The sequence below is a fragment of the Thrips palmi genome, unplaced genomic scaffold, assembly GCF_012932325.1.
Source record: "Thrips palmi isolate BJ-2018 unplaced genomic scaffold, TpBJ-2018v1 HiC_scaffold_10, whole genome shotgun sequence".
Taxonomy (NCBI): domain Eukaryota; kingdom Metazoa; phylum Arthropoda; class Insecta; order Thysanoptera; family Thripidae; genus Thrips; species Thrips palmi.
This window is the reverse complement of record NW_023144621.1, coordinates 7656203-7727475: the sequence shown is the minus strand read 5'-3', so window position 1 is coordinate 7727475 and position 71273 is coordinate 7656203.

The window sequence follows — 71273 nt, the reverse complement described above, 5'->3', positions numbered from 1 at the left end:
CTGCAAGCGTGGCGCGCGGCGCTTCGGGCCCGTCATAATCGGCCGAGCCAAACGCGTGTTGTGTGGCTAAATTTCAATTTCGCGTCGCTTGTCGCGGCGCGGCGTGGCGCGGCGTGGCGCGGTGCCACCACGGCACGACTTTCTCACACGAGACCGTAAACTCGATTCGGCTTTTCGCTCCCAGCCGATCGGGCGGCCCATCGCCAGGATGAAGACCACTCCGCTCGCAAGCCAGCCAATAGCAGTTACTTGCGGAAAACTAAGCTTGAGTCCGATTTTCGGTGAATCAGACGGGCCGCGGTGCCCTGGGGCGGTTTCTCGGGGGGGGCCCGTTGGCGGGGCGTGGCGGGGCGTTGGGCGGTTCGGGCGGTGGTGTGGCGGTGGTCGGGCGGGGTGTGGCGGTGGCGGGGCGGGGTCGGGCGTGGTCGTGGCGGGGCTGGCGGTGGTCGTGGCGGTGTCTGGGGGGCGCGGCTTTTGGTGTCGGGCGGTGGGGGGTTTCTGGGGGGGTGGTCGTGGCGGTGGTCGTGGCGGTGGAGGCCGTGTCCGGGGCTGCCGCGCCCGCCGCCCGCAGTTGACGCACCCCTCGTCGCGGCCACGTCGTCGCGCCACCCGCCCGGCCTCGGCGCCGAGGCTGTCCACGCCGCCGCACTCCGCGCGCACCGTGTGTGGCGACTTGTCGGCTGAAATGTCAAGGCCGCGGAGCACGCCGGAGACACAGCGGACCGCCGCGGTGCGCCGGCACTGCCAGGACATCCTGAGTCATGCGGAGGGCGACGCGCGGCCGCGAGGGCGAAGCTGGAGCGGAGTCAAAGCGAGTCCAGTCGGACCGATCGGCGGCACTCCAGCCGAGCCTTGTCCTCAAGCAGGGACAGGCGCCAGCGGCCAAAACTCGAAACGCGTTTTGAGCTCAAGATGGACTTGAATCGAACGTATGACCCCACCAATCGATTCTAGTCCATTTAACGACTCTGGAGCTCAAAACCGTCTGCTTCACTCCTGCGAGGTGGTTTCTTTCATTCCAGTGCACCGCGGGTCACACTCGCGTGAGCGGGAACGGCCACTGCTAAAGCGGCAGCGGCGCAGCGTGGTGCGGCAACAGCACGACAGCAACGTTGTGTCAGTTGGTTTCGTTTTAAAGCGAACGCGCGCTAACGGGTAATGAGCATATTTATTTCTCACTCCGCGTTTCGCTTTCGTGTGCATTGAAAGTCCGCTCGGTGCCGCTACAGTGTGGCTACAGGTGTGAGCACGGCCAAGTGTTACGCCGGTCGCGCAATGCCTTATTTCGCCCGATAAAGCATAAGGGAAGGTAGCAGCTCGTTTGTACAGTGCCTTGGTCTGGCCTGGCTCGACCACTGTGAGGACGAAGCAGTCATTAGCCCAGCCCTGCTTGCCCTGGCCTCCGTGGCAAAAGCCGCAAACCAGCCGCCCGTTAACTGGGAGAATACGTTAAGAAAGCCACAAACCCCTTTCCAGAAGGCAGGCCTCTGCCTCTCTCCGCTCTGTCTCTGTCGCACTCTCGCGTGTCGTCCCGCAGGGGGGCGAGAAAGACAGGTTCGAATCTGCGATGCCTTGGTGGCGGAGCACGCTTGGACGGTTCCCTTGAGGCCGGCAGACTGATTACGGGACCTTTTCGTCGCTCTCCCTCTCTCTCTCTCTCTTAAACTCAAGGGGCCTGGAGTGTAGGTTCGAGAGTGACGAAAAACGACACTCGGAATCAGTCCGCTGGGCCGCCAGGGCCGTCAGGCCTCGGCCCAGAGAGCGACAAGAGACGCCAAGGGACAGCAAGGCCCTCGCAAGGCCGTGCCGCGGGCCAGGCCCTCCAGGCCCGCCAGGCCCGCACTCCGACTCGTCACGACTCCGTCACGGCTATTTGGCCCACTTACTGGGCAGGGGCTCATTGGCACCGGCAGGGCCGGCAGGGCCGGCGGGATAGGCCCTTTGAATTATGGGCCAGGTACCCTCCCCCCTCCCAGTGGCCAGCGCGCTGCAGCGGGGCACTAGATCATTACGAGGGCGGCCCGGCCCTGCCCGGCCCGGCGTTGTCCAAAAGATGTGACGCATTGAGCAACAGCGGCGGCGCGCAGCTTGAACGTCCATCAGTTTCTCCACGCGCTGCACAAGGAATCGCCGCGTCTGCGTGCAGCATCGCGCCGTGCCGCGCCGCGCCACGCGACCACGCGCCCTCCATGGCGACGCTTGGGCCGGGCGCCGCCGCCGCGCACCGAGCTGTATGGGCAGGTCGACATTTGGAGCGACCTTTTGCAGAGCAGCGCCGCGCCGCGCAAGGCTGGCCGGACCAAGAGCGCCCCGCGGCCCCCTCCATTTGTTGGTGCGTGTGCCGTAACATTATTGTGTTGCGCGTTGATGAATTATTGGTTCGGACGCCAAAGGCGGCCAAAGGCTGCAAAGGCTGCCAAGCAATGCCATATCGACGACGGCCTGGCCTCCGATGCGCGTCGGGGGGGTCATGCCGCTCCGGGAGGAACAGGAATGGAGCACGGCGCGCCGCGGCGTCATTGAGGCCACCAATGTGTTTTGTGTCTTTGCCGAGTCTTCGCGGAGTCAGTTTGCTGCTGGAGGGGCTCGCGACGCTTTAAAACGTTGCAATGGATCAAAAGAGAAGTCCGATACAAAGTTCGAAAATGAGCTTTGAAAGAATGCCGTTAACTCAATCAGTTTTCATCGATTCCGCGAAGAAACATTTTCTGGGTGTTCTGTGATGGGGGCTTTCAGTTCTAGCCTCGGGCCTCGCGTACATCTGTTTGTCTCGCAGCTAGGAAAAAGGAAGGGACACGATTAGGAACGACGGCCCACGGCCAGACTAGCCCGAGGGGTCGGATTTCCCCTTTGGGCCCGTGCGAGGGAGTTACGTATTCCCGAATATAGGAAAAATGGGAATAAAAGTATAAAGTAATATAGAAAATAGGGGTATTAAGAGGCGAAAATTTTGGAAAATGCAAGTAATAAGGTAATAACAGGGAATATACGGGTAATATAGCCACCGCGTACGAAGTAATATATGAGTTGCCGACCCCTCGGACTAGCCTCACACGAGGCGGCTGCGGCGCTGCAGCGCTTTGACATCACTTTTGGCTTTCATCGGGGCGTGCCGGGGCGGGGCGTGGCAGGCGGGGCGGGGCGGGGTGCTCGCATGGGCATCTCCGCACTCATTAAGGGGTCCCGCGGGGCGCCTCGCCTCGCCGCGGCCGCCTTGCCAAACACCTCACTCAGGGCGCCGCTCCGCCGCTCCACCGCGCTCAAGGCGGGCCAGGCGGGCCAGGCGGGCCAACCCAGCCCTTTTGTTTGTCGCCTATCTCCTCTGATCCCACGTCAGCCGGATGGCTATATAATATCGGCCAGGGCAACACGCCCAAAAGAAAGGGCTGAGAAACTTCGAGTGTAGGGGTGGGGAAGAGAAGGCGTGAACCTGATGCAGAGCCCTGCATGCCGCTTCTTACACGAGGTTGCCTGCTGTGGTTTACCCCCCCCCCCCCCCCTCCCCCCCAAAAACCCCAACGGCGCTTTATTTGGGGAACCGCCCCAATTTGAAATGCCGGGGGGGGGCCCATTTAACTGCGTGCACACCACACACCCCACACACACACACACACACACACACACACACACACACACACACTGCAGAGGAGAGCAGGATGCGCGTAGGACCGCGGTCGGGAGCGCCGCCGTCCTCACCGCCACGCCACTTGTGTCCCGGCAGGTAGGCGCGGGCCGCGGCAGGCCGGCAATAGGATTATTACGACTCTGTCCAGCTCGTGCGCCGAGCCGCCGCCCGGACGTCCCGCGACGCCCCCCGCGGTGGTTTGGGTTTTTTGGGAAAATTTTTAAAATTGGGGGGGGTTTAAAAACTTTTTTTAAAAAAAAAAATTTTTTCCAAAAAAAGGGTTTTTCCAAAAAAAAATTTTTTTTTTTTTTCCCCCCCCCCCCCCTTTTTTTTCCCCGGGGGAAATTTTTTTTTTTTTTGGGGGGGTTTTTTTTTTTTTAAAATTTTTCCCAAACTTTTGGGGGGGGGCCCCCCCCCCCCCGGAAAACCCCCTTTTTAAAACCCCCCCCCCCAAAAAGGGGGGCCAGGGGCCCGGGGGCCCCCCCTTTTTTTTTCCCCCTTTAAAGCCCCCAAAAAATAAAAAAAACCCCAAAAAAAAAAAAGGGGGGGGGGGAAAAAAAGGGGGTTTTGGGGGCCCTTTTTGGGGGTTTGGGTTTTTTTTAACCCCCCCCCCCCCCTTTTTTTTTAAAAATTCCCCAAAAGGGTTTTTTAAAAAACCCCCCAAAAAAACCCTTTTAAAAAAAACCAAACCCTATTTCCCCCAAAAAAAAAACCCCCCCAAAAACCCCCCCCCCCCGGGGGGGAAAAAATTTCCCCCCCCCTTTTTTTCCCCCCCCCTTTTAAAAAAACCCCCCGGGGGGGGTTTTGGGGGTTTTTTTCCCCCCCCCCCCCCCACCCCCCCCCCCCCCCCCCCCCGGTTTTTGGGGGGGGTTTTTTTGGGGGCCCCAAAAGGGTTTTTTTTTTTTTTAAAAAATTTTTCCCCCCCTTTTTTCCCCCCCCCCGGGGGGGCCGGGGGGAAAAAAGGGCCAAAAAAAACCCCCTTTTTTTTTTTTTTGGCCCTTTTTTGGGGGAAAAAGGGGGTTTTTTTTAAAAAACCCCCCCCCCCCCCCCCCCCCCCCCAAAACCTTTGGGGCCCTTTTAAATTTTTGGGTTTCCCCCCGGGGCCCCCCCCCAAATTCCCCCCCCCCAAAAAGGGCGCCGGGGCCCACCCCCCCAAAAAAACCCCCCCTTTTTTTTTAAAAGGGGTTTTGGGGGGGGCCCCCCCGGGGGCCGGAAGGCCGGGGGCCAAAAGGTTGGCGAACGAAAAAGCGTGGCGCTTTTGTTCAGCCGTTCAAACTGTCCCCTGCGTTCGCCTTGAAGCGTAAGTCTGTAGTCTGTAATTCATCCCTAAAGTTTTGGACCAGTTTCTTAAGTGAGGGTGTCGCGCCGAGGCTCCGCCAAGAGCAAAATCAAATCAGACGGACCACTTCTTCCAGCGACCCTCTCCGATTTGCCTGACTTTTTGTCGGCTTAATAATTTTGACTTAAAACTAACTAAAGACTCTCCTTTAGTTAGTTATTAAGCCTACAAAAAAGCAGGCAAATCGGAGGGGGTCGGTGGAAGAAGTAAGTGGTCCGTCTTAGTTGATTTTGTTCCAAGCGTCATGGCCAATGTCCGCTGCTGTTCGGCCCGGCCCGGGTCCTAGGCATCCTGGGCGTGCGTGCGGTTGGTTCCCGGGCCACTGGGCCGTGCAGTGGTTCACGCGGTCCGCGATGTTGCCCTGCACTCAGCTAATGATCTCGTAGTCGCGTGGCGGGGCGTGGCGGGGCGTGGCGTGGCGGGGCGGGGCGGCCGCTGGCCTGGCGGTGTCATCACCTCCGCTGATTGTAATTTATAGCCTATTCAAGTCACGCTGCATCGGATTGGCCCGCGTCTGGGGCTCTGGCGGGTCGGGGCCATCTCGGTGTGAGGCGGGCCGGGCGGGCGTGCTCTGGAACCACACTGGAACTCGCCGGGGGCGCGGCGGTAGCGGTGTGAGCGCAGCGCCAAACGCCGAATCAGCAATTAGGCCACGACGGTTGCGTGCCCCCCCCCCCCCCCCCCCCCCCCTTACCCGACCGCCCTCAAGGGCAGGGCGCGGGCAGGCCCCGCGACCGGACAAGGCCGGATGACACGGAGTAATATTTACACATTGGAAAAGAAATAATGAACGTACATTTGGAGGGAAAGAAATAGCTCTCCCTGAAGAAGCACCGTGTCCGCGTCTGCCCCCGAAGCCGTTTAGCTGTCATAGTTCCCGGCGCGAGCGGCACTGGCGGCCTCGACGGATGGAGACACAGTGCTCTGGCCGCCGTCAAAGAGAGGAGCGACTCAGACAGTGGAGGCTCGCTTTCAAGGCCCTTCAGGGCCATGCAGGACGCACTCTGCCGTGGCCGGGCCGGCCCGGTCACTATTAGCAACCGCTCAAAACAACGTACTGTCTGGAAGGAAAAGGAAGCCCTTTCGTGCTGCTTGCGAATGGCTAGCGCCGTCTCTCTCGCACCCTTACGAGTGCCCCGTGAGCGCGAGAGAGACAGAGCTCCGAGTCAGCCTGCTCGGCTCCGAGTCCACCGTATTTGGAAGAGGCGCTCGCCCCGCTAACTAACCGCCGCACACTTACAGCGTGTGCGTGCGCGCGTGCGGTCTTTGCATGCGGTGCGCGAGGGGGCAGTCCGATGGGTGGTCCCGCTGCAGCGGCAGCCCCGTTGCAATCAGCTGCTGGTGCAAGACCTGCAAGGCGCAGGAGGGGGTGGAGGGGGAAGGGGGACCCGCGATTTTCCCAGCGCGGTCTGGTGTGATGGATGAAGAGATCACGCACTCGCCAAGTGCTTCACAGGTGCCGAGGCGTTGCCGAGCGAAGCAAGCGAAGCGCCCTCTTGATTAGGCCGCCTTGTCTCGGCCCTGCTCCTCGACCTCCACGACCCCCCCCCCCCCCCCCCCCCCCCCCCCCCCCGCCCCGCCCCGCCCCGCCCCCCCCCGCCCCGCCCCGCCCCGCCCCCCCCCCCCCGCCCCGCCCCGCCCCGCCCCGAAGGGCCTCGTAGTGTGCCAAGGGCCGCAGCGACACGGCCTTAATGAAGGGCGTGGGCGGAGGCGGCCGATATTCATGCCGACTGCAAGAAGGCCGGGGAGCACTGCAGGAACACGCAGCGACGCCGCTTGCCAACGGCGGCACTCCGTCAAGCATCATTGTGCCGCGCCGCCCGCGCCGCAGACCGACTCGTTGCTCGGTCCCTGTCGCACTCGGGCCCGTTGCGTATAGGTGTGAGAGAGACAGCGCTTCGAAAAGGACTCTCGGAATCGGTCTCTGCCCGCGCGCGCCGTCGGACCCGGCCACCCCTGCGCCCCGCGCATGCGCCTCCCCGCCCCCGACGGCGCAGGACAATGTACTGGGTAACCAGATCGTGCACTGTAAACCTTAAGTGCACTCAATAGCCCAGTACTCAAAGCAGCCTATTTACTCATAAGTTCGCAAGACTCTTCCGTTCCGATGACAGTACCGGTAAACTTGCGGCATGTGCCTGCATGTTTGAGTGTGTGAGCGATAGACAGGTCCCACCCGTCTGGCCCTGGGACCTCTGACGTACAGTGTAGTTTGCTGAAGCCGACGCTTACACGCGGCGCCATACAGTGCACCCAGCTCGACCCAGCTCCTCTCTTCCAGAGTCTCTTCCCGGGGCCGCCTAACTCACGGGCCGCCCTACAGCGCGGCCAGGAGCCTGATTCCGAGAGTCGCTGCCTCCCTCGCGCCTTTCGAGGACGCCTTGTGAGTGCGAGAGAGACGGCGCGACGAAAACGACTCTCGGGCCGCAGCGCCGCAGCGCGGCACTCAGGCCGTGGCGGCGGCGCTGGCGCGTCGTGTCGGAGGCGAGCCGCTCCCGGGCGCTAATTTGTCAGGCATATATCACGCGGCCGGCGACGACTACCGTCTCGCCGCGCCGCCGTTCCCCGCGGGGCCGCCCCCTCCCCCCCCCCCTTCCCCCGGCCCGGTGAAGCCGCCCCGTACTCGTCTATGCGCGCGCGGTAAAAACAAGAGCATTACTTACACGGTTCATGTCGGGTCATTATGTAATGCGCTTCGAGCTTTACGGTGTACCCGCCGCGCCCTGCACTGCGGTGACTTACGCTGCCCTCGTCATTAGCCCGCCGTAAAGTGTCATCGCCGGGCCTGGGTTCGACACCCGCGGCGGCGGTTATCGCGATTGGTTTTTGGCGACGGGTCGGATTCGTGAAAGGGCGGTGATTTGCAGCCCAGCCCGTTGTTTTTCCACCCTACTGAGTTTCCTGCCAACTACTTCAAGTTCCCGACCGGGTACTGCAAGTTCCCTGCCAAGTACTGCAGGTACTGCAAGTACTGCGTGCACACTGTCAATAAGCGGGGTACGCCCTAATCGCACCGCCTTCTGGAGGAAGCGCACTGCTTCGCGGCGAGCACTGGGCACCATAAGGCGAGCACGCCGACGAGAACGGCGGCCAGGGCTGAGTAGCCGGGCAGCAGAGGAAGCGAGTGGAGTGCCTCTACGACGCCAAAGTAATCATCAGGCACAAGGCTTTCCAGAACTGACGCGCTGGTCCGTTTGGTTCTGTTGGGAATGCGTATAGAGCGCTCCCCGCTGGTCAGACTCGGTCCAACTCGGTCCAGGAGCGTGCGGATGCCTGGCCGTCTCACGGTCCTGGAGTTCTAGTCCTGGACTCCCTGTACCAGCCGGACTCCGCAGTGGGCGTCTTGTAAAGACCCCCCACGACATGCGCTCTGGATTGGCGCCCCGATAAATCGGAGCCCTCGTTGGCGGCGCGGCGTTGCGGTGGCGGCGCAGTGGCGGCCCGGCCCTCGGCCTGAAGTAGGGTGTTTAGCGCGTAATGCCCAAGCGCCAATAAGTGCCCTGCGCTGCGCCGCGCTGCGCCGAGGTGCAGCAGGTGACGTTTACAGCCGCAGTGGCAGCGAGGGGAGGCGTCAACAAAGTGGCCAGTCGATGGGTTCAGTGTGTGTGCCTTGGTCGAAGCCCAGATTTTTCGCCGACCCGGTGGTGGCCGAGCCCCTGTCGGGCCCGAAATGGCATACGATCAGTTGTGGACTAGCCCGTAATGGTAATGGTAATGGATGGGCAGGCGCCGGAGTGTTGCGGGTTGGCCTAGCCTCGCCTCTGCAGGCGCTCGGACTAAAATGCGTATATGCACCTGCATCGGCTACCTGGAGACAATGAGAAAGGTGAACCTCTCGCAAAAAAACCATGGTGGGGGTGGCGGTGCAGCTTGCAGCACGCCCCGCTGCAGGCCGCGCAGCCCTTGATCCAGATGCCTGCAATGGTCTTCCCGTTCCGCTGCACTGCAAGTCCACTGCAAGCAGCACCCCCTGCGGCCCTGTGGCGGCTGCTCTATGTAATCCGCTCAAAGTGTTTTCCCGGCAGCCAGGCCGGGGCGAGGCCAGGGCCAGGCTCGGCCGCTCGGCCAAGCGCGCGCCGTGGATGACCTCTCGTACTTCACGGCGCTCACGGCGTCCTCAGGGTAACAACAGGAGGCGCGCTCGGCTCCAAAGGAAGAGGAGGAAAAAAAGAGGCTGTGCGTGTAATGGCACGTCTCGTCGCTACCGGCTGCGTGGCTGCGTGACCTGTGCGTCCAGTCGCCAGGCTGGGGCTCGGTCTTGCCCAAGGAACACGAAACACTCACGAAGCAGTCGGATGTCAACACAACGTCAAAATGACGCTTTTTCCGACGGAATTTTGACTAAATTAGTCAAATTGACATCATGCTATCGCGGTGAGCGTTCCGTGTTCTTGGGGTGGTGACGATGGACGGAGCAAAGAGAACCGAGGTCAGAAAGCCGCTTCTTTTGGGAAGATCTTCGGTTGCGGCCGCATGCTTTGACGACTAGCTGGATTCGGTTTGTTCTCTGAGACGACCGTCTCCAGACGGGCTACGCGTCACCGCACGCCTGTTGGCTTCGACGTCAAGCACGCTCTCTCGGACCACACCGACCACACCGAATCAATGTGTCCGGCGTGCGCGGCTGAAGGAGGGGTCCCCAGAAAGCCTTTGGGACACACGCCGTCTAATGAAAAGTCAAGGACTCGGCTGACCACGCCGTCAAGTGCATCTCATTTTAACAAGCCATTAGGACGCGCCCCGCCCAGCCCGCCCCGCCCCAGCTCGCCCTGCCCCGCCCCGCCCCGCGAGGTAAGGACGAGCCGCGCAGCAAGAAGCGCGCACTAAAAGCAGAATGGATGCTTGAAGCGCCAAAGCAGCTAAATGCCTTTAAGGCCTTTTTGCAGTTTGAGAGCCCCGCGGACTCACGGCAGAATGTTGTGGCGGGGTTGGGAGGAGCGTGTGGCTGCGAAGAGACTATTTGGCATTTTCTACGATTTTATTGTATTCGTCGTCAACCTCGGTTTTTTTGATAGGTAGTTGCAAGATACGGTCAGAAAAAGCCTTGTCGCCATGTCATGCGCCACGATACGGATTGTTAAGTATTTTCCAATACGCTGTTGCCACCTCTTTCTGCGCCCCTCGTGCTGCACAGTGGCCAGGAATCGGTGTTTTCCGTGCATCATCACGGGGCGGTACACGAGCAAGCGCACGCCTTTGATTCCGTGTCGTCACGGCCCCGTGGCGCGGCGTGGCGCGGCGTGGCGTGGCGCGGCGCGGCGTGCCCGGCAACAAGGCGCGATCCAAAACTTTATCGTTTCCATCCTCGATGTGTGATAAGGCTCGTCGAGACCGGCCGGGGGCATCGGGAGGGGGAGGGGGAGGGGGAGGAGAGAGACCCGAGGGGGGTCCAGCGGCATGGGGGCGAAGCCACGACGCGGCCATGCCTCCCTACCGTGCCGTGCCGTGCCGTGCCGTGCCGTGCCGTGCCGAGCTTTGCCATTGTTCGACCGCGCCGGGGGCAAGGAAACGGCAGGGTGTCATGTCCGTCTGCCGTGCCGTTATGCAACCGAATGCCCCGCCAAGACCTTCAGAAGGCCCGGGTCCTTCCCCGGGCAGGACACTCCCCCAGGACCCTCCCACACAGACCATTTTTTGCGCACCCCCGTCACCAGGTCAAGGCTCCTATCGAGAGTTCAATTACGCAAAAACAAAAAATTACTTTGCAAAAAACCAACAATTTTTTTGGCGCTAGGCTTAAAGTATGGATACGTTCTTTGGTCTTCGTTTACTTCAGTTACTGGCGCATTTTAGAACTGACCAGAAAACCCTCCAAAACAGTATTTCTTTCCATTCCGAACTGCGGCCACCGCCGGCGCAGCTGCACTCTAGTTTGCAGTAGGCCGGTGCACAAATCATCTCTGTGTCCTTATAATTAGCTGCCGCGCGCCGCAACGCCCTGCGCCCCGCGTCCTTGGCCTGCTGTGCTCACGCCGATACACTTGAACGAACACACACACACACACATACTCTTTCACACACTCTTGCACACACACAAGCGCACACGCACACACACACACACACACACACACACACACACACACGCGTGCAGTGTGTATGTGCAAATTGGATCCTTCTATTTGGCGGTGTATGCAATTGACCTTAGTTTTTTTCCCTCGCCTTATCATAGTTCTGGAACTCACAGCGCCATCGAACATTTGTCCGCGACAGCGCTGCGCTGCGTTAAGGACTTTTAAGGAGGAAGAAAAAAAGAACTTTAACACCGGCAAAAACACCAAACAAGGCCACGCTATTTTTCCAATCAACTGGGCAACGCAGGTTAAGAAGATAAACGGTCGCTTGATAATACTGCTGCGGTTATTCTGCAGAGGCCAGAACCAGACCCAAGCGCGCGCGCACGCAGACACACACACACACACACACACACACACACACACACACACACACAATAAAAGCCGCATTCGCCTTTTGCAATGACGAGGGAAATGGCGACGATCATGTCAACTTTGATGTCGGATTGATGTCGTTGACGTCGAGGACGTCTCCGCACCGCTCTGCGCAGCCCACTGCGTCTCAGGGTAATTTGTCTGAGCGGGAGTGCGTAACCCATTTCTTGTTGTGGCGAGAATGAGGGGAAAATTTTTATCTTGGCATGAATCTATTTCCTATTCCCCATTTCCTAGTTCTGCCAAAAGCGAACGCCCGAAACGTCGCTAAACAGTTGTTTTCTCTTGTCCCTTTTAAGTCTTTAATTCTGAAAATTTGCACGTATTATGGCATCGCACTAAACGGTTCCTGTGTTTCCAAACTAAACTCACAAGTGTCACAGCCTTTCTTTCCTCGCGGGTCCTCTCCGAGTTTCTCTACTGGACGACCCGCGGCCCTCGGGAGGTCAAAGAATAACCCAAAACGCGGCCCGTCAGCGAGACAGGTCTCCGGGGAGCTTTTTGAAGCCGCGCTCTCTATTTTCTGGGCCGCGGCCCGCCATAGAAATTCTGCGGGACTTTTAGTATGCCGCGGCCCCGCAGACGAGCATAATTCGCGTCGGACAACACTCGTGATTTACAAGTTGCAGGCGCGCATAGTCTCTCCGTCTGGTTTCTGTGACACACGCACGCACACGCACACACGCGCACGCCACCACACATATACTCACATGCACGCACATGGGCCGCACGCACACACACGCAGTGAGCCGCGCGTGCCGCACGCATATTTACGAGTGCTTGTTCACTCGTCGCCGTCCCGACACGGTGTTTGTATTTCCGCGCGCTCGGCCCATGGCTCGGCCCGGCCGGCCCGCTTTGAGGCTCCGAGAGCAGTGTGCCCGCCTGCCCGAGTCCGGCGAGCGGTAGTGGGCGCCTCCCGAAGAGGCTGCCCGCCACGCGGAACATAAATTTCAGGGCAAAAAGAGGGCGGCAACGAGCGCGTGGTTGAAAAATTGGAGCCCCACCCAAGCGGCCGCGCAGCCGAGCGAGTGGCAGAGCCGCGGCGACGGACACCGCGGACACCCTCGCACTGCCCGCCCGGTCGCTGCCTCCGGCGTTTAGGTCTCTCGCCCCGGGACCAATTTCTCATAGTTCCCCATTTCCCTGCAGCCGAGCGATCCCCGAGAGCCATTTTGTCGCCCTGTCACTCCGTCGCCGCCCTTATGGGACGCCCCGTGAGTGCGACAGAGGCAGCTAGCCTGCAGGGCCCATTGCCACCATTAGAGCGGCAGTGAGGGAGCGAGACGGATTAACGCGCCAACGAGCCACCCACAAGGCATTCAATGAGCCCACTTCCATTTCACTCCATTCCGCCCCCGGCGCTGCGCGGCACTTCTGTCCTGCCCCCACCGCCCCCTCCACTCCGCCACCGCTCCATTTCTTCTCGCTTTCGACCGCTCCGGTTCATCCGATCCGAAATAAATCGTCACGTCTGAAATTTCTCGGTCGGTCCCGCGCGAGTCGGTAACTAACCTGAGCTGTCGGGCCCCGAGGCTGGGCGCGGGGCGGGGCGGGCGTTCCTGATGAGCGAGGGCGCGCGGTGGTTCGGGCGCGGCACCACAACACGCCAGGGAATGACCTGGACGCGCAGATGAGAGTCTCTCGTTTTCTGGGTCACGCTGTGGATCGGCGGGTAGGCCGCCCTGCGTCGCAGCCGTGCGCTTCAGGGAGACTCGCTGCCTACCTGGCAGGCGGCTGCACCGAGCAGGCACCCTCGGAACGCCACGCCGCCAGCGACGGAGACTCGTTGTGCCGTCTGCCGAAAAATAAAAAGTTGTTTGGACGATGTCCCCGGCCTTGCCCGGGATTGGCGAGGCAGTGCAGGGAAAGGGAAAGCGGTTCGAAGCACGATTTGGTTTTGGAACACGGGCAGCGTGCTACGGGGAGGCGGACAAATAACTCCGTCGTCCTGATCATCCTCGGCTTCCTGGGCTTTGGATTTCCGCATCCCTGGACGCTCCAGTAAGTACACCCAGAAAAAATCATCAGTTTTAGGAATGGCGAAGAATGGAAGAAACGACTGAAGAGTTTCCTGAGTAATGCACTCCAGCAGGGTCAGTGCGCCGTGGCCCTTTCAGGCAAGCCCATTTTCAGGCCTCCTTGGTGACTTCGGTTGTTCGTGGAGTTTGCTCCAAAAGTTACGTCACACAAACCACCCTTTAATACTTGCTACCACTCCGCCTCTAGATCTCGGTCCGTTTCCTCCGAGTGTAGCCCACACTGGCGGACCCAGCATCGCACCGCGCCGCTGTGCAGAGCGGCCCCGTCCAGTGGAACGCGGCGAAACGGGGTAAAAGGGGGGCGGCGCTGCCGACCCACCGAGCGCGCCATATTTAAATTGCAAAAGTCGCGCCGGCTCAAAATAAGGAGAAGTGAGTAAGGTTGCAAGCCTGAGGGCGTGACTGCATGCGGCTTGCCCGCAGGCCGCGGCTATGTTGCGCTCCAGTGCTGGAGGCGTTGGAGGAAATCTGTGTGTGTGAGCGCGTCGGTGACTGTGTGGCCTGATGTACGACCTGACAGCGCTTCACCCCCAGCTGTGGGACCGCGTGGACTCGGACCGAGACTCGGACGGCGTCACTGCGTCGGCCTGCGAGACTCGCCAAATTGAATCGTTAGTCCATACACGACACGACGCGCTGTCAATCCGACACGCGTGAAGCGCATCTCATTGGCGGGCAACACGGCTCCGGCACGCCACGCCGCGTCACGGCGCACACCGCCAGAAAGAAGCCTCCTCCAGCTGCAGACGCTCTTCCTCCAGCTAGGCGCATGGAGAAGTGACGGCGGCGCATCCTCTCTGCCTCCTCCACGGCGAGAATCCTCTCGGCGTGACGGGGCGTGGCGCGGCCATCCGTTTGCTGCTTGTCGATTTTCCGCTCGTTCCAAAACGGAGCGCGCGGCACGGCGCGGCACGGCGCGGTGGGGCGCAAGGCTGTCGCAACAACACACGGTGCGCGGACTGCGCGGCTCACGATACCCAGGGCGGCCGACATCACCGCCACGCCAGCAGCAAATGGAGAGGAAAGGTCTGCGCCGTGCCGTGCCGTGCCGTGCCACGCCGCGCACGGAACAATATTCGCGTGTCGAATATCACAGCGGATCGAGCGCGCTCGGTCCTGGAAGGGCCGCGGTTCGGCGCGCTGCTGCAAGCGAGGCTGCACCGCAAGCGAGGCTGCGAGAGACGGACCGAGATGGGAATCCTGCACGGACCGACACGTAAAACGTGGAGACGGACGGGGCGGCCGGCCATCGGTCTCACCCCGACACACTGCCAGGCCTGCGCTACGCCCCCTGGGTGGCGGGGAACCCGCTGCGAGCGAAACCTGCCAAGGCTTGTGCAAACAGAGGATGCAAGGCTACCAAGAATATTTCTTTTGTATTACAAATAAAATTTCTTTCGAAGCTTGCGAAGCCGCCAGTTTCTTCGTGGCGACGAAGAATTTATCTGCGAGTGTGGCTGGAGAAGTGAAATTGGAGATCGAACGGACGTCCGCCTTGACAGGACATGGCCGCGCTGTCGAACGGCAGTTTGATCCCCAGATGGCCGATGTAATGAATGGCAGATCCTCAGAACACGCGGCCGCCGCGCCTTGCGGGCAGAGTGACCCGCCGGGACCCAGCGCTGGGCCCAATGGCTGGGCTCGGCCTGGCTCGGCGTGCCGGTCGCCGCTGACTCACGGCTGCGTCCCGGAGCGCTGCCTGTCTGTTCGGGCCACTCTTCGCACGCGCCCTGCGCCAAAAGTGTGTTCGATTGGTCGCCCCGCCGACTGCAGAGAGAACCCGTCACGGTCGTGTCTCGGGCACGTCTGTGGGGTCGCGGGTGCGACAAGGAAGCGTCACCGAAGCGCGAGGGCTCTGTCGGCCGGGCAGCGCAGCGCAGCGGTACATGGGACTGGAGCAAATCCCCATCGGAGCGGCTTGGCGGCCCGGCCGAGCCGAGCAGGCCCGTGAGGACTACGTGGCTCTGGCCGGGTGCCGGCAAGTGGACGCTCAGAACACGGTCCTACGACGAGCAGCCGCACGGAGCGGCCCGCCAAACCGCTGTGTACCCTCCAGGAAAGCCCAGCGCAATCTCGACTTGCAGGCTGGAAAATGGTCCGAGCGGTGCCTCACTGGCAGCGCACGGCGCGGTCCTCGGCAGGTGGCACGCCATCACGTCGCCGTCACGCACTGTGATGCAAAGGGGAATCATAACACGAAATCGATTTACTGTAAAGGGAGCCATTCGGAGTGGCGGCCCGCCCAGCGCAGCCCTGCAGCCAGTGGGGCCATTTGTTTTCCCGCCAGTGAGTGGGAGGAGGATGCCGGACCAGACCGAACCGGCCGTCAGGAGAAATGCCTCAAGCCCCGGCCCGCTTGTCCGGCCCCGCAATTTATGTTTGGGTAGCTGCAATCCGGGGTGGGCCGGCCTGTACGACTAGCTCAGCCATTCCAGTGCTGCGTGTTCTCGAAAGGGGGTGCTGTTTTTCAGCGCGAACTTCAAAGTAAGTTCGATGCTTTGCATTCATGGACGCATTGTTGAAGAAGGAAATAATGGTTCTGGGTTTTAGGTCCATGTTGATTCGTTAGCCCAAACTATTAAAACGACGGGATTTTAAATTTTTTAAACATTTTTTTAAATCCTTGTTTTTGCGCGGGGTTGTCCGCCACGCAACATCTGTCATAATAGCCTCGGCATTTAGTGTCGCGCGGCGCCGCACTGAGGAGGCTTCATTGGAATATTTATTCACTCTGCTGCTTTGCATCGATCGGCTTTCATCATAATTGTTCACCGACGTAGGCGTAAGTTTAATTTCTCCATTACCATCGGCGCATGGCGCCAGCGGTGCGCCAGCGGTGCGCCAGCGCTTGACCCTGGACCGCCGCGCCGTCCGCGGCCATCGTCCACCAAGGGTTCTGAACGAGTTCCTGAAAGGGGTCCTGGACGAGGTCCTGGACGGGGTCCTGGACGAGCTCGTAGACAGGGTCTTAGATGAGATCCTGGACAAGGTCCTGGACGAGATCCTGGCGACGAGATCCTGGACGAGATCCTGGACGAGGTCCTGAATGAGGTCCTGAACGAGGTCCGGAAGGCCCCGACCTCGTACCGCGCGGCGCCACGCGCTTTTCGAAGTGTCACTGGCCGGTGCTGCCGCCTAGCGGCCGGCGGCGGCGGCCCGGCGGAGCTCTGTGGCGCGGCGGGGCGCGGCGGCGTCTATGCGCACGACCGCCGCCCATTCATAACCGCGTCCTCGGCGGGTCCGCGGCGCCGCGAGGCGGTCCGCGAGGCCTCACAATCCAGAGCACAATTCCAGCCTTTGACTTTGCCGTGTCATCGAATGTGATGCAAGGCCGGCCATGCGCGGGATGGCAGGCCAGCCAGGGAGGGACCGGCGGGCCGCCCCGAGGCCAACTAGGGCGACATGCGCGTCATTGCAAAACACTGCTTTTTTGTGCCTCGCCGTGTGTGTGTTTACCGAACCGCCTTTTTTATGGTCGGTTGTTGGGGTTTTCATTCGGGAGAGGCGCAGAAGAGATTTGGCTTGAGTAGTATAGAACCCTCATGGTCAGGAGCCGCCATCTTGAGTCCCCCAAGTTGTGGAAGGTCCCCTCTCGATGGTGTCCTTCCAAAAGTTTAAAGCTAACTTCCGACGGATAAAAGAACCAGCCCAACGCCAATTCCGTTCTGTTAGGGGCTCTGTGCGGGGACGGGTAACGCCCAAAACAGAGAAGGCCCTGTGGTCCTGCTCCGGCCGACTTTCTACGGAATGCTGCGCGCCGTATGGCTTGCTCAGAATGCTTCCAGGATGCCCGACGCGTACCGACCAACGCGAACGTGGGAACAGTCTGGGGCCATGCCTCGGGCCATGCCGCCACACACACGGCACTAAAGATGTCCCCAAAGTGCGTCGCCGCGACCCCGCGCCCTAGCCCGTGCCGCCAGTGGCAGGAAGGGCAAGGGCATGGCCTCACAGGAGCTCACGTTGGAGGCCGTCGGTCTGTCTCTCTTCCACCCTCACTGGGCGGCCCGACTGCAGGAGGGAGACAGACGCCCTCGGAATGAGAGTGTCCTGGCGGGACGCCGATGCAGACGAGGGACGGAGGAATGCGAGCAGCTGTCGTGTTGCCGCGATCAGACGGGGTCTTCTTCTCGTCTTCATCAGTATTCCGGACTCCATTCTCCAGCGTGGGCCGTGATTGGCCAGGGACCACGTGTCTAACGGCACGTCACTCGGCACGCCAGGGGCACGTCACTGAGCTCGTCACTGCAACGTCACTCGGTGTGTCACTAGCACGTCACTGGGCTCGTCACTGGACAGTCACTCGACACGTCACTAGCACGTCACTTTGCTCGTCGCAGGAACGTCCCTTGGCACGTCACTCGGCTCGTCACGCCGTGGAAGTTGTGACTTGTTTCATGGAGCTTCTCGTCGTGTTTCGTGACAAGAGTGTCAGGTGAGGCGGGACTGTCACGCGGCGCGTTGCACGCACGGCCGCCACCTCTCGATCCGTAATGAAGACATGAGAAGGGTTCTCCGAATCGGAAAACTGGCCCGTTTCTCGGTGCCGCCGGTCTCCCTTTTATTCCCCCAATTATTGCTATGGAGAAAAAAACACAAAAGCGTTCTCGTTTGGGTGTGAAGTGGGTCGGTGATCGCGTGCCGATGAAGACGCCCGTCGACCTGCAACCAGATAAATCCTCTGTCGTTTTAGGCGAATGGTCATCGAGACCGTCCAAACGACCGTGGACTTTTCTAAAGAGCTCGCCGCGCCAAGTTGTCATCTTAAAAGTTCACTTGTGCAATGAAAATATATTCCACCGCGAAGAAACTAAAGAACCCACCCCCGCTAAGGGCTTAACGCACACAACGCGCAGGCCGCAAGACAATGCTGCCAACGACACTGCGAAACAATAAACTGTTGGCCTCGCACTACCGCGCCGAACCTTATTTATCAGATTGGCATGCCTGCGAGTGGGTGCACCGTGAGTGGGTCGCGAGCGCGCCTGGCGGGGTTGGTACCGCTGACTAATCCCATCCTTTCCGCCAAAGGCGCGCGTTTTTGACGAGTGGCGTGTGCAGGATGCCTCCTGCCTCAATTCACTGCTGTCTTGACACCGCTACGAAAGCTTACTTGCTTTTCTGCTCCGTTTGCTCGTCCGCGTTGCAGTGCGCTGGACCCGCTGCACCGCGTGATCCGACCTGAACAATTGAATGGCGGGGGCCGCGGAGCACCACACTGGTTGGCGGCAGGGCGGCAGGGCGCCGTGTTGATGGCCGCGCCGATACCCGCAGCGCCGCCATGGCTGGGGAGCGCCGCGCACCGCCTGTCTGCAGCGGGGGTGGCTGGGCCGCGTGACTGCGTGACCCGTGACACGCCCTGGCTTGTGACGAGCTGCACCCCTGGGGTGCCGAGCGCTGCCACCGAGGTTTGATCCCGCACGCGTATGCAAATTGAAATGGGTGCAACGAACGCAAGACGTCTTCAGTGGCGCGTTTCGGTTTCGGGCCCCGGTGTGCCGCGGGCGGCGGCGGCGCGTGCCAAACGGGGCGGGGTGGGGCGGCGTCGTGTCGGAGTGATAAATGGGGCAGTCGGATTGAAAGTGCGTATTAATCGACCACGTGTGTTCGCTTTGTTCCAGGCCGGCAAAGTGTTGCAACCCGCCACGACCCGCCACCACGCCGGCGACCCCGTCCGCATCGCTCGCGGGCCTCAAGAAGTTAAATGGCTCGCCCAGGCTGGGCCCTCTGGCTGGGCGACAGTCGACTGGGCGTGTGCCTGCTTGGATAGAAAACCCTCTCTGCATTTGGCACTGCGTCACACTGCGTCAAAGGGACATCATACTATCCCAATAACAGATGGCACCCTAACCTACCTCCCACGCACGGGAACCTTCTTTTTTCCCCTAGAGATTTCTCTCCGCCGAGGCTAGGCAGAGTGGGTAGGGGTGTGACTTAAAGGGGTTGGTTGCTGGCTGTCCTTCGTTTTAGTATCGCGTCCGCTGGCTGTCACGGCTCAGCGAGCTCTGCCTCTGGTCCAGCCTCCGGCGCCGCACGAAGCTCGCATGTTTACTGCCAGGCGGTCCTCCAGACGCCGCGCGAACGTGCCGAGGGTTCTTAGAGCATCTTCCCGCTCCCGTGTGGACCTCGTAGATGAGTCACCCGAAAAGAGAATCACCGGGGCAGGACGTGATGGCCGTGGCCACGGCGGCGTGGCGGTCCGTGAGGACGCCGACACTGGATGGGAATGCTGAGCCGGACTCTGTCCAGTGTTCTGCGTCCAGCAGCGCGGCTCCACGCTGTTCGCGTTTTGACTGACTCGGAATACATGCATTTGCGAGACGCGCGGTGACTCGACAAGGCGCAGGCCTCGTCGAGCGCCGCTCGGCTCGGCTGCATGGCTCTGGCGCACCGACAGCGACTTTAGCGGCCAAAGAGGGCTTCTCGAGAGAGAAACTGCCCCCGCCTGCCCGCGCGCCCAGAGTCCTCCACTGCATGTGCTTTTAGAACGCCAGCGTCCCGGCCCGGCCCGTCCCAGCAGGCCGCGAGTAAGATGGACTGTCTGTCAGTAAGCCCCCCCCCTCCCCCCTCCCGCCTGCCGCTACTCGCATCCGCTACCCGCACGCGCGTGGTTCCGCGCGGTTCCGTTTCAAGAGCCGCCTCTTTAGCCACACAGATTATTCACATTCAGATCGGGATTCGGTCGCGTTCCCGGACGCACATCCTCACTGCTCTCTGAAGAGCACTGCCGTCAGTACGACTTCACTCTGCGGGGCGACGTAACGGTCTTGATCCTTCCGCTGCCGCGACGAACTAGGGGAAGTGGATTGCCTACAATGTATATGTACTTTCATTGTCCATAGCTATGGCCGGTTTTGTGCATACGGAAGCTTTGTACAAATTTTTACATAAATTAGGTACAATATTTCTTTATTGTGCGTAAGTATTTTTCCCTCACTTTCCGCACTTTGAAATTTTGTGTTGGTTCACGAGATGTGTTGCGCCCGGTTACGCCACGGTGACTGAGGCAACGTTGTAGTAACACTGACTTTGAACGGCGCATCGAGGCTCGAGAGGATCGCCGTCTCGATGCACCCCTTCCTCTGGCTGCGCCGAGGCGAGGGCTGCACTTTGCGCCCTCAGGGCCTGAGGGCCTGGCCCGTGGGCGGGGAGAAGCTTGCAGCACACTCGTCACACTCGGCACATCATTAACATAATTAGTGTGGTGCAAAAGCACCGGCTGCGGGGCACTGCCAGGCACTGCACTGCATTGGGGTTTAATAGCGTGGACACTCGGAGTGGCGGGGTGCGGCGTGGCGAGGCGTGGCGGCGTGGTGGGGCGCGCGCCGCCGGTCGCTACGCCACACCACTAACACCTTTTGCGGCTTCCAATAAGCGCGCGCGCGCGCACACACACACACACAGCATCACACACCGACAGGCGACTTTTGCACACCAGCGCGCTACCCACACACGCAGTTTCTGAAGGCCGGCGTGTGTGTGAGTGCGCTCGCGTGTGCCTTGCTTGGATGTTGCACAAAATGCGGTGCCCTGCGAGGCGCCAGAAACTCTTTCAAGAAGTGCCTCGTGCAGGGCAGCAGCTCCGGCTAGAACTTGAGGGAGCCGCGAACGAGAACGCCACCCTTCCTCTCAGTCGCACCCGCGGCACACTGCTCGGAGGGACGGAGGCAGGCGCCGTGCCGCGCCGCGCGTGGCTGTTGTTTCGGAACGTCGGAACGCGAACAAGAGACGTCACCGCGGGACGCGCTGCCATGCCTGCTCAAAGCCCGGCCGCCTGTCCGCGCGCTGCCAAAGAATCCCCTAATTAACTAATCAGAGTGTCTTGTTTGGCTGGCGGGCGCGGGCAGGCCGCGGCGAGCGTGCCGAGGCTGGCGGTTCCGCCTGGGCCAATCGCGTGCGCGCAGACCCACAGTGTCGAAAAGGACACCAGTACTACCTTAACGCAAAAAAAAAAGAAAAGACGTTCCTGCTCCAGATGATGATCACCCATGCAGTGCTCACACACGCCTCTCGCGGCGTGCGCTAGCGCTGGGGCACGGTGTGATGATAGGATAGGCCTGCAGAGTTTCTTGTCTGTCGATTAACATCTCGGGGCGGTCCTGGCCGGTCGGACCCATATACACCGTCCATTGCGTATCGTCTGCGTGGTGGCGATCAGAAGCGGCAGCGCAGCCGAGCCGAGCCGAGCCGAGCTGGACCGAGCCGGGCCGAGCCGAGCCACGGCGGCAGCATTGAGTCTGCGGGCTATCACGCGGCCGATCACGAGAGGGGTGGTTTGCACAGTCATTTTCCAGGCTGGCTTTTAATTACCAAGCGGAAAGCCATCGCATCGCCGGACAATACGCTTCCTCATCGCGAGGCGCGCGCCAAGCCACGGCAAGCCACGGCACGGCAACAAACACGTAGCGCTGCGGACGCCGCGGCCAGTTAGGCCTTTGTTAGGGAGTGCGTGCAGAGCAGTAGGGCCGACCCGGAGAGGGCCCACCGCTATACGCTCTTTGCTGCTCCCTTCGCACCGCACTTGGCCTACAGACCGACAAGGAGCACACCGGACCAGCACCATCGACTCTTTGCAAGAAACATTTGTTTCGAAAATTTGAAGGCATGATTAATTGAACGAAGTCGCGCCAATGAGTTTGGCACCCGCACTGCCTTAGTAACAGGCGTGCCAGCCCCTTTTGTCCACCACGATTTCCAAATTCAAGTCTGTCTTGCGGCACAACTTACTTCATTCTTTTTGTGCGAAGGGGGGGGATTTTTTAAAACTTTTTTCCTTTATTTCTTTCTTTTGCGGGAGGCATCTTGATCCACGTGAGTGAATCCGTGTGAGCCTCCAGTATTTGCCACCTCGCCGTTTTGTTACGGTTTCTTTTTTTCCTAATTTTTCCGTTGTTCTTTTTTTTGTTTCAAACGGCGCAGTCCGACGTGCGCCGGGCTTTGCGGCGCGTTGCGACGCGTTGCGACGAGGCGGGCGTGAGTGTCTTATCATGACGCACGAGACGGACACGCCGGCCAATGTTTGGTCGCGGCGGCCGTCCCGGCAGCCCTGTCCCGGCGGCGTGTGTCTGCAGCGATCTCGCGCCGCCTGACCCGGACCGACCCTGTCCGGCGGCGTGCAGCGACACCGCCGCCGGGATTCGAACCCGCCGCCACGGCGCGGTCGTTGGTTCTTGCGCCACCGCGACCGTCACGCGTCGTCGGCTTCATGGAGGACAATCAGGGCGATATCACGCCGCCCCGGCAGTGCCTGTGCACCCGATGGCTGACATTTCGTTTCGTTTTAAACGTTGTGACGTCACGAGTGTGGCCCCCGAGATGCGCCCCTTGCGCCACGCGGTGTCCCAGCAGACGTGCTTTTGGCTGGAACGGCCGTTTTAAAGTGCCCCAGCACAGCGCGACCGCCGAAACGACGGAAAAGAGCAAAGAAGGTGGTCTTGCGCGGCCGCGCCGGGTGCGGGTTCGGTTAATCGGGGTTCAGGTTTCGGGTCATTTTTCAAAACACCCGCAAAATAATCAATTTTTTAAATTTTTATTCAAACTTTAACATAGTTGTCAGTCAGCCATATAAACGTCAGGGATGATCTTATGCGGCGAGACCGGTAAACCGGCTGAAGAGTTTTCCGCGTGACGAGCGCCAACGGTTTGGCCCGCCGACTGGAGTGAGTGGCGCAGTGCAAGCGTTACCCTGCCGACAGCATTTTTACACAGCGGCGCAGCGGAGCTCCATACGTGACACTAGAGGAGAAAGAGAGAGAGAGAGAAGAAAAAAACGGTCTCACGACAGTTTGGCACGGGGGGCGTCCCACAGCGCCGCGCCACGCCACGGGGGCCCAATGCACCACCACCGCTGCAGAGGGGCCCAGCAGCGGCGCGCAGATGGCGGCAGCCTCGTGCCGTGTGTGTGTGTGTGTGTGTGTGTGTGTGTGTGTGTGTGTGCAGGTGAATCGACTGGCTGCAGCCTAGATGCAGCCTGTCGACCTGCGAAGTCATATTCATTAATCAAGCGTTTACGGCATTGCCTGCTCTCTTCCGCCACGACCCCGCTGCCGTGCCGTGCCGTGCCGTGCCGTGCCGTGCCGAGCCGTGCCGGGCGCCGCACTCACAAGAGCACGCCGTGCCGCCAACAATACAGAGCCCTCACCTGCCTGCTGCCGTGAGGGCCGCGCCTCATCAAAGTAGCAGCAGCAGTCACCGCGGAAAGAATAACATGCCCTCACACCGACAAGTAAATCGAGCAGTTTTCGCAGAGTTGTGTTATTTTGGAGCACGGAAAGTCTTCGATAGGCTGGGACTGAGTCCAACCACACACACACACACACTCCTTTTTTTTCCGGTGCTCGAGGCTGTCGCTGCACTGTTGTCGGCCTGACATAAAGGGACCGCCTGCCCTTGCGATGTGCGGCCACACTGCACTCACGCTGCGAAGGTAATTAAATCCTTATTAAAGGCTTCCTGGATGTCCTGGATGCAGCTCCTGCCAGTCGGGGTCGCCACGGAAAGGCAGCTGGGGGCGCGTACGCGCGCGAGTGTGCAGCCGCGGGGGCAGCGGCGGGGGCAAGGCCGCGCCCTGAAAACGGAACGCCCTGTAAAACGCTCCATTCCACCTCGTGAAAAATCGTGGTGTGTTACAGGATTGTCCACACTAAATGTTTATGTACAATTTTGAACGTGGTGATGCTTAATTTTGAACGTGTGTACCGTCGTGCATAAAATTATGCGTGAATTTGCATAAATTTATGCATTCTTACGCATGATATTGTGCAAATTTCACGTATGCACTAAGTCGTGCAAGTTTCACGTACGAAATTTTACCAAAAAATTTGGTGTGTAAAATTTTTAAAGACAACGTCAAAAATTTCGAATTTGGTCCAGTGCGTTAAGTTTGGCCTTCGTTTTGCCAGTTTGCTGTGCTGCTGTCACGATTTCAAAAGCGTCGAGTAAGCCGTGCGGTGATTTCAAACGACGGGAACTTTTGATCGAAAATCGCCTTACAGTAAATCAGTGTTACGCCCAGACGCGCTTTGCGAGCGGACGTGGCATCCAGTGCGCCCGCGGAGGAGAGGGTAGGCAACCCAACCGACACCAGCGCTCTCGCCCTGCCGCGCGTTAAGGTCTCCGCTCCGCTCGGTCGTCGTTCGAGTCTTGTGCAACCACTACTCGTTACGCTGTTTGATGTCCCGCAGACTACTTCTGATGTCCCACAAAGTAATTTTGATGTCCTTCAGAGTCTGCCAGACGAGAACTTTCCCTATAGGTCTCCGGGAAAATCCACCACGTATCAAAAACAATCCCGTCAAATAGGGAACCAGGAGGTCCCTCAACGACGCTCTTCCTTCCCCGCGTCAAGAGGCTCTATTTTCGCCCCTCCCCTGCCCACGCCTCCCAGGCGGCGCGGCCAAGTCGGCGCGGCCAAAGCTCGGCTCTGCCTGGCGCTGCCGCGATGCAAAAGTCGCCCAGTTCTTCTGGCACTTGTTGATGGCGTCCGTGAAAGTGTCGGCGCCACAATGACAGGGCAGCACGCGTGTCCGATACGAGGGCCTCGACGACGACGCCGCCGACGGCCACAGAGCCCTGTCTCTCTCGCGCCCCTCCGGGATGTCCCTCGAGTGCGAGCGAGACGGACCGACGAGCGCCCAGTTCGGAGTGAGCCTGCAGCAGCGCGAAGAGCGAGTGGCGGCGGCGGCGGTCCTTGTAAAAAGTGCCACCCTGCGAAGCCCTGCGACGCCCTGGCGTGCGGCCGCGTGCCGCGTGCGGCGCGCAGAGAGGCGAACCGAATCACGAGCTCAATAAAAGCGTGCACTTACTTTTCACGGCGCGAACGCCCCGTACGGCCTGCACCTCCCCGCCGTCCGCCGGCCATGCGCCAGCGGACTCATTCCGAGAGTGCTTTTCGTCGCTCTGTCTCTCTCGCACCTGTAGGGGACGCCTATGAGTGCGAGAGAGACAGAGCGACGAAAAGGCCTGCAGCACCGGCCGCGGCACGTCACCGCCAGCCTGCGCCTTGGCCGATCCCGAAACGGGCAGCGCCGTTGCCGCCCGGTGAATCCGAGGGTCCCGGACCAGCTCACTGTCCGAGTGTCGCTTTTTCGCCGTGCCTCTCTGTCGCTCTCATAAGGCATCCCGTATCAACGCGAGAGAGACAGCGACGAAAACGATTCTCGGACGGAATCGGTCTACAGCCCGAAGGCCGGCGGCTGGCGAGACGCTCTGGCTGTGTCGTCGGTGACGTTATCAGCAGGGTGTGGCCACGCCCTGCAGACAAACTGTCCTCACCGCTGTCTCTCTCGCACCCATGCACGACGCCCCACGAGAGAGGGAGAGAGAGAGCCAATGCGCGCGGAATGAGCCGGTTGATATGCCGCCAGAAAGTCGCAGCTCTTCTCTTTCCTTTTTCTTCGCCCTCGCGTCGCGTCGGCCTGACGGTCCGCTCCCGTTCGCTGACGAGTACATATGACTGTCGATAGGCCGGCCATTTGCCGGGGATCGCTTCCTAGGCGTTTATTGATTACCGCGGGGCGTGCTTCGCGCTGCCCGCCGGCCGCTCGCTCAGTCTCTCTTCGCTCGCACGGGCCGTTCTGTAGGGGTGCGAGAAGGACAGAGTGACGAAAACACCGTTTGCAACCTGCCTTTGGACGCGGCGGGGAGCGCGTCGAGCTGAAGGCGTCCCTCGGAATCGATCAGGCGAAACCGCTGACTGGGGACGCTGCGGAAATATTATCACTGGACTGTTTGGAACGAGAAGAAGAACAGAAAGAAGAAACTAGGAGATGCGGAACGAAGTTACCCCACTGCGCACTGCGATGGTTTAATTTTGAGTATGGAGTGAGGCGTCTGCAAAGACACGGGCCCAGACTCCTGCCCAGACTCCAGAGCCCACACTCCAGCCCAGACTCCAGAAAAGACTTCAGCCAAGACTCCAGCCAAGACTCCGGCCACGACTCCGGCCAAGACTCGCGCCAAGACTCCAGCCAAGACTCCGGCCAAGACTCCAGCCGAGACGCCGTCCGGACCCCCGAGGCTCTCGAAATGGCTCCGCGGAGTGTCCAAAAGCGAGTCAACGGAAGCGCGGCGGCGCCTGCCAACGGGCGGCCGAATAACTTAGCATGGTAATCCGTGGGCCGACTGGCGTCGACTGGCCCGGGCATCGTCCTCGCGGCCGCGCTGTGACTCGGACCATCAATTTAATTACTCCAGTGTGTCCCCACTCGGGATGATCGGCGCGATGATACCGATTTATCGGCGATTGTCTTTGGCATTAACTGCGGACAGGACAAGGCAGGGAAAAAAGGAGAGAGGCCGCCTGGAGCCCCGCGACGAAAAGCTCTGGACGCCGCAGTTATCATTGCCAGTAACAACTGGACCGACCGACCGACTGTAGCTAGCTGGCTCGGCCACGCGGCGGGGCGGGGCGGGGCGGGGCGGGGCGGGGCGGGGCGGGGCGGGGCGGGGCGGTTGCCACGGATGGGATGCTTGCCGGTGCGGTCCGCGGCGGTCAGCCTGGCGTTGTCCGACAGCACAAGCCCACCAAATATGGCCCATTAAATTGGCAGAACTACCACTTCTGCCGCGGCGGCGCGGCGGCTCTGCCGGAGCCCCACTAGGCCTGGCCGGGCGTGCCTGCGCGCTGCTTCAGAACACTCCTCTCGCCGCTCTGTCTCTCTCGCGCCCGCGGGGCGACCGGCGCGGATGTGAGGGAGACAGAGCGGCCGTGCGGGCCGCGGCCTCGCGTTACACTCGCGGCCCATCCGCCAGTGTGGACGCGGTGAGCGCGAAAAGCAAGCCAAGCCGCGACCGTCCGGCCTTGCTAATGGCAGTGGGCAGTGCAGTGGCCGAAGCAGTGGCTAGCGCTGATTCGACCCCCGGCGCCGGTAGCGCTTTCTTTTTTACGGTTTTGCGGTGGCCATCGCGCCGTGGCGGGCACGGCCACACACTAGTGGGAGGCGGCGCGGTAGGGAAACCCGCGGTGGGGCTTCGCCTCGGCTTCGCTCTGATCAAGTCAGCGAGGAGGACGAAAACGGGTGACGTGGACGAGACACCCCGACGCCGGCAGGACGCCGGCAGGACGCCGGCAGGACGCTAGGCGGGACGCACGCCGGCAGGCTGACGGGACCCTGACGGACGGGACGGGTCAAGCTGGATTGGCCTGCCCTGCCAGGCGGTGCCCCGCCCCGCCCCGCCCCGCCCCGCCCCGCCCCGCCCCGCCCAAGATGGATCGCGCCGCGCCGCCTGCCAAGTCGACGGAACGAGCTCGCCCGCCTTCACCAACCAACACTACAGCGACGCGAGAAACGCCGTCCAAAATCGGATTAGCGTCAACGCCGCTGAGGGGCGGGGTGGTGCGGGTCGGGTGGGGGGGGTGGGGGGGTCGGGGCGGGGCGGGGCGGGGTGGGGGGGGGGGGCGAGGCGGGGTGTGCTGGGGCGAGGTGAGGCACTCAGGCTAATAAGATGTTCGGCCCGTTCGGCTTCACCTCGCGGACCGCGAACCGAACCTGACACGAAAAACGGCTGCGATACCCATCTCGCGTCTTCGACGAAGGGAAAAAATGGAACGTGGAATGCGAGACGGGCCCATCCCATCCCATCCCAGGGGCCGGGGCGCCACAGCAGCCGAATATGCAGGTGGCGTGCGGAACGGAACGCACGAGTACCAGACGCTCCACCGATTTACCCTCCAACAAGGGGGTGTAGCAGTTGGTTCGCACTGTGTCCGTGGTCCTCACAAGTCGCACACTTCGAGCTAGGAAGAAGGGGGCCTTCTCTCCTTGCTGAAATAGATACTCTAACCTTTGCAATTATCAGACACTTGGAGCCCTTGCAGCCCCGCACTCTGCTACACACACCTGCCCGAGGACTTCTAGCCGTCTCTGTCCCCCTCCCTCTTCCCCGCATTCTTGCACTCACTCCCGCGCACGCCGCCCCGTCGGGCAGGGCAGCCTGTAGGCTGGCTGCCTGCTGCCTGGCTGTCGGCCGGGCCCCATCCATCGTGGGGGACGGGTTCGAGAACTACTAATAACACCGGCGGCGCGACCATTCAGTAGTAGTTTTAGAGTCGTCAGCGGCGGGGCGGGGCGGGGAGACGCGGCCATTGGCGTAGCAACGCGGCGCCGGGACACTGGAATGCGTTTGAAGGCTGACCAGGCCGACTGCAGTACATCGGTACCAGCATTCTCGCTTATTGAATTCCCTTTCCAGTGGCGGTAGTGCCCAGAGGTCTGATTCCGAGCTGTGCTTTACGTCGCTCTGTCTCTCTCGCTTCCCCACGCTAGGAGACATTCTAAGCGAGAGAGAGAGAAAGAAAGCCACGGTGACGAAAGCACTGTTCGGGAGCAGCCCGCAAAGCACCTTCGCGTCAATGCGGGGACGCCTAGAAGTAGTACTTCCTCGACAAATGCACGTTCTAACAGTCGAACGAGAAGCCGCCGGGGTGATACTTTATTCGCGAGCAGCCCCCGAGGGGTGCGGTGCACGTGCGGGGTATCGCCGCCACCACCGGCCCTGCTGAGGGGCTGCTGTAATGAGATGTCGCTACTCCACGCTCCAGGCCGCGTGTGCCGCGTGCGCCGCGTGCGCGTGATGGAGAGGGTGTCGTGTGGATGTCACGCCGTTGATGGCCGAGCCTTGGCGATGCCTTGGCGATGCCGATGCCCGACGGCCCGCCGGACCTGTTCTGCCGTATGTGCCTTATCTCCAGTGGCTACTGGAACCATTTGGCCTCCCTGCTCGCGTCTGCGTCGGCGCGTCTGTGTGTGTGTGTGTGTGTGTGTGTGTGTGTGTGTGTGTGTGTGTGGTGTGTGTGTGAGTGAGTGTGTGTGTCGGTGGCTGTGTGACCGCGTGAGGGCAAGAGAAGTGTAGGTGTGCGTGAGTTCGCAGACATTCACTCTCAAACACACACACACACACACACACACACACACACACACACACACCGCGCACACAAAAGCGATAAGGCTCCTCCAAACCGCTCATGCATGGTCCCCAATCAAAGGAATCCAACACAGAATAAAATTAATTTACAAGAACGAAACCTTGGAATTTTTTTTTTTTGAATCAAAGTGATGGGCGAGGTACTATAGCGCCCACGTCTCCGGTGACATCGCCTGCCAAACGCACGCCGATCGATCAAAAATGGAACGCAACGCCACAGCCAGAACGAAAACAGAGCGACGCCAAACTATCATCACCATCCCAGTCCTCGTGAGAGAAATCCTCCTCGCTCCGCCCACTTACTTGTTTTCACTTGAAATGGACGCTCGCGTTCGCCGAATCGAACGAACGACGCACTTAGCGGTCCGCACAGTGGTGGCGCGTTGTGCGGCGGGGCGGCGAACCACTGCCACACGCACGGCACGCGGCGAGGCACGCGGCGAGGCACGCTTCGTCCGATCGCAGTCGATCGCAATCGTCTTCGTTCGATCGTCTTTGCGCAATGGGGATCCGTGCCATCAGGGCCGCGAGGCTTATCTGGATTTACGCGGAAAGTCAAATTATACCCCCCTTCCCTTTCGCAACGGGGGCATATTAGCCGATTCCGATCTAACTAGCGCAGGTAAGTCTTCTCTAGTTCTAATTAGCAGCGCGCAGAGGGCGCTCGCATCGCTAATGCAGAAACTGTGTTTGTCTAGTGCGCGGGGCGCGGCGCGGCGTGGCGTTGTGGGGTGGGGTGGGGCGGGGCGCGGCGGGGCGGGCGGGGCGCGGCGAGCGCGTACCTGACATTTCATTCGCGGACGGGGTAGGCCGCTGGGTATGCCCAAGGATGGCATCCGCGCCGCCTGCCGGTGCCCTTCCTCGGAGTTCAAGGGCTTGTCCTTTCAGAGGAACAACTCATACGGGGCTACCTTGCGGGGAACCCTGCGAGAAACCCTGCGAGGAACCCTGCGAGGAACCATGCTGGGAACCCTAGAAACCCAGCGAAAAACCGCGCTAGGAAACATGGAGGTATAATGTCCAGGATTGATCAGGTCACCGACGACGGCACCTTGACAATACGTGGACCGGAGTGCGCCCAAGTTTGTTTGTTTCTCTTTTTTTTTTTTTTTTGGGGGGGGGGGGGGGCGGAGGGTTGAGGGCAAGGTCGAGGGACGCGCTGGCCGTTGCGTCACGTTGCATCACGGCCGGCGTAAAAAATGAACGATTCATTACTCGGATTCATTCCGCTAGGCTGACCGGCCCAACGACGGCCCTTTGTGGCGCCGTGTTTGGCTTGCCGGCCCCGTTTCGGGAGCGGCGCGGAGTGGGACACATCTTCTTACTTTGGGCGCGCGCCGCGCCGGTCGGAATGGAACCCTCCCTGCCGCCACGCTACGCCACCACGCTACGCCGCCTTGGCCGAGGCCATGGCACCACTGTGAGCCCGCGGTCTTCCTGGAGGCCTATGGCGCCAATGACCACCGCTGGACACGGTTTGAGCGTCATGAATCTTTCCTGCCGATATGCATTTCCTGTTTGAACGTTTACCTAAGTTTCTGGCTCAGGTGCACCTCTCACGCTCAATGTTGCATCCGAGTTTTTATTTGGAACGTACCGCAAGAAGGAGTCTGTCACACACACACACACACTCACACAATAGGTCGAGATCGTCCTCCACGACTGGGCGATGGCCCTGCTCTGCATGCTGGGCCCGTGCCCTTGCGCGGCCATACATCCTGTGGAGCGATTCCACTCCGCCTAGCTCTGTCTCTCTCGCACCCTTTGGAAATCGCCCCTCGGGTGCGAGAGAGACGGTTCGGCCTGCTGGGGCCCGTCATTACCACCGGCCGGCTCATTCACGAGCATCGCGACGCCGTGCCTCGCCGCCGTGCCCTCCCTCTCTCTCGCACCCGTCCGCTGCGCCCCGCGAGAGCGACAGAGACGGAGCGGCGCCGCGCCCTCTGGCCGCGACAGCGCCTCGAGCGCCGCCCCGGGGAGACCCCTTTGTTTTGAGAGCCTTGACCTGCATTAATGCATCGTTACCGCATCGAGATCTATAACAACTAGAGTCCGGGCGTCTCGCCGGGAAGGCCGTCCGCGCTCATTCATTCTATCGTCAATTCTTTCTTCTTTCTTGAAAAATAGCGCCGCGACTTTTTTTTGCCATTTTTCTTTTCAGGTGGCGCGTTCGAAGAGTCATTGGCGCAGCATGTCCAAATTCTGAACGAAACAAAAAAAAAAGCTAGCGAACAACTTCCTACAAGAAACCATGGTCCATGCATACCACTCCTCCCCACAGACTCATTTCGTTCACGGTGTGCTGCGCAAAGCTAACAGTGTAGGGACGTGGCTCCGACGAACCCAGGCACCTTGCGCGGCACACGCGCACCAATCCCAGTCCGCCAATCGCACACCGCACCTCCGTCTCTCTCGCACCCACCGAGCGTCCCGTCGGGGAGCGAGAGAGCGAGACAGAGGGAGCGCGCGGCGTCACGCCACCCGCACGTCACGCGGCACGCGCACGAATGGGTGCGCGTCGAAGCCACGCGGGGCCGTGACGTACCGCCCGGCACCGCCCGGCACCGCCCGGCACCGCCGCCACCTTGGCGCACGCGATCGCCGGCCATTCGCAGAACCCAATCCGCGTCATCGCCCTGGAATGGCCGCAATGAGTGTCTTGGCGGCTGATTCGTGAGTCGGAGCGCCTGCCGGGGTGAGGGTAGGCAACCCGCCGCACGCGGCTGTGCGCAGCCAGCTGGATTGCCTACCTAGCGCCTGCCGGGGTGAGGGCAGGCAACCCGCCGCACGCGGCTGTGCGCAGCCAGCTGGATAGGGCAGGCTCACATCTCGACAAGCGACGATCATCTGGGGATCAAAACGAGCGGGAACATTCAAGTAGTGTTCTCGTAATTATAAGCATCGGGATGATTATTTCGTGACTTTAAATGGCGTTTTGTTGCTCAGAGGGAATACTAACGTTCGCAAGCACGCGTACAAGCTGCCTAGGAGCGTCAAAATTGCTTCAAAACAATTTCCCCTTAATGAAAGTGGGGCCCGCAGTAGCAGCGTCCGCTACCAAGGCGCCCATAACCTCCAACCACATCGCTTTTATTTTTTCATGCATAACGTTATTATAATTTCAGTGAATACGCATCCTAGGTAGGCGTTCATGCTAAGAAATACATGGCAAGTGCATAAATCGATCCAAATGCCCGATAAACAGCAGAAAAGAAGTCAAAATTCAAGCTTCCCGCGAGAATGATCCCCAGATGGAAGGGAACGTTGTTGGTCCCATCACCGCTAGTGACTCGCAGAAGCTGTTGTGAGCCTGCCCTATTGCCTACCTAGCGCCTGCCGGGGTGAGGGCAGGCAACCCGCCGCACGCGGCTGTGCGCAGCCAGCTGGATTGCCTACCTAGCGCCTGCCGGGGTGAGGGCAGGCAACCCGCCGCACGCGGCTGCGCGCAGCCAGCTGGATTGCCTACCTCAGCCCGAAAATATGAGGCTCCGGCTCACCGCGGCGTCGCGACGCCCGCGGCCCGCGGCGGCGGGGTCGGCCGCTGCAACGTACTGTTGGCGATTGCCCCACGCGAAGGGGCCCGGCCCGCGCTGTTTGCTACCGCCGCGGCGGGAGCTCCTTGTTGTTGTTGTTTTCACTGCTTGCTGTTGTTGTTGGTGTTGTTGTCTTGAACACGCGCCCTGCTCCATTCATCCCGCACGACGCGCCGCGCCCTGCGATCTTCCCCGCGACCGTCTGGTTGTTGCTGTTGTTGTTGTTGCTGCCTGTCGTTGCAGGTCGTGGTTACGTTGCGCTGCTGCTGCAGCGCCTGATCTGCTCTGTTTAGGTTGTACTGAACTTTGAACTTAAGGTTGGCCGAGCCGAAGCGCCCGTTATAAGTACGTGCGTGCGTGTGAGTGCGTTGGTGCGCGTGTGTGCGTGCGCGTGCGCAGTGGCCTTGGTCGGAGCCTGTACCGCACCGGGGCTGGGCTGAGGTGACTCACACTCTGGTATTTCGCGGCGTAATAAACAGTGGACAGCATCGCGATGCAGCAGCCCCCTTGGCGGACTGCGGGCAGGGCCGGGCAGGGCGCGAATCGCAAGCCAGGGTGGCGACGCTGCCCGCGCACCTCGCACAGCGCACCGCCAGCACACTGGTTCCCAAATAGTAACACTGTCTCACCCTTTGCGAGAAGCCGCACGAGTGCGAGAGAGAGAGAAGGCACTTGTTGCCCGGAATCGACTCTGTGCTCGCGGTCGCGGTGAAATATCGCCCGCCAATCGATTATGCGCGGCGAGCAGGCGTTGCGTCCACTCATTAGTTTGGAGCGAGTCTTCGGAGACCCGCGGCCCCTTGCGGGGCACCTCGCGGGGCACCGCCCAGCCCAGCCGGGCCCGCACGCGCCGCGCCTCGCCGCGCAAGGACGGACCGAAGGAAATCGCTACCGCGCGCGCGCCCCCCGTGGTAGCCGCGCCTCGCCACGCCACGGTACACCAAAGATTCCGCTTGGCCGGTATGTAAATCCTGTGTGCTGCATCGCATCCCGAACGGGCCGGCACGGACTAGACCAGAACAGCACCCGCCCCGCCGCCCCGCCGCGAGGCCCAGGGATGCGGTCCCTTCCGCCAGGCCGCGGCACGCCGCGCCAAGTCGTCTGGAACTCACTCCACAATTACAAAGGCCATAAGTCACGGCGGCCGATGGATGCGCCTCGGTGTTGGCCGCACCCATTAACGGAGCCTAATGCGTCGCCCGCTTTTTGTGCCCCAGCCGCCGACTGGCTGGCGACTCCCAGGTGGTCGTCAGGCCACTGCGACGAAGATTCAACACACTGCGATGGAAACCCAACTCGCCTGAGTGAAAGCAATGCCAGCAAACCTCGCAGCAAACTCAAAATTGAAACTTTCCTCAAGGGGTGAATCGGCGTAAAAGCGCTGTGAGAGTTTCCCTGTTCGGCTTTGCGATGCCGGCCGGTGGGACTTCCTGCACGAGCCGAGCGGCGCTGCGGCGCGCTGCGGCGTGTCCGGCCGGCCGGCATAATACTCGCGTATTTCAGTGTGATAAATAGAGCGGGTCCGCGATCGGCTCGTGGCTCAGCCTGCTGCCGATGAACGGTGGCAGCGCGGCGGCGCGGCGGCGCGTCCTCCCGATGCCTGCACCCGACAAGAAATCCAATCGCCGGCGTCGCCTCGGAATAATGAAAATGGCGATTTTCCATCAAGTCAAACGGCAACATGCCCCCAAAATCGGTTTTCGATATCGACCGCTTGTGAAGACAGATTGGGTAAGAAAATCGACATTGATCTAAGAAATTATCGGACAGGGATGAAATGAGAGTTCAAAATCCCGCTCAGGGAAAGACGTAAAAACATGATCCCAACAAGCCGCCATCGGGTGCAGCTGCGTCCGAGTCCGCCGTCCACCACGCCGCAGCGAAGCGCGGCGCCACGGCCAGGCAAGATTGACCGTCCCGGACGCTTGGTAATTTCGCCGGGTCCATGTGGGCCACCCGGTTCACTTCACATTCCTGGCAATAAAGTGCATCAAATTGCCGCGAGACGCTCTCAATCAAACCGCGGTGATGAGGCGACGCATCCGGGCCAATCCCGCCCCGGACACTCCTCTCGGTTGAAACCTCGGCGGCGATGGGAACAATTCACACGAACCAACGCATCCGGGCCAATCTTCGGCCTTGACCGCGGGATAATGAAATAACGGGCGGATGTCGCCTCCACTGGCAAGTGCGTCACACTAGTAAATCAGGGTGGCCGCTGCCAGGCGCGCGACGTGGCGGCCGCGCAACTCGTTGCCATGCAGATTACTTTTCACTTCGAAAAGACCCCGCGTGTTTGGCCGGCGGCGGGCAGACCGCCGTTGTCTCGTGTGTGGCGGGGCGGGGCGGGGCGGGGCGGGGCGGGGCGGGGCGCCCTTGTGCTCCCGTTGGCTCCCGTGCGCGGGGCGCGGCGCACCCCGCCCTGCACCGCCGCCTGCAGCCATCACGACACAACGCGTACCACGGGCCACGGGGAAGCACGGGGAACCATACCGCCATGCAAATCCAGAGTCCATTAGGGAAATCGAACTTGCCATTTTCCCCGGACTGGGAAAGGACGGGGCGGGGCGGAGGTCCGGGACGAATTGCCTGGGATTTGGGACGATTTCCAGAAAACAAAACCCACGGCTTACCTCGAGACCTTGGCAATACTGGACGATCGTGTTGCTTATTTTTGTAAATCCACTGGACGAGGGTTTCCCGTTGGTTCTTAAGGGATCGCCATGAGAGGAATGTCAATCATCCAATTGCGAAGAGCAAATCAGCATAAAACACGCCGGTAGATATAGCGTCGTAAAACTGTGCACTATTAGCGCCTGCTCTGCCGTGCCGTGCCGCGCCGCGCCGTGCGGGTCGCCCTTTTATTGACCGTGCACCAAATAACTTTCCAGAACAATAGCCAGAAATCCAAGGCGAACCAACGTGTTTCTTTTTCTCGTTTCAGTTTCAATAGAAGCGCCTTGCACAATGAAAGAATATTTAAGCAGTGCGGCGTTGCGTTGTGGGTGTTCCAGCTTTATTTGTGACCCGAGGGATTTATATTCATGCGATTCATTCAATTAGCATGGCACGGTTCGCGCTCATGTTTTCGGCACCAGCAGGCCAAGGATGCGACCCTGAATGCTCTACTGGGGAGAGGCTGACTTCATACTGCTTTCCTATAATTGGCTGCCCGCTGAAGTGGTCACTGTTGTTGTTGTTGGTTTGGGTGCTGCCACACTCTTAAATGTCGATTCATAAACAGTAGAACAACCAGTATGAAACTACAAGAGAAATTTCTCCAATATGAATCTGTTGGGTATCATTCTATCCTACCAAGAGACTCTTCGGACTTAGAATTGATACAGAAAACGGTTGAAAAACAGCACCATTTTTTTAAACTCGACCAAGTCTACTAGACTAAACCGTCATTATTTTGGATTTGTTTTTTCCTGCCAGTGCGTTGGTATTGCTTCATCGGCAACCTCGTGGATGACACCGCGGACTCACGGCCAGCTTGTTAACGCGTGTCCAATCGCCCCGACGCCGTCCCTGCGAGGCCTGCCTTGTTTTGCTGATTGGATCTGACTGGGCGTCGCCATGCCGAATCCCGCGGCTAGTTTTCGGCTCGATTCTAGAGTTGCCGCCACGCCCTCGTCCTCGCCGCCGAGGGTTGCCATCCGGCACGCCGGCGGCGCGCGAGAGGCGCTGCAGCGCGCTGGCTCTTCCAAGTCAGTGTTTTCGGGGAGGCCAGCCGGTCCGGAAAGCAGTCACCATTCAGAAAACGTATCAAGGCGGTCAAAGTAAAAAGATCCACCGGGCCGCGCCGCGTGTCCTCTTGCGTGCAGCGCAGCCTCTGCAGCCGTTGCACTGCAGTAAGGCTTATCTCCCGGCTCGCTCCACCTCGCTCCCACTGGAGCGCCGCGCCGGGCCGCTGGACAAGGACGGGCTGAACAGTGCACCGTCGCTCCGCCTCTCTCACACCGGCCGGGCCGGCTGTATGAGCGCGAGAGAGACAGACAGGCTCCGCGGGCCCCGCCCGTCCGGCCAGCATTAGCGTGCCGGGGCGGATATGTGTGTCGCCGGGCACCCCGTTGTACGGTGCAAGCGTGGCGAGCGTGGCGACCACTGCCATCACATGTCCGCTTATCTAAATGGGGACCTGTGTGAAACAACTAGGGAGACCAGGGAAGAAGATTCAACGGAGCAAAGCGGAGCGCGGTGCAGGCAGCGGGCAGCAAGCAGCACGGAGCCCGGACCGCGAAAAGCGGGGACAGTTAAAGTGTTCCCGATAGGGCAGGGCGCACGGACGGCTGGCGATTTGGAATTATTCCTCGGCCACGCCAAAACGCGCATAGGTTCCCTACTTTTCGTTGTTTCGCGCACTGGACGTATAAATCTACGCGCCGGGGCCGTACACGCCGCCGTCGACGGCCACCTGTCCGCCGCTCCGAGCCGCGCCGAGCCGCGCTGGCGTCGTGTCACGCGGAGCGAGGGATGAGGCGGATGGGTCGCTCTAGTTGGACGTGTCATGCAAATGACTCCCCCTCCCCCCGTCGTGTTGTTTGGGGCAGAAACACCGCACTCTTTCGTCGCGCCCGGGCGATATGTCTTTGTCTGGCAGGGCTTCATGGGTGAGAGTTATGTGGACGATGCGGTTTATCGCGGGGTGTCCCCCTCCCCCTCCGCCTTCTCGCCATATACGGGGGAAGGGAGTCCATCGCGGATCGTAAATACCAATCATGCTAATAAAAACACATTATAAACGGCGGTCGCACATTAGAGCCATAGCTCGCCCGCGGAGATGCGGACCTTCTCTTCTCTCACCTCGTGAAGGGGTAAGCGCGGCGCGGCGCGGGGTGGGGGGACATTACTTTGTGACGGCGCGCCCGGCGTGGCACGGCGTCTGTACACACCTCGCACCTAACACACTTTCTTCCCAGAACTCGTTGCGCGGCCCGACTTTGTCCTCCTGGGGGATCTGCTGCTGTGGTTCCGAACCGAGAATACGTAAGCAATCCAACAAATGGTTAAACGAAGAGTAGAATTACCGGACCTGGAAAGACGATTTTTCAACCTTTGAAACCCTTTTAAAGACGAAATATATTTTCGACTGTTGTTAGCGCGTCCAGCTGCGAGGGCCCGCACTCCGGTGGGCGCGCTAACACTGCGATAACACCACACCGTAACCCAGTGATCGGATATTCATAGCCTGACCAGCGATCTTTCCGCGTCAGCCACGAAAGCGCGTGCATCGACAGCGCTGCGGCCGTACGACGCACGAGAGCGACGCGCTTTGCCTGGCTTTGCCCCAGTTTCGGACTCCAATTCGCTGAGTGATGGGACGCGACGCAACGCGACGCGGCACGACGCGGAGCGGCGATGGCGGCAACGCGGCGACCAGCCCGTCGAGTCCTTCATCACGACTAGGAGGACGTCGGGGCAGCGCGCAGCGGCACCGCCCTGCTCTGTCTCTCTCGCACCCCTCTGGCCCACGGCACGCCGCCCAAGAGTGCGAGTGAGAGAGGCACGACTCGGAAGCAGCCGACTGCCCCGCGTTCAGGTCTCCACGGCGCTTCAGCCGCCTCAGCCGCTTCAGCCTCGCCGTCTGGTCTGCTGGACAGAATCCACACGTTCGGCCGCCCCGCACTGCCGCTCTGCCGCCCACGCCAGCCACCCTGTCGGCCTGTCGGAGCGACGTGCCTGGCTCCGTGTCGGGCCGCGCCACCACACCGCACGCCGCCACGCTAGACGGGCGGGGCGGTCGATTCCGCGAAGAGCTCTACTTGCCAGCGCGTGCTCTATATACATGGCAGCCATTGCAGGAGGCAGCGCCGTGCGCCGTGCGGTACGAGCGGCCTGCGACTGTGTGTGTGTGTGTGTGTCAGTGTGTGTGTGTGTGTGTGTGTGTGTGTGTGTGTGTGTGCACAGAATGCGCCCCACACGACCTCTGCCTCTTTCGCTTCATTAGTGGAGCCGACAGATCTCATTGAAACATTATCTGAGCTGGCGCGCGGTGCGGGCCGACACAGCGTCTTCTCTCTCTCTCTCTCTCTCTCTCTCTCTCTCTCTCTCTCTCTCTCTCTCTCTCCGTCCTGTCCCCTGTCCCCTTCCTCAGTCACAATGTTTGCTCCCCGCCCCACCACGCCACGCCCCGCCACGCGGGTGGAGGACACGGCGAGTGCAGTCCTTATGGTTATGGCCTGGCGGGTTGATGTTTCGGAGCGAATCCTCCGGAGCGCAGAGTCACTGGCTGATGAATCATCTGGAGGGAGAAATCGCACGATGAATGTGTTTCCGCTGCGATAATAATGGTCGTTTCCTGTTTGCAGAGTAACCTGGTGGAGTGTTTGCTATTTTCGGCTATTTTGCATTAATTTGTTCTTAGTGTAATCGTGTGCCTGCTTGTGGTTGAGTCCTTTTCACCCCCCCCACCCCCCGAAAAATCTGAAGACTTTTTTGAATGAGTAGCAGGGTGGCGCGGTGGGCAGACGAGCCCGTCGCCGCGTGACTTGCGCGACTGCACCGCAAAATTCGTGACCATTATCTCGAAAAAAAGAAGAGCAGAACAAAAATGAGAAGGATGTCGGAATCTCGTAATCTCACGACCCCTTGGCGGTAACAGGGGCAATTGGACAGGACGAGTACGTGCAGTTCGGGTGTCGCGTTCTCCCACTACTGTCCCTCTCCTTTCACCTTCCTTTCTTCTTCGTCTTCTTTGTTTTTCTTTATTCTTCTGTTGTCTTTCCCTTTCTCTTCACCACCTCTAGTCTGAATTTTGCTACCTACTGCACATTTTCCTTCCTTTCGTCCTCTTTTGGTTTTCTCCGTTTTCCTTTTTTCCTTTCGTCCTCCTTCGTCACATTCACTCTTTTCTCTCAGTCTCTCTCGTTCTCGTCCCTCCTTCGACCACCTCCATGACCTTGGTCGGGCTAGCCAAAGATGCACCTCACCGATAATGCCATTGCGGAGGCGTGGTGAGGCGGGGCGGGGCGACCGAGGATGCCCTGACCCGACGAGCTTCACTGCGGCTCGCCGCGGGGCACAAACCTCACGCGCCGCGCGGCACAGCACGGCGCGGCACGGCGCGGCAGACCGCCTGCCATTCAGCACTCGGAGAGGCTTGACTTGCCCTCATGCAAAGCAGAGGGGGTCCTCAGTCCACGGCCATTGTTGTGAAAGACGCGATGACACCCAGAGCAGTGGAGCGATGGCCGATAGGGACGGTGATTGGGATCCACGCCGCCAGATAGCGCGCGCCGCGCATCCTTTATTGACAGCTGTGAGAAAAACAACGGCTAGCTCATTGGTCTTGCTATTGCAGCAATGTTGTGCGAGGTTTACGCGAAATATGTTACAGGAATGTTTTTGTCTTGAAGTGGCAGGGCTGCGATTAGACGCTTATACAAACTATTAATTTAAAAAAAAAACTGTTCTTACGTGTCATTAATGGCGTAAAATAGCTTTTCCAGAAGCATTTCTTTTTACCTTTTGTACCCTTTATTTTGCTCAAAATACTTCGCATATGCGGTCAATGCGTAGCGATTACGAACCAAAACGCAAACACAGTTGACCTATTTGAACGCTAATAATCCTATTAGCGCGGCGCCATATCGGCGTCTGCCTCGCGGCGCGCAGTCCACCCCCGTGCCGCTGCTGCGCGCGCTGCCTGTCCCCGTTGCTGCCCCCATACATCAATGTTTGATTCGCGATTAAGAAAGTGAGCCTCAAAACGGGAAATTTCACGGCCGGCCGGCCATTGGCGGCGGTGCTGTCGTCGGGCCGATCCATCTTGCTTTTCCGCAACAATAACACGCGGCGTGAATGGCCACCTCGCCTCTATTACGTCGGCTTGCGAGGCAAAGAGTGGGGGAAGGAGAGAGACGGACGACGAAAATCCGTAATCCCTAATGCATCAACCCTAATCGGGCGTTTAGCGTGTGATTCACTTTGCCGCGCATATTTCATCGTGGAGAGGCTTTTCCCCCGCACTGTTACCATTGCGTCGACCTCCTCGCTGACCTCTCAGGCCGACCCGAAAAGGAGCAAAACTCGAGGAGAGAGAGAGAGACGGGAAATAAAAAAGATGACATGGAAAGCGAGGAGTGCGCTGCCACCATTACAGGCCGACGAGCATTACTGTCTGCTTGTCCGGACTCCGGACGCCACGAAAAATAACGGGTCATTTTTGCTTAATTCACAACTGCGTGCATGCGTGTTTGTCCGAGCGGCCGCCGTGTATGATATGCGCATGACCCCCCTTTGCCCCCCTCCTCCTCTGCTTTCGTTCACCCGACCTTCCCTGCTCGCTCACCTTCGTCCTCGCGTCACTTTCATGACGGAAAATCGCGCGGCGCTGCAATTTCGACGTCATCCTCAGCAGCAGCATGTCTCTTTTTTTCCTTTCTCCGCAATGATTGCAAAAAAGTTGCGATTCTTTGACCTCGTCCGTGGCAGAGTGCCCCAAAAAGCACCCGCACGGCGCTCCGGCGTAGGAACCAGTGCACTCGCCATGTTGATGGCTTTGCCGAAATGACCCCCCTGGCGGCAGTGGCCGAGGTCAGCACCGCAGCTCTTTTCAATCCGACTCTCTCGCACTCTTTCGGAACAATCCATGAATGCGAGAGAGAGACCGATAGTTCGGAATCAGCCCACCGCTGGCTACGCCGCTGCAACCTGACCTGCCCGAAGACGGCCCTGCAGGGGGATTCCGGAACGATGCCCTGCTGTCTCACTCACTCCTTGCGGGACTCCACGTGAGTGCAAGAGAGACAGAGTGACTCCGTTTTGGGGAAGCGGCCCGCCGGCCAAATCCAAACACGGCCAGTGATGTGCGGCGCCGAGTCGCGGTGTGTGTTTAGCCCGTCATTATTGAATTAGCATCCCGACGCGTTAGAAAGCTGGCGTCATTATTCGAGTATTACTGTTTGACCGATATTATATACACGCCGCGTGTCCCCAATGCCGCTTTTTGTTATTGAGACGCGGCGTGTACATAATAATTACGCGGGTAAAGGACACGCCGCGTAGCTCTAACTGAAAAAAAAATTATTGACACGCCGGAAAAGCGTTCTGACCCGATCGGACCGGCTTTTCCGGGGTTTTTCCGGCGTATCAATAATAATTTGTAGCTTTATGTTGACGCGGCGTGTCCCTAATGGTGTATTTTCTTATTGACACGCTTCAAACTCGTTTCGGCGTGCCTTTAATATTTTTCCAAGTTAGGTGCACGCGGCGTATCTCCAATGCTGTGTTGTGTTTGCTTATTTAAACACCGAATGGAAAAATGTGTTTCTAGCGAGGAACCCGTCCGGCCAGGCTGGCATGGTGGGTGGGTGGTACTGCACCCGCATGCTAAGTTTTTGTCCCCGGTTCGAATCCCGCAGAGTGTGGCGTGCAAATAATATTTTCCCCCTTTGTTTGCACGCCGTGTGCGAATAATAAATCTAGCAGTTATAGACACGCGGCGTGAACGCAACGGTACAATTTCTTATAGAGACGCCTCAAACTCTTTCTGGCGTGTACATAATACTTTTAGCCCCAATTTCCACGCGGCGTGCGGCGTGTCTATAAGGCACTAAATCGTTGTTTACACGCTTGGTCAGTACAAAGTGCTCTAAACTTGCAACCCGACCGGCCAGGAAGGCGTCGTGGGCCGGTGGCACCGCACCTACATGCTAAGTTTTTGTCCCCGGTTCGAATCCCGTCAAATGCGGCGTGCAAATAATGTTTTCTCCCTTTGTTTGCACGCCGTGTGAGAATAATAAATTTAGCAGTTAGAAACACGCGGCGTGGACGCAACATAAGGTTTTCTTATTTACACGCTTCGAAACACGCGCTAAGTCCTCAAGCACGGCGAACAGAGCTCTGGGATGGCTGGTGTCTGTTAGGACCACGACGGTGTCATCCACGAGGAAACACTTAGGTGGTAGGCACCCTCCCCTTGAGGACTTAGCGCGTGTTTCGAAGCGTGTAAATAAGAAAACCTTATGTTGCGTCCACGCCGCGTGTTTCTAACTGCTAAATTTATTATTCTCACACGGCGTGCAAACAAAGGGAGAAAACATTATTTGCACGCCGCATTTGACGGGATTCGAACCGGGGACAAAAACTTAGCATGTAGGTGCGGTGCCACCGGCCCACGACGCCTTCCTGGCCGGTCGGGTTGCAAGTTTAGAGCACTTTGTACTGACCAAGCGTGTAAACAACGATTTAGTGCCTTATAGACACGCCGCACGCCGCGTGGAAATTGGGGCTAAAAGTATTATGTACACGCCAGAAAGAGTTTGAGGCGTCTCTATAAGAAATTGTACCGTTGCGTTCACGCCGCGTGTCTATAACTGCTAGATTTATTATTCGCACACGGCGTGCAAACAAAGGGGGAAAATATTATTTGCACGCCACACTCTGCGGGATTCGAACCGGGGACAAAAACTTAGCATGCGGGTGCGGTACCACCCACCCACCATGCCAGCCTGGCCGGACGGGTTCCTCGCTAGAAACACATTTTTCCATTCGGTGTTTAAATAAGCAAACACAACACAGCATTGGAGATACGCCGCGTGCACCTAACTTGGAAAAATATTAAAGGCACGCCGAAACGAGTTTGAAGCGTGTCAATAAGAAAATACACCATTAGGGACACGCCGCGTCAACATAAAGCTACAAATTATTATTGATACGCCGGAAAAGCCTTTCCGGCGTGCTAATAAGATAACTAGACATTGCAGACACGCCGCGTGAAAATAACGCCATTTATTATTATATACACACCAGCGGTTTTCCGGTGTGCATATAACTGTCTTTTTTCTTATAGAAACGCGGCGTGTCTATAATCACTCCGTTACTGTTTGGGGCGCCAGGCGGGCAACCAGCTACCACCGCACAACGCGCAACCACGGACGGGGGACGTCACTCTGTCTCTCTCGCACCCGCACGGAACGCATCGTGAGTGCGAGGGAGACAGAGTGACGAAAGCGGTGTTCGGAACGTGTTGCAGTCCGAGTCATTCTGGAGTCGTTCGGGAAGCGCGGCGTGCACTTGCGGTGGGGGTACCAGCGCTTTGCATTTTTCTGAAACCTTCTGGAAGGCATTGTGCGTGGCCTTTCTGGAACCTTCGACGGACAATTATTTCCATCTTCTGTGAGCACGCAAATACAGAGGGCGTTCGAGAGATCGTTACGAGAATGCCGAAAGCGGTAGCCCCGCTTCTTGTGTTTCGGGCTTTTGCAACACACGAACTTGCATGCTTTCTCTCGCACCCCTCAAGCGCAACTTGAATATCCCCCCCTCCCCGTCAGATCAGGAGAAGGTCCTGCGCAGAGTGATTTCGAACAGTGCTGTGTCGCTCTTTATTGCTACGGGGAACTCCATGAGTGCGCCAGAGACAGAGCGACGAAAGCGCGCTTCGGAGTCGGTCCTCTGCAACCTACATCTGCATAATGACCTGTTATAATGGCGCGAGGCGCTTCAGCGTCCAAATAATGTTCCGTGCTTCAGTGCCACAAACCTCCCCCCCCCCTTCCTCCCTCCCTCTTTTCCTTTTCTGGTGGTCCTGCATGCGTGTTTCTCGTTTGTCGCCGTGTGAGTTCCTTCGCAGGTGTTCTTTATAATTCTCAATTAAAGGCGCGGACCGGCTGTTCCTCAAATGCAAAGCGTAACTCGAGGCGCGGCCGTTCCCTCGTTTCTCTGCCGTGTCCCGGTGCAGTACACTGATTCCGAGAGTGTCCCTTTTCTGTCGCTCTGCCACTCCCGCTGGAAGCCCCGTATTGGTGCGAGAGAGACGGAAAGACGGAAAGACGGAAACGACTCTCGGAGTCTATCTGCAATGTGTGTTCTCCGGGCGTCGCGTGCCATTCGGTGGACCTCCCCAGCAGAACGACTGAAAGCTCTGTCGATATCGATGGGACGCCTCATAAGAGCGACAGTGACAGAAGAGTGTCTCATTCACCTTGGTTGGCATAGATACCACCAATCCTCATCCTGTGCCTCACCCTAAAAACAAGGCCACCACAAGGACACACTGGTAACGACATCTCCGATGTTTTTCCCCCCGGCGGCCATTGCCACTAATTTTTCTTCATTACAGCTGCAATGCGACCGTTCTCTCACTTCTCAACGCGTAGCAATCCTCACACCATTCCTCAAAAGCTGCAATACCTCCGAATGGACGGGAAGAAAAAAAGAGCAGCGAGTTTGATGACGATTGACGATTATCATTCTTCAGTGTTTTGCCCCCATGGCTCGCCACACCTTTCCAGCCGGATGATTCTGAAACTGCAGCACCGTCGCTGTGCTGCCTCTCTCACAGGGCGTGCCGTGGAATTGCGAGTGGGAGAGAGACGGAGCGACGTGGCACTACTGCTTCGGACTCGCTCTGCAGCAGACACCTTGCAATAAACGCGCGAGCCGCGAGCCGGAGCCCTCCACGGCGAGCTAGGCCTGCAAGGCCGTCAGTGCGCCGCTCTTCCACCGCCACGCCCTGCTCTTCCGATCCTCTGCCGCCACGCCGCGCCATGGCCTGCTAAAGGTGGTATGCAGTAATCCAGCGCGCCCCCCACGAGGCGCTGCCCTGCCGTGCCCTGCCTGCCGTGCCCTGCCTGCCCTGCCCCCGCCCACGCGAGTAGAGCGGGCGTGGCGGCGAGGCCCGCAGCCGATTATCCTGGTGACAATGCGTCCCGAAGAGTTGTTGGGCCTGTAATCATAGTCGAAGCGATGCGCCGCCGCGCTCGCGTCTCCCCGCCCAAAGCGACGCGCTGTCCGTCCGTCCGTCTGTCTGTCCGTCTGTCCGTCCGTTGCTGGAGCCTCCAGGCGGGCCGATCAGAGCCCCATTCTTTTCCCGACACTTATCCGTCCGCGATGCGTTCGACGATTCGTCTCGAGGATGACCTTTCCCTAACGACGCGTCGCCGCGCTCATTAGCATCGCCTTGCCTTTTCGGCGACGGACAGCCGTGTCCGCCGTCCGCGCTGAGTTCGTGCTGGCGGAGGCGTTGTAGTACACTGGTAGCGTGCGGCCAGTGGGTACCAGAGGCCTGCAGTGCGGTGCAGTGCCTTCCTCTCTTGAGGTCAGCCTGCCCGGCCCGGCCCGGCCCGGCCCGGCCCGGCCCGGCCCGGCCCGCTAGAGGTTAGCGGCGACACCGCGACACCGCACTGCTCTGGACTGTATGCAAATGAGGCTATGACGACGCCCACGCCTCGGCCAGCCCGGCGTACCTCGCGACAAAAAGAGCGCGCTCCGAAGCGGGCAGAGGATGACAAATTGGGAAGTCGTGCCTTTAGGGATCCCGCCCGCGGGCCGTGCAGTGCAGTGGTTTTCAGGAGGAGCTGGGCCCCGCTGCCAGCCGACGGTTACGTCCGAGAGAATAATTCGTTGCATTTTAGGGGCGATCGCCAGTGAGCACAACGCTGGCAACGCTCGACTTTTACGGCATGCACTCGCACCAAGCTCACGGTTGCGTTACGCAGGCACCTCGGGCGAAAAGTCTTCTTCTCTCTGACGGGAGTGTGCCGTCCGTCGGGCAGCTTCAGACTCTTGCGCTTGCTAAAGTCGGTCTTCATCTCCAGGTACAACTTCAGGTGATCGGTGCCTCCTCATAAGGGCAGGCGGGGCGCAAACGCGTAATCCTTTAGGCCATTGACTATTTCGTCTAATTTGCCCCTGGGATCGGGAACACTATGGACGAGTGTGCGGGCGGGGAGTGAAAAGGGAAGAGGACATGTCGAATAGTGTAGCCGCGGAGGGACACGATGCGACTTGAAGATTGCCGAGTGGAGCAAGTGTAAAATATTCCGCGCCCGGCGTGGCGGCGTGGCGGCGCGTAGCGGGGCACGAATTATGCATCCGCGGCATCGTGACTGGATGATATTAAAATGATAGCTAGCGGATTCTGCGGCTAAACTGGCCGTGTCCAGATGAATATGGAACGCGACACTACACGCAGCGCGCACGCAGTGCCACGCAGTGCCACGCAGCGCAGGGCACACAGACGGCATGCAATTAGCGGCATCCCTGCCATTCGCCAAGTGTCGCCATGGGAGTGATCGTTTCGAGGAATCGAAAGAGGCGCGGTGGTCCTAACTTTAATGTGCATTCATGGCTCTAATGCTTCTGCCTGCACTATCAGAATTCGTTTCATCCGAAGACGTATATCCAAACGACACAAAATTATCGACATCATGCGCCTTTCGTGACAGACGCAAACCCAGAGACAGCATGTTCATCCCATGGCCATCTCCTTGTAACACTTGGCAACCCAAACCTTGGAAATGAACATCGAGGAAAGGCACATGGCCAGAGCCAGCGATAGGTCTCGATAGGCCCCGATGGGTCTCATTGGCAGTCCAAGCGACATTCCCTGAGCAAGACGCCTCGGTAAAGCCACGCACTTGACGGTCCATTGGAACACTTCCTGCTGCTGGTGGCAGTAGACTCGCGCAGCGAATGACACCTGCTACTCGACGAGTGGGTGGCTCTGTCTCTTTCTGAAGACGTCCATTCTGCTTTCGTTCGCGGTGCCGTGGCAGGGGTTCCTCCTCCAGCTCTTCTCTCTCTCTCCCGTATTGGTTTTGCGATCTTGTACTACACTTTATTACGGCTGTGCTCTTTTCCGGGATATGCTGCTTCGCCTCGGTCAGCAATGCGAGGCGGTGGCGGGGCGAGGAGGGGCCGGGCGGGGAGTCTCACCCTCTGCCGAGCGTGTGGGTCGCTCCGTACTGCCAGCGGTGTGGGTGGCCGCACGGCCGCACGGCCCCACCGCGAGGGGAGCCTGACTGGACAGGAGCACACGGCGCGCCACGCTGCGCACCGTTCCCGCGCACCTTTGGCACTGTGCGCCAATGTTGCGCCGCGGTACTGTACGAACATGTTGCATGAATGGGGCACTAATGCAGCTCGAAGATGCAGCAAACGCCGATGAGGAGTGTCAATCGGAATGTAGGCCCGTCAGAAGACCCGCCCGGAAAGCAGTGTCGAATGAACGGCGACCCTAGCTACGTGAAGAAACTTTCAGCGAAAATTTGTGTGGTTCCTTCCAACACAGCACTCCATAAAAATACGATTTCTTATTCGTCCATATGTGTAGCGGACCACAGTGCGGTGCCTGCCTGTGCTGGCGTGCTCTGGCGTATGTCACCGGTGGATGCGTAATGAGGATCGGCACGGAGCGCTTTGACCGCCCCGGCGTGCCCTAGATGTGCCCGCAGTCGTGGCGTGATGTGTCATGGCGTGGCGTGGCGCGGCGGGGCGGGGCGGGGCGGGGTGGGGCGCGGCCGTAACGTGTCGTACTGCCCGTGCCGCTCGGGTCAGCCTACTGCCATGCCACCCTGTTTATGCAACGCATAGGCCTTGCGGTGGCTCGCAAGCTCATCGGCACACCGCCCCGCCCAACCCCGCCCGGCTGCGGCCCCGTTAAATCAGCCTTATCATAATGAAACGGCATCACAGCCCCTGGCCCGCGAGAAAAAGGTCTGGCCGTAAAGTAATGAGAGCCTAATGGTGCAGGAGGCTCGCTCAGCTGCGCGTGGTTGGCGTTGAGACCCCCTCAGCCCCCTCTCCGAGATAGTCGGTGTCTGGGCCACGCACACGCCCCTAGCGCCGCGCGCCGCGACACGGCGACACACGCAGCGCACGATGAATACTCTCGTTAAGTTGATGTGCCAATATCGGCGACCAAGTAACAAGATGCCGCGCGAGCGTCTTGTGTAATTCCACGACAGCCGTGCCACGCTGACGCGCGTCGAACGCGGTGTGTCGCGTGCCGCGTCGCGTGCCTCCATCACGCGCCGGTCTGGATGCGTATCGGCACCCACTTCGCGAAGGAAGCAAAAAGACGCAGCGGCAAGGCTCTGGCTGTATCAAGATTGTGAACGGATTCTGGCAAGCGCCAACAAGACATTGGTGGGTGAAAAGGTTCTTCCAAGGCTCCATCCAAGACCCTCGCAAAAATCTGCTCGAGCAAAACTCAACAAATCTTTACAAATCCTTACAAAATACTAGCTCACCCTCAGCTGAGTTGAGCATGACTATTAGACTAGTACAGCGTTTCTCAACCTTTTTCGGTTCGCGACCCCAAATTTGTAGCGAAAAATTTCCGCGACTCCCAGGAAAAATTTCGCAACCCCACGCGACCCCTCCTTTAGCATGCCTTTGATACAAAGTGCGATAATCCACCTTAGTTTGGAAGAAGTATTGCAGCGAAAATGATCAAAACGGTCACAAATGTCTTTGAAAAATCGTGTTTTGGGCCGACTTTAAGCATCCACTGCGTCTGATCCTAGGCGGTATTTCGTCCTCCATTAGCAGGCAATTGGTCTTTGGACCTTCCTTTAGCACGCGTTTGTTACGGAGTGCGATTATCTGCCTTAGTTTGGGAGCAGTATTGCCGCATAGTTGATCAATACACGATTTTTCAGAGATTTGTGACCGTTTTGATCAACTTTGCGGCAATACTGCTCCCAAACCAAGGCAGATAATCGCACTCCGTAACAAAGGCATGCTAATGGAAGGTCCAAAGACCAATTGCCCGTTGAGGGAGGATGAAATACCGCCTTTGATCAGACGCTGTGGCTGCGTAAATTCAGCCAAAAACACGATTTTTCACAGACAATTGTGGCCGTTTTGATCAACTTTGCGGCACTACTGCTCCCAAATTAAGGCAGATAATCGCACTCCGTAACAAAGGCATGCTAAAGAAAGGTGTAAAGACCAATTGCCCGTTGAGGGAGGACGAAATACCGCCTCGGATCAGACGCAGTGGATGCCTAAAGTCGGCCCAAAACACGATTTTTCAAACACATTTGTGACCGTTTTGATCAACTTAAAAGTTGTTCCCGCCAGTGCTCGGCGTGTGGGCCAGCTGGGAAACCGCCGCCACCCCAAGCGACCCCAGTTACCTCGCCGCGACCCCTCGAAATATTTTCGCGACCCCATTTGGGGTCGCGACCCCAAGGTTGAGAACCGCTGGACTAGTATAAGGTGCAGACGCAGTGGCCCACTGCTCTCCGCTTTCGAAAATGGCGTTCCTCTCCACTCTCCCCTAGTCCTTCATTGATTGCTACGAGTATCGTCGCGATGTCGCCCTTTTGGGCTCGGCGACTCCGCTCCGCCGAACGCAGCCTGGATGGAAATCGGACCTCCTATCCGAGATGGTACTCCCCGGGATGAGAGGCGACGACGTCGCTGCCACATACATAATGCAGGGCGCCGCGCTGTTCCGAGCTGTCGCGCGACGAGTGTATCGGCAGTCAGCGGGCAGTCTGTTCTGCGGGGCACACTCTCTGCTCAAAGTCCTCCACTCTAGGATTGCGAGGACCTAACCAGGGGTCAGCTGGAGGACATTGCGGCAACCACCCGTAGCATCGCCCTGCTCGCTGGGTCGCGATCGCTAGAAAACCGCAGTGAAAAAAAGATATACGCGGTACCGTGCCGCAGCGCGCTCATAGGCTAGCGCCGCGTCGCGACAGAACAATGGAGAGCGAGAGATACAGAGGGGCGCCCTCGCGCTTACATCTGTATTATTGTCATTAAAGCTGTTATTACTTCGCCACGCCCAGCACGTGTGTGGTGGCCGGGCGGAATCACAAAAATGCTGCAGTGAATTGGACCAAATTCACTAGACCATCTGCAAAACAATTGCTCACGAAATCAATATCCGGAAAAGGCGGCAGGTGTCAAACGTTCTGGAGAAACTTTTTTGGCTGAGCGATAGCGAAGCCCTTGCCGTGTTTGGGCGCGCTGAAAAGTGACTGGTCGTGCGTCTGTCTGTCTGTTTGTACTCACCAACGATTCTCAGCAACTACAGTGGCTATAGTTTCAAGATTTCGTATTTAACGTCGCCTTAGTACCCCCCCCCCCAACACGAGTTTGTTTCAAATCGTTGTTTAGTATCGTTTGAAATATTCAAAACATATTTTTGAATCAGGTCATTAGCGTGGTTAGGTTGGCAGTGCGGCAGCGCTCACCAATTTCTCATACCTGCGGGTCCGCGGCTCTCAAATACGGGACTTAAGCAAATAAGCAAATAAAACGAAATAAAGAGCAGAAGGGTTTGGAAATGAGATCGGCCTTAGTTTTTCAACATTCTTGAATGATTAAAACCCTTTTGGAACACCAACACAGCGAAATATGGAGAATGGATTCGAAAATGATTTACGTGTTTCGTTCCCCTCTCCCCCCTCCCCTGTCAGAGGGGAATCATCTTCAGGTCAGTGCACTTTGACAAAGCATTGTAAAAAGGATGTTTTTATTTTGACCTTTTGTATTGTGTGCATCTTCTTATTTCATTCTAGTGTCATCCTCTTTTTAAAATTTTCAAACTAGAGGAAATCAGGGAAATGCATAAATAACTTGTGTTGAAATTGGCAGGCATACTTAGTTTGGACTCGAGAAATTCATTCTATTGCAATGCTGCAAGCTGACAAGAGTGCAATAGTACTAACATGAGTTTATTAATAGAATCAATATATGGTTGTGTATATTTAATCCTAATGGAGTTTGAATTGATATTGGTTTCAAAGAGACGACTCAGGTTTTGAGCGGTGAGTGAATTGGTGATTGGATTTAGTGAGACGATTCCTTTAACTTCACCAAAGTTAATGTAACTGGTACTACTCAGTATTGTTTACATGAGTAAGATAAATTATGTCGGTTCATTAAGCCTTGGGTAGCCTTGGCATTGGACTCTATGTGACGAATCACTGGATTTTACAATAATTGGTCCCCGTTAACTGGTTTAGATCAGCCTACCCTAAACTGACTCTCTTAATATTTACTGTGATAACATGTTCCAATCAATATTGTTTTATTGACTGGTTCAAAATGAAAGAATGACAAAATGTTTCATAAATATAACTTATAAAATTGTGAGTTCATTAGTTAAGAAAAAAGATTTATCGAATAGTGACCCAAGCATACGAGTAGCCAATTAAGCGATTCAATGCTGGCAATTGAATTTTACTCGACTGAGGGATTCGCTTTGGTGTGGCATCAGGGAATTGGTGACGACAGAGGGTGCTTCATGAAGACAAATAGGAACAATATACAGCAATTGAGTCTAAAGTATTGTATGTAGTTTGCAGTGTACTGGTCACAAAATCTACATTTATTTCAATGCCAATCCTACATTTTCATCAAGAGCTACGAAATTTGGGGCAAAACTTTCCAAGTTGAGATTTATGTATTTCCCTGTAGTTTTCAGTGCGCTGACCTCAATATTGACATCTTAATTGTCCCCTAACCCAAAATTTAACCGATTTTCGGTTAAATTTTTTGAAATGAATTGTACAGTGATTCTTGCAGTTTTTTGAGTGCTGATAACGAAAATAACTCCCATTTTAATACCAGACCTATATTTTCATCCCATATTAGGTCATTTTGGACCAAAAATTTCAAGTCAAGTTTTATATTGTTTCCTGCAGTTTTTTGTGTGCTGAACTCAAAAATGACTTCCAAAATTTTCCCAGACTCACACTTACCCGAATTTTGACCAATTTTGGACCAAAATTTTTAAATTGAGTTTCACGTTGATTCCAGCAGTTTTTGGTGTGCTGATAACAAAAATCACTTTCATTTCGACTCCAGACTTATATTTTCATCGCAAATTAGATCATTTTGGACCAAAATTTTCATGTCGAGTTTTACATTGTTTCCTGCAGTTTTTGGTGTGCTGAACTCAAAAATGACCTTCAAACTTTTCCCAGACTCATATATAACCGAATTTTGACCAATTTTGGACCAAAATTTTTAAATCGAGTTTGACATTGATCCGAGCAGTATTTGGTGTTCTGATAACGAAAATCACTTCCATTTGTACCCCTGGTCTAAAGATCACTGAATATGAGCCCATAAGATGGACATTTCGTCTACTCAAGCAAAAACCAAGTGCACGAAAAATGTCAATTCGCATCGCTCAGCCACACTACGCGCCCAGACTGAACGGCGCGTACCCCTAGTTTTAAATGTATGACTGAGCGATTCACCCGAAGAAGAGTTCATTATTGCCAGTCTCAGCTGCGAAATGCTTTCCTTGTCGTCTCACACACCCTCACACACACACACACACGCGGCGGAATGCGACTGGCATTGTGGTGGTGGGCCAATGACGCGGTGCAGGCCGGGATGAAGCCTTTGCTGTCCGTCTCCATCCTCGTGTGATCCGTCGGCCTGATCGCGGGCGTGGCGCGGCGTGGCGCGGCTTGGCGGCCCGTCGTCTGTAATTAAGACGTTATTCACACGTCGCCATACACGTCCGCGCGTCCGCCGCTCACCGCCTTGTCAATAAACAGAACAATGTTGGGCCGCTTTCGAGTGAAGAAGGCTGTGTGCGGCGGCGCCTTGTCGATCTCTCTCATCGCGGTACCCCCTCCCCTCCCAAGCCAGTGCTCCCGCTGACGCAAGGACCAGCGAAGCACAGCGTCTTCCACCCCAATTAATCGAGCACAGGCCAGCGGGCCCCAATATCGGCCAACTGCCTTGTACCCGGCCCCTGCCCGGCCCCGGCGTCGGTGTGTGCGCCGTGCGTGTGAGTGTGTCGGTGTGTGCTCTTGTTTCTCTCCAGCCGTATACAGTGCCGTGCCGGCCAATCGGGTCGCGCGCGCCACCGCGGGGGAGTTTGGCGAACTCGAAAGGGCGAGGGTGGATGGACAACACCTAACGCTACGCTGCGATAGCGAGGCACTGCAGCACGGGGACACGCACGGGGTGCGCGAAAGCGAAAACGCACCTTGCGTCACTGGTGTGCGTGTGCGTGTGTGTGTGTGCTGCACGCGCGTGGGTCCCACGAACACGCGCGCCAGGGAATCAGTGCACGGGAAGTGCCGCATGTTGCGAATAATTGGTGCTCTGCGCAAGTCACGATAAGCCTCCAGTTTTTTGTCGCCGACAGTGAAGTTTGTGAGGCACGCCTTGAGCGCTGGGCGCATCCCCTCCGACGCGTCCTGGCCACGGCCCTCTAGATCACGCCGCGGTGACGGCCGAAGACGGCCGAAGACGGCTTTTGACGCATAAATCTCGTTGGCCGCGCCGCAAAGAGGCGGCCCGCTATTTGTCGGCGTGTCGGGCCGCCTTGCCTTGTCCGCCACACGTAGATAATGTGGCGGGATGCCGTTCGGGAAGGGCCCGCCGCCGTCTCTCTCGCACTCCGCGGCGAGTCCCACCCAACAGTCCCGCTGGGGTGCAAAAGAGACGGAGCGACACTGCTATCGCCGCTAGCTCGCCGCGCCCCGCCCTGCCTTCACCGCCCAGAATGCATAGATCCTCCCTAGGCGTGCCCACCCCGGTAGGCTGTCCTTGTCGGTCCAAGTCAGGCCTAGTGTCTAACTGCAAATCACAAGAATTGCTAAAGATACAGTGCTGCGATCTTCGGCCGGGTGCACGGGACTGGCTGTAGGCCCGAGGTTCCCAGTCAACTTCCTTTACATCCAGCTACTGAACAGTTTCCACACACACAGATGCACAAACACAAAAACACAAACACACACACGCGCACACACACACTCACGGGATTTGCGGCAGGGTGATGACTCAGACTGATTCCCGGAGCCCCGTAGCGTGTCTGCGCGACATGTGTTGCCTCTACGACTCTGTTCCAAAAGCAAACGCCTTGCACTTCTCCCCCCACCCCCTCATCTGGACCGTTGTGTTCCGCGCTGGCGTGTCGCGCATCTCCCGGCAGCATCTCCGCGAGGATCATCTAGTGCTTGACTGCATGGAGGACTGCATAAAGGACTCCGGCGAGGCCGCAGTGCCGCAGCCCGGCAGTGCTGCATTGCGATGTCTCGATGCGAGCATCCTCGCCAGCCAGAAAGTGGCCTGAAGTGAGAACATGTATTGTGTGGGACGACGGCGGTGACCTTCAGAAAAAAAAAATGCTGCAAAGCTGGACTGTGGAGCTTTAGTCTCTGTGACGCGTAGAGCCTGAAGGGCCGAAGGCTGTGCACACGGTAAAAACGGTACCTGGTTTTCCCAGGAGCCCTATGGCGAAGACATAGGCGATTTCCAGGGGGTTCCTGGGAAAACCAGGAACCGTTTTTACCGTGCAGGGGCCACCCACATGCTCTGCAACACTCCGCATTGTGCGCCACGAGGCAACCCTTAATTAGAAGAAGAAGAAGAAGAAGAAGAAGAAGAAGAAGAAGAAGAAGAAGAAGAAGAAGAAGAAGAAGAAGAAGAAGAAGAAGAAGAAGAAGAAGAAAGAGCAACGGAGGGGAGGACGACAACGGAGGGAGTGGAGATGCAGCCTGACACGATAAGCCCGGAAGGCGAGTCTTTAGGACACTACTTGGCTACCCATTTTCACTTGGATACGGACCGAGCGGGTAAAGCTGTCGGGGTATTTGTTCCTCAGCATGTTTCGTTCCCGCTGCCGACTGTCGTTCCGCGAAACTACCGACCGCGGGGGTCCACGTGTGTCGTGACATCCACACTCGTTGTGCAGGGAAGACAGGGCGCGCGCGGTGTCGCGGGGCACACTCTTATGCTGGAAAGTGAGGTCAGAAATCTCGTGCCCAAGCTCCAACGCGACTTGTGAATGGTTCGAGGCTTAGTTGAGTAAGACAGGACTCACACGGCGTCCAGCGCCGTCTGCCTAAACTGGTCTTCTGGCCCACTGAGCAACTGACGCTCCAACTGGCGTCTCGCACAGGGGGTCCGTAATGCGAGCCGTTTGTTTGCGCGGCCATCTGTGAGCTCGGATGATTTCGAACTGATTGAGCGCGATTCGCACTCGGCCGGGATCACGGCGGCTCAGCGGCAGGCCGAGCCCCACGGGGCAGAGCCGCGCGGCCGCGCAGCGGGCTCACTCCGAACTGCCGTCGACGCTGCGTCTCGCTCGCACTCTCGGGTCGCCCCGTAGGGGTGCGAGAAGGACGCAGCTAGTCCTGCGGGTGGAGACTGCTGGCCATTACGCAGCAATTAGCCATATCGGGCCGGCGGCTCGGCGCGGTGCTTCGCGGCGCTCCGTCTTCACAGCCTGGCCTGCCCGGCCGGCCTGGCCCTTCACAGCGCCAAAAGAGTCCCCGTGAGAAAGTAGTTTTCCGCTGAATAATTCATCATGACGCCCCGCTCCCGGCTCACTACGATTGGGCACAAAGTAGGTGGTGTGTGTGTGTGTCCGTATGTGTATGTGTTAGCGTGAATGTGGGTGAGTGCGCGCGCTCGCTCTCTGGGGAGGCTGTGAGCACAACGCCACTCGCTGTGGACAGGGTCTACCTAACTCGATAAGTTCTTCGCAGCCGCGGCTCGCCTGGCGTTGGCATCTTGATTTCATCCCGCGGCCGCACAGCAGCCGGCGTGGCGAGCGTGAAAAAAAGTGCGCCGTGGTAGTTAGTGGTGACGCGCCACGCCTGGATGTAGAGATGACACAACGGCGGCAGGTGTGGGACACAGTCACACACGAGGATTCTCTTTCTGTTTCATTTCCGTTTTGCAATTTTGCCGAATACGCGTGTCTACGTTTGTCGAACTGCCGTGGCGTGGCCGGCTATGCTTTCCCACGAGAATCGGAAGCGGTTTCGCGGTTTCGTCCCGGCCGAGCCGAGTCCCGGCGGAGCCTAATTTGTTCGCTGCTTTTTGCCACGCGACCCCCGCGGTGCGCCACCGGTGGCGAGTTGCGACGCGAGGGGCATCCCCACCAACTAATTCCTATTAGCGCGATATGTTGCGGACGCGCTTTTTATAAGCCGCATGTCCGTCATAAGGATTAAAATAGGTCCGGGACCGTGGCTCGTACCACGTGGGATCTTCTTTCAATTCTGAGTTGCGGTGAGTCAGGAGCGCCGAACGAGAGCAGAAGGCAATTGTTTGGAGATGGTGGAAACCTCAACGCAGGTGACAGCGATCTTGTGTTTTCTGCTCTCAAACCTCATGCTCCGCGTAGCTTCAGGTTTTTCTGGACTGAAAACTGCCTTCGGCACTGTCTTGACCCGAACAACACGACAAAAATGTCGCGAGGCTCCTTGTTACGCAAAAACGTAAGCCTGCGCGTTTATCATGCAACATTTAATTTCTCGACCCCATTCCGTCTGTAACTCTACCCCTGTCGACTCGTCGTACGCCTACGGAATTTCCGGCCCTGGTTCCCTCCCCCTGCCCCCCTGCCCCGTGCCCCGTGGCCGTCGCGGCCCGGAGCGTAGCGCGTCGCGGAGCGTCCCGCCGTCTGATTGGACGGTGCCGTCCGCGAACCACACGACTTCCTTCGTTAAAGCATCCGCCGACCAGCTTCCATTCTGGCCGTGCGTGCGGTGGCGCGCTGCGTGCCGCGCCGACTCTTCGTCGTTGACGAAATTACCGGCCGACTCTTTGAACTTGTCCAGCGGAGCGGCGGGTAGCGAGAGTGACTGTACTTTCCGATCGTTGAAAAGGAAAGTGACGCCGCGCCTCGTCACGGCCGTCGCCATGGCGAAGCCGGGCGAAGCCCGGCGAAGCCAGCCTGCTTACTCTAGTTTTTGTTTCGAAGCGACGCGCCGGCTCGGTTGCGAGTTTTCGACAATTTGTCGCTCTCGTCGCAGCGCGGGAACAACAAGTCGGTCAAGACAGCCAGCTGCGCTGAGCTGCGCAGACTCTTTTCTTTGAGCTCAGTTGGGAATTGTTTTAACACTTTCTCTTTCAATATTTCTTCCCAAAAATTTTATTTCGCTTTCAAATGCGAGCCTTTTTACTTCTCTTGTCTCAAGACCGGGGCTGAAGCCTCTAAAACTTCCGCCGTTGACACACATCCACACACAAGGGACCTGCTGGCGTCGCCCCTGCAGACTGATTCCAAGAGACCTCTTCGTCGCTCTGTCTCTCTCGCACCCATACGAAACCCCCCAAGAGTGCGAGAGAGTCAGAGCGACACTCTCGGAGTCAGCCTGCCGCGCGGGGTACGGCCGGGCAGCCGCCCCGAGCGGTGCCTGCCATTTGCGCCAAATATCCGAGCGCGCTGTTTATGGGCTCTAAACGGACTGGAAGTGACTCAGTGCGCTCGCAGCGCCGCGCAGCACCGAGCAGCACGCCTTTCAATTGATGACTCGGGATCTCTTCATATATATTCACTCGTGACACGTTGGCCCATTCGCGCGCACATCCCCGCGATGTCCTTTTATGCGACGGCAAGTCGAGCCCGCCGCGGCCTACACCGCTTTATACGACTCCAAAAGACGCGTGTCATATTTTAATCTGCCCGGGAAACCCCAACCGCGCGACCCCGCTGCCGACTCAAGGACTGGAGCAGGAGGAGGATGCTGGACTGCTTGATGGCGTGCGGGCCGCGGGGACGGCAGGTCTTTTTGCGCCGCGCGTGCGCGTGGCTGAATGACGCTGGCCCAGTCAGGACACGCCAGGGCCCGCCAGGACATGGCAGGACACGCCAGGGCCCGCCAGGACATGGCAGGGCACGCCAGGGCACGGCAGGCAGCGCTCCTTCTGCACGGTCGTTACATTTTCACGCAAAGACTGTAAAGGGGCATCCATATATAGATAGCCGTTAATGCGTTATGCCATCCAGTGTGCCGACCAAGGACGCGCCGCCCGTTTCTGCCGCCACCGCCCTTCCACTCCTTGGGCCGTCTTCGTCTGCTAGCTTCAAAGTCCTCAACAGCTGTGTTCCTGTCTGTTTCTTTGGCAGCAAACGTCGCCTGCCATGGTCTTGTGCTTCCTGTCGGCTGCATTGACTTATCCTTCTTGGCGCCGTCGTCTTCGATAGCCTTGGCTGGCTTTTGTTTCCACCGTGGTCCTCCTCTGCTCGTATCTCGTCCTCTCTCGAGGCCTCTCGCCCCGATGGCGCCGTGTACGGGCGGTGGGTGCGCATCCTGGGTAGTACACGAAATGTGTCGTGAGATACATACCCTACTGGCGCTACGCCGTACCCCGCCCCGCCCCGCCCCGCCACGCCCCACAAGGAGCGTCCTTTAGCGTCCCCTTGTGCGACCAGCCGGCGAGATAAGCCTCGCTGCCGCCGCGCGCCGCGGAAGTGCATTTCGCGCGTACACGTGCTAAAATGGCGCCAATTTCGAAAATTCGCCAAGTCGCACCGCCGCTAGCGGAACTCGAACCCGGGGCGCGGCGAGGGCGTGTGTGCATGCGTGCATGCACTGGCCGATAAATAATAGGAGCCCCACCTACGCCGCGACACGTGTGGCGCGGGGGGCGCGGCGGGCGCGGGGGCGCGGCGGGCGCGGCGGGGCGCGCGGGGCGCGGCGGGGCGCGGCGGGGCGCGGCGGGGCGCGGCGGGGCGCGGCGGGGCGCGGCGGGGCGCGTCCGGGGTGCGGCGCGTGGCGGCCGCGAGGCTCGAGGCGGCGGCGTGACGACCACTTCGCACGCGGCCCCGGAGGATTTCCCTTTTGACGCCCACCTACGTGCGGCCGCGTGCGGCGCGCTCGGACGCCGGGGCGACACCTGCACGATAAGGCGCGAAAAAAAAAAACAGCAACAAAAACAAAAGTGCAAAAGCCGTACATGGAAACGCCTGTGAAGTTGGGGGTAGGCAACACCGCAACACACCCGTGTCACAGCGTTGCCTCAACCAAACGAGTTTTGTTTTTTGAGTGTGCTGGGTGAACTTACTCTACTTGGAATATTTATTGCAAAGTCACTTCAGGCAAAGTGTACTGAACCCAGTCTGCTTTGAATCTTTCAATCGTGTAACCTGCCGTGCAATGTGTGCGAAAACGGCGAAAGTGATTGTTCGTCGGAAGGATGCAAAGTCCCGGCGGCACGACAGAGACACGCCCTGCTGCCGGCTGTCGCCCACCCTGCCTGCAGCCTGCAGGCGTCCACGGTGGCGCGGCAGTGGCACGTCGGTAGCGCTCCCCGCGGCGCCGCGTCGCCCCGCTTGCCTGGCTTGCCCAACTACTGGCTCCGATGCATTAACGCCCCTGGGGCGACCTCTCGCCCTATCGTGTCATCGCCGGACGCCATCCGTCATCCCCCCGGGGTGTGGCGGGGCGGGGTGAGGCGGGGCGGGGCGGGGCGGGGCGGGGTGAGGCGGGGCGGGGCGGGGCGCACGCCAAGGCCGCGCGGAGGCTGGAGGGTGGCTCAGCCCCTCCTGACCCAGTGATCCCTGGTTGATCGGCCTGATGCCATTGCATCAGCATGCGAGGGCACGGCGTCGCGTAGTCGCGTCGCGCCGCGCCAGGCGTGTGTGGCTCTGGACATATGAATATGGGCGTTTCCGAGAGATGGCATCTGTGCGCCGCCGTCCTGTGTCGCCGTGGCCGCCGTGGCCGCCGTCCTGCGGGCTGCGTCCGAGCCTCGCTGTGCCTCTCTGCCGCCCCGTCGGGACGGCCCGTGAGCGCGAGGAGGACGGAGGCGCCGGGCCGCGGTGCCGCAGTGGGCCGGCAGCGCGGAGGAAGGCGAGGCGCCGGAGCGGCCAGGCACGATCCGGGGGAAACAATTGCAGCGATTGATCGGCGCCACACAAAGTCGATAGTGCCGAACGAAACATTCACTGAATTTGTTTGCAATTTCACAAAGGAAACAGTGGAATCTTGTTGCACGACACCAGTCAGTAGGAAAAAGTTCCAACCGAGGAAACTTTTGTTGAGTTTCTCGACCCATAATTTAGTTTATTTTCCCCAACACATTTTGCAAGGCATTACTACCAAAATAATAAATACAGACCCATCTTCTTTTTCTATGATTTTCAATTTTTTCATTCAACTCTTTACGAGTCTATGTCATTTCTCCTACCTAAATGTTCGCCTACCTGTCTATTTCGCCTACCTATATTTCGCCTACCTAATAAATATATTGAATAAAAATATTCAATTAATATTGCTATTTTTCGCCTACCTATAGTTCGCATACCTAATAAAAAAATTAAATAAAAATATTCAACAAAAATCTCATTCAACGAACGTTAATGAAAGCAGATGATACTCGTTTGGTTTTCTTCTACGGTGTAGTATGGGTTCATTCCAAAGATAGTATTTAAAAGCTGAGTCCTTTGTGCGCTGTAGCGGGGAGGGATTGTGAATGTTGCGCCCAGGCCGTCGCGCGCGAGGAGGGGTGCCATTGTCGAATTCCGCGCAGGCTGCGCCGCAGGCACAGACGCACCAGCCCGCCCCGGCAGCCAGCCCCTATTATATTGTTAGGATACGCACTTGGTTTTTGGACTCTCGAGTAAAAGCTAGCTGACACCTTTATGTGTCTTTTAGTTGTAGTTTTAGGTATGTTTTTGAGTAAAGGTATCATCTGCTAAAAAACGAAAAAATCGGCGGCAAAAAGTGGCAATACGAAAGTCTCAAGGAGACCCGCCGATCAGCTTCGGTGTTCTTATGGGAACCGGGCCTTCATCCGACGCTCCCTGCCGCGCAATTCGACAGATTAGTGGGTTCGTATTAGGCTGGCCCACCCGAAGTGCGCGCGGTTTCTGTGGTACAGTGAGAGTCCAGATTCAGAGGCCTTACCTCAGAGGGGTCACATTGGGTATTTGAACCCGCGACCCCGAGTGCCGAGTCTAGTCAACTCCTCTACCCTGACCGCTCAGCCACCGAACCAGCTTGTCGGCGGCGATGTCGCAACTCCTCTTGAGCTGCCGTTCGAGAAATCTGGTCCCGAAAAAATGGTAATTTGAGCGGTCTCGAACCCGGGACCTGCTGCTTCCCACATCATGCTCTTAACCACTGAGCCACCGGGACGCCATGGCACCCGCCCTGCCTGCGCTGGTACTCAATCTTCTCTGGATATACCTCCCCAAGCAATTAGTCGCCGAAAAAATTGTATCTACTACCGGTCCCGAACCCGGGACCTACCGCTTCCCACATCATGCTCTTAACCACTGAGCCACCAGGACGCCATGGCACCCGCCTTGCCAGCGCTGGTACCCAATCTTCTCTGGATATACCTCCCCAAGCAACTGGTCGCCGAAAAAATTGTATATATTACCGGTCCCGAACCCGGGACCTGCCGCTTCCCACAACTTGCTCTCAACCACTGAGCTACCGGAGGATCATGGAGTCCGCACTGCCAGCGCTGGTACTCAATCCTCTCCGGATAGACCTCGTCAAGAAGTCGGTTGCCTCTGCCGAAAAATATGGTCATGGTACTAGTCTCGAACCCGAGACCTGCCAGTCAGGAACGCAGCACTCTAACCACTGCGCTACTAGGTTGCTACGCACAGCGCTCACCCCATAGCCGAAGTTATTATTTGTCCAGCATCAAGCAAGATGGGTGGCTATTGAAGTTTGGCGCTAGGTTAGTGGCGTGCATAGCAACCTGGTAGCGCCGTGGTTAGAGTGCTGCGTTCCTGGCTAGCAGGTCTCGGGTTCGAGGCTAGTGCCATGAGGATATTTTTCGGCAGAGGCAACCGACTTCTTGACGAGGTCTATCCAGAGAGGAATAAGTACCAGCGCTGGCAAGGCGGGTGCCATGGCGTCCCGGTGGCTCAGCGGTAAAGAGCATGATGTGGGAAGCGGCAGGTCCCGGGTTCGGGACCGGTAGTATTCACAATTTTTTCGGCGACCAATTGCTTGGGGAGGTATATCCAGAGAAGATTGAGTACCAGCGCAGGCAGGGCGAGTGCCGTGGCGTCCCGGTGGCTCAGTGGTTAAGAGCATGATGTGGGAAACAGGTCCCAGGTTCGGGACCGGTAGTGTACACAATTTTTTCGGCGACCAATTGCTTGGGGAGGTATATCCAGAGAAGATTGAGTACCAGCGCAGGCAGGGCGGGTGCCATGGCGTCCCGGTGGCTCAGTGCCCTTGCAAAAAGGAAAATATATGGAAAATATGTGTCAATATATGACTCCATATATGTTTCATGCATTGTCAATATAATTGTATCTTGCTCAATATATTGCAAATTATCTTGCGCAATACGTGAATTATATATGGGGGTATATCTTGGTGCCCGTTAATATATGGTGCATATATTCCCCCATATAATATTATCTTCGCGAAATGTATGTTTCAATATCTGACACGGTGCCCGTCGTGGGATGGGGCAGGGTGAGGAGGGCAGACTTTTCAAGTAACTTTTCTTAAAATCTTGGCACTGGATGTTGAAAGGCGGCTATATTTCTCAACATGGTTTTATATTGTAAAATATATTGACGCCATATATTGAGCAGGGCAAAGGTTCTTTTCTATGCGTTTAAGTCTCCAAGAAATTTTGAGAAATCATGTTTAACAAGTGAACTGGAACAGTTCGGAAATTTTTAACGCCTTTTTTGGGCGTAGCGCGAAAAGTTCTTCTAGGCGACCACGGTAGGGTCACAATTGGATGTCCTCGCAAGGAGAAGTTAACATTCTTTTATAATAATAAAGGAAGTCCCTGAGTCGTCGGACTTCATGGTGTATTCACACTATATATTGCCTACATATAGAGCAATGTATGAAATTTATATATTTGCCACATACTTTTTATATCGGAAAAGTATCTTGCTAAATTATCTTTTCCACATATGACGTCAATACATGTTGGGCCATATATTTTGTCCATATAGTGCCCATATATTTTCCATTTTGCAAGGGTGGTTAAGAGCATGATGTGGGAAGCAGCAGGTCCCGGGTTCGAGACCGCTCAAATTACCATTTTTTCGGGACCAGATTTCTCGAACGGCAGCTCAAGAGGAGTTGCGACATCGCCGCCGACAAGCTGGTTCGGTGGCTGAGCGGTCAGGGGAGGTGGCATCGTTGCCTCTACCAAAATTGCCTCTACCAATAAATCTGTATATATCTAGAAAAAGAGTCATTTTAAAAAATGCCTCTACCGATATTAATAAAAATACTCAATAAAAATATTCAATAAAAATATTCAATAAAAATATTCAATAAAAATATTCAATAAAAATATTCAATAAAAATATTCAATAAAAATATTCAATAGAAGACCCGGAATAAGAGGAGTCTATGTAGCTTGACCCACCTCAAAGTTGACCTACCTATATATTAATTAATAAAAATATTAATATAAATATTAGAATATAAATATGGGAATATAAATAGGAGTAATATAAACCAAAAAAAGTTGACCCACCCCAGAGTTGACCTACCCTATATTTTTGACTTGACCGACGAAGCGCGACGGCCTCGCGGCAGGGGAAGCGCGACAGTGTCGCGGCAGGGGAAGCGCGACAGTGTCGCGGCAGGGGAAGCGCGACAGTGTCGCGGCAGGGGAAGCGCGACAGTGTCGCGGCAGGGGAAGCGCGACAGTGTCGCGGCAGGGGAAGCGCGACAGTGTCGCGGCAGGGGAAGCGCGACAGTGTCGCGGCAGGGGAAGCGCGACAGTGTCGCGGCAGGGGAAGCGCGACACCGCCAGTTTGCAGCTGGCACAGCCTCGCTGTTTGACGCTGGCACAGCCTCGCTGTTTGACGCCGGCACAGCCTCGCTGTTTGACGCTGGCACAGCCTCCCTGTTTGACGCTGGCACAGCCTCGCTGTTTGACGCTTGCACAGCCTCGCTGCTTGACGCTGGCACAGCCTCGCTGTTTGACGCTGGCACAGCCTCGCTGTGTGAGGCTGGCACAGCCTCGCTGTTTGACGCTGGCACAGCCTCGCTGTTTGACGCTGGCACAGCCTAGCTGTTTGACGCTGGCACAGCCTCGCTGTTTGACGCTCGCACAGCCTCGCTGTTTGACGCTGGCACAGCCTCGCTGTTTGACGCTGGCACAGCCTCGCTGTTTGACGCTGGCACAGCCTCGCTGTTTGACGCTGGCACAGCCTAGCTGTTTGACGCTGGCACAGCCTCGCTGTGTGAGGCTGACACAGCCTCGCTGTTTGACGCTGGCACAGCCTCGCTGTTTGACGCTCGCACAGCCTCGCTGTTTGACGCGGGCACAGCCTCGCTGTTTGACGCTCGCACAGCCTCGCTGTTTGACGCTGGCACAGCCTCGCTGTTTGACGCTGGCACAGCCTCGCTTTGTGAGGCTGGCACAGCCTCGCTGTTTGACGCTGGCAAAGCCTCGCTGTTTGACGCTGGCACAGCCTCGCTGGTTGACGCTGGCACAGCCTCGCTGTGTGAGGCTGGCACAGCCTCCCTGTTTGACGCTGGCACAGCCTCCCTGTTTGACGCTGGCACAGCCTCGCTGTTTGACGCTGGCACTGCCTCGCTGTTTGACGCTGGCACAGCCTCGCTGTTTGACGCTGGCACAGCCTCGCTGTTTGACGCTCGCACAGCCTCGCTGTGTGAGGCTGGCACAGCCTCGCTGTTTGACGCTGGCACAGCCTCGCTGTTTGACGCTGGCACAGCCTCGCTGTGTGAGGCTGGCACAGCCTCGCTGTTTGACGCTGGCACAGCCTCGCTGTTTGACGATGGCACAGCCTCGCTGTTTGTCGCTGCCGCGAGGCCGTCGCGCTTCCCCTGCCGCGACACTGTCGCGCTTCCCCTGCTGCGAGGCCGTCGCGCTTCCCCTGCCACGACACTGTCGCGCTTCCCCTGCCGCGACACTGTCGCTCTTCCCCTGCCGCGACACTGTCGCGCTTCCCCTGCCGCGACACTGTCGCGCTTCCCCTGCCGCGACACTGTCGCGCTTCCCCTGCCGCGAGGCCGTCGCGCTTCCCCTGCCGCGAGGCCGTCGCGCTTCCCCTGCCGCGACACTGTCGCGCTTCCCCTGCCGCGAGGCCGTCGCGCTTCCCCTGCCGCGACACTGTCGCGCTTCCCCTGCCGCGACACTGTCGCGCTTCCCCCGCCGCGACACTGTCGCGCTTCCCCTGCCGCGACACTGTCGCGCTTCCCCTGCCGCGAGGCCGTCGCGCTTCCCCTGCCGCGACACTGTCGCGCTTCCCCTGCCGCGACACTGTCGCGCTTCCCCTGCCGCGACACTGTCGCGCTTCCCCTGCCGCGACACTGTCGCGCTTCCCCTGCCGCGAGGCCGTCGCGCTTCCCCTGCCGCGACACTGTCGCGCTTCCCCTGCCGCGACACTGTCGCGCTTCCCCTGCCGCGACACTGTCGCGCTTCCCCTGCCGCGACACTGTCGCGCTTCCCCTGCCGCGACACTGTCGCGCTTCCCCTGCCGCGACACTGTCGCGCTTCCCCTGCCGCGAGGCCGTCGCGCTTCGTCGGTCAAGTCAAAAATATAGGGTAGGTCAACTCTGGGGTGGGTCAACTTTTTTTGGTTATATTTATATTACTCCTATTTATGGGCACGGCCTGGACGTACCCCCGTCGGGACGTTCCCCCCTGTTTTATTAGTATTTCTTACAATATATTTATTGAATATTTTTATTGGATGGATATTGTTATTAATTCTTTTCGAGTTGACAGAAATAATCACCCGTCGTCCCAGGAATATTTTTACATATGTTTATAATAATCAAAATATTCTCTTCTCTCCTCGAGCTGCATGCGGAATTTCTAATGGTGGTGCGGGGTAGATGCGCATGCGGACTGACGGATGGCTTCCCTAAAACTCTGACACTAAAGGGTCCAACCTGTGTTAACCAAACCTAACGGGCTAGCGACAGATCTTACGCTACTCGCAACAGATCTTACGTCGTGACAGATCTTACTCTACTCGCGACAGATCTTAATCTATTCGTGATAGATCTCATCTCGCGATTGATTTTAGTCTACTTACAACAGATCTGAAGTCGTGACAGGTCCTTCTCTACTCGCGACAGATCTTAGTCTACTCGTGACAGATCTTACACTGCTCGCGCCAGCTCTTCGTCTACTTGTGACAGACCTTGCGAGAAACTCCGCATGTAGCTCATTAGAGAGAGGAAATATTTTGACTATCTAAAAAAAATTCATAAATATTTTTTGGGACGACGGACGATTATTTCTGTTTATTCCAGAGTGAATTAAAATAATATCCACCCAATATATTTATTCATTAAATATATTGTAAGAAATACTATAAAACAGGGGGGGAACGTCCCGACGGGGGTACGTCCCGACGTTTCCCCTATTTATATTCCCATATTTATATTCTAATATTTATATTAATATTTTTATTAATTAATATATAGGTAGGTCAACTTTGAGGTGGGTCGAGCTACATAGACTCCTCTTATTCCGGGTCTTCTATTGAATATTTTTATTGAATATTTTTATTGAATATTTATATTGAATATTTTTATTGAATATTTTTATTGAATATTTATATTGAATATTTTTATTGAAAATTTTTTTGATTATTTATATTGAATATTTTTACTAATATCGGTAGAGGCATTTTTTAAAATGACTTTTCTTCTAGATGTATACAGATTTATTGGTAGAGGCAATTTTGGTAGAGGCAATGAGCCACCCCCAGGCGAACTATAGGTAGGCGAAAAATAGCAATATTAATTGAATATTTTTATTCAATATATTTATTAGGTAGGCGAAATATAGGTAGGCGAAATACAGGTAGGCGAAATATAGGTAGGCGAAATACAGGTAGGCGAAATAGACAGGTAGGCGGACATTTAGGTAGGAGAAATGAACAACTCCCCTCTTTACAGTGGACGGGCGATCACAGATTTCGTTTTTAATAATCGAACATGTCGTGCCCGCTGTGGTATTTAATGAGCGTTATGTCTCGTTATCTCGCTAGTTGGCTCATCCGTACTAATAGGGCAGGGCGCCGCCAAGACCCTGCCCCACCACGCCCCGCCACGCCCCACCAAGCCCCGCCACGCCCCGCCACGCGCCGCGCTGCTGAGACGGAGACTCCCTTCCCTACCGTATGCCCATATGTATTTATGCAGGACTGCGGCTACCTTACACTAGCAACTGGTTCATTCCCTTAGGTATTTTGACAAACGTGTATGAAAGGTGGAATCCACTGTCATGGGGGGCTGTGGCGTTTTATCGCCACAAAATACGAACATTTATTCACCACGCGTAATTAATACGTCAAATGAGAACATGCTGCTGCCATCTCTTCTTCTCCCCCTCCTTCTCCCTTTCTGCGAGTGTTCATGCGAGAGGCTTGTCGCCGCGCGGCAAGGGTCAGGCGATGCCGCGGCCCCTCGTGGAGCCATGGCGGAGCCTCGCGACACCGCCCCGCCTCGCCGCCGTGGGTCAGGGACTCAGGGTCTGCGAGGGTCGCGGCGGCGACCGCGGTAATGGCTCTCTTCTCGCCGCGGGGCCACCAGCGTACTAGCTAGAAGAAGTGCCCCGTCGGCCGGGAAATTTCCAATTTGAAACCTGGGGCGTTCTTGCGAATGATTCTCAAGAACACCAAAACGCAGTCAGCGCTCCACGCGGCGATCGTGAACGTTCCTGGGGTCGGACATGCAGCGAACACGAAGACAGAGACCCACTCTGCATCGGTTGCCCTTTCAATTCAAGTCCCGGCGGTACTGCGGGCATGGCTCGGCATGCAGGGCCTTCATACACTAGTAATAACTAGGCTTGTCGCGGGGATGTAAGGCACAGCGGGCAGCGGCGTGGCCGAGAGCGTGGCGCGGTGGACCGCAGCCATGACCACCATTGCCACCAGCGCCACTGTGGGTCCAGCCGCCCCGCCCCGCCCCGCCCCGCCACAGCTAATCGCGACGGTGATTGATGTCATTAGGCCAAACACAATGCCGGCCGATCGCGCAGATTAATTGCTTAATTGCGGCGTGGACTGCACATCCCGAGGACCGCAACTCCCTCCCTGCATCGCCTTGCCACACGACGGCCAGTCAGGCTGGGCGCCAAACCAGACAAGAGTGAAGACAAGGCAGTCTTCATTTTCTCTCCTTGCAAAGAACTGCAAATCCATCGGATAGGTTTTGATTGACGAAACACTTTTGGCACTCCAAACAGGAAAGAATCTCAAGGTGTGGCTTTTCGCTGTCGCGTAGTTCACTTCTTCTTCTTTCCTCTTCCAATATGCGGTTACATCTCTGGCTATGCTGTATCGAATGTGTCATCTTCGGAATCCGCGGTCCCTCCCTTCATCCCCCCTTCTCCTCCATCAAACGCCCCGCCTCGCACCCGCCCCGCCCCGCCTCGCCTCGCCTCGCCCCGCCCCGCTGCGTGCGTCCAGTAGCGGTCAGCACCGATAGGATAAGGACGGCCTGCAGAGCGATTCCGAATATCTGCCTGGAGTCTCTGCCTCTCTCGCACTCACGGGGCGCTTCGTGCGACAGAGACGCAGTGACGACGTTCGGCAGCGGTCCGCGGCCTGCGTGCTGCGCGCGCCACGTCGCCCCCTATCCGTCGGCTCCGTCTCGACTCGGCCGGCCGCTGCTCGCCTTAAGTGCCGATTGTAGTTCACTTTATCGGCCGATGTTTTTTTTTTTTCGCTCTTGCATCCCCGCGCTGCTGTGTGCCGCCGTGCGCTGCCCTGCCCGCCGCGCGCACCGACGCCGCAAAAAAGGGGGCGAATTCCGCGGCTTGCCCCCGCGGCCCGCGGAGGGGCCCGGCGCGCCGCCAGCGCCGCCGCGTGTGCGAGAAAAAGGCCGAACCCCAGGTGGGGCCCTAGTAGGAATCCCCGATGGCTGTTTATGGGGTAGCGCTGCGCCACCGCGGCCGTGCTCTGTTGGTGTAAAGCCAAGAACAATGCCCAGAGAGGAGCTGCTTTGCTTTATAGAGAGACGGGGGCGGGGCTGCGGGGCTGCAGACTGATTCCAAGAGTCGTTTTCGTCGCTCTGTCCCTCTCGCACTGGCGGAGCCGCCCCTACGGGTGCGAGCGAGACGGCGCGACAAGGCTGCGGGGGTGGGGGGTCAAGCAGCGTGCTTCTGAAGGGCTTGTTGAGTGTTGCCTAGCTCGCCCTGCACAGACTGCACCGCCCTGCAACTCGCCATTGTTCCTTTGTTACTTTGTTTGCAGCACGCGCTCAATTTGAATATATAGTTCGGCACGCCGGCCGGTCCGGTCCGGGCCGCGGCCCGCGGTCCCCGGGTGCGTGTTTGGCAACAAACGCTCCGTGGCGCTAACTGGTCCTCCAGACACGCTCCACGGCCGGATGGAGGCTCCTGCAGGAGAGCCCTCTTCCCCGGGTGATCTCGTTACGCTCCTCATTCATGGGTCATAGAAATGCAAGCAGTGGGCACACCACACGCCCATTTTTTCGTGGAAGCGGTAATGCCCGTTGGCGTAATGGGTATGAAGGGCCGTCCTGCGCGCGCCGCGCTCCCGATTTAAATTGCAAAAAGGCAATTGGAGAAGGCCTCGCCGACTGCGCCCTCCGCGGTGGCGTCCCCCGTCCCCGCCGTGTAGTGTAGTGCCAGGTGTAGTCGCGACGCCGTTTGCATCATTTCGTGATAATGCGAGGCGCGGAATGGGCGGCGTGCTGTGCAGGCACACTGATCCTCGTCGCCCTGTCTCTCTCGCACCCCCGCGGAATGCCTCATGAGTGGGAGGGAGACAGAGCGACACCGTTCGGAGTCGCAGCCTGCGGGATGACAGAATCGCGCGTGCAGTCCGGCCGCGCCGTTAACGACCGTCCCGTTAATAAACTAATTGAAGGAGGATTCCCGGGGTAATTCCAGTGAGGAAAGCGTCTCGGTGCAGTCCGCTGGCCGTCCGGACGCACAATACCCCCTCCCCGTTCGGCTTTACTGTCTCGGCATTAGCAAGGCAACTATGTCATGCGCGGTGCAGTAATTAGTATGCAGCCCCATATCGGGCAAGCCCCGCGAAGCCCCGCGAAGCCCCGCGAAGCCCCGCGAAGCCCCGCGAAGCCCGGCCGGCCTGCATGTATTTATTAGCATTGTTGTGAAGAACACAAGTACGACACTCTTCCCTCGTGCTCGCCGCGTCGTGGCCAAGCGCCGTGGCCAAGCGCCGTGGCAAAGCCTGGCGGAGCCTGGCGAAGCCCCGCCAGGATCAGGCACTCGGAACGGCGAGCCGTTAACACAATGCCACCGCCGTGGCGGTATTATTGAAAGGCCATAGTGCACTGCGACAGCACACGCGTAGCACTCTTAGGCTATTTTTAATTATTTTTTTTCCAGAACCCAATACGGTTCGCTATTTTGGTATCGGCAAGGCTAATACTCATCTTTAAGGCCACTTTTCGCCGGACTATTCGGCGATACGTAGACATTTAGAATACGAGCTCTAATGAGTTGGAAACTTTTCCCGTCACGGTGTGCAAGGCTGCCCTCCTGCACACTGACTCACAGTCACAGCAGCAATCTCAGAATCGAAGATGCTATGCACCGCTTGCCCGGGCGTTTGCGTCCCGAGACATCATCAGGCCGCAACGCCCCGCAGACGAACGACTCCATGCCTGCCCCGGTGCCCCTGGAGGGCCCCTGGAGGGCCCCTTGTTTACCCCTCGCGGACAACGAAAACGGCCAAGCGGCCGCCGTCGTGCGCGGCTTGGCATGGAACACGCCCCGCCGTTTCCGCCGTCGCCAAGAGGAGCCGCAAGCCCGCCCCCCCGCCCCGCCCCGCCCCGCCCCGCCCCGCCCGCCCCGCCCCGCCATCGTGTCGGCCTAGAAGAGGGACTGCGGCGCTCTCCGCTTTACTCACGGCTATGACACGTGCATGTATTGCGCCGGGCGTGGTCTGCCGTGCGGCTTCGAAGCGATCCTTTCATCGCT